The sequence below is a fragment of the Camellia sinensis genome, chromosome 14 (genome assembly GCF_055761805.1).
Source record: "Camellia sinensis isolate YWXY chromosome 14, ASM5576180v1, whole genome shotgun sequence".
NCBI lineage: Eukaryota > Viridiplantae > Streptophyta > Magnoliopsida > Ericales > Theaceae > Camellia > Camellia sinensis.
Genome location: NC_138974.1, coordinates 36183176 through 36255264, shown reverse-complemented (window position 1 = coordinate 36255264; position 72089 = coordinate 36183176). Strand labels below are relative to the sequence as shown.

Genomic DNA, 72089 nt, shown 5'->3' with positions numbered 1-72089 from the left:
AGGGACTGTATATATTGATGCAAAGCACATTGCTCATTTGGATCTTAGAAGAAAATGAAATACATTTCATTTACTTTTTATCTTTCTCAAACTTTATTAATTTTATTTATTTTTGTACATGTAATGCGCAGGTTAGGATTTGATGAGTGTGGTGGGCCATGTGGAAGACGACTAGGGAGAAAGTACTTGAAGATTATGAGAAGATTGTTGAGGCTGCTGCCAAACAAATCAAAGGCTGCACAGAATTTGAGAAAGGGGTCATCAACGAAAAGAAAGACTCAGAATTTGTAAGTGTATATAAAATTCAAAGTTGCATTGAGCATCTTTTTCATAACCGTTGACATTTTTCCCCATCTTTTATTTTCTAATCCCGAACTTTCTTTTCTTTTCTTTTCTTTTCTTTTCTTTTTCCTTTTGGTCTTCTTGTTCACCACTATAGTTTCGGACCACCACAACACTGCACAAACAAATAAACGAACTTAGTCTCCTTTGTACTCACGCTTACAACATTTTTTCACACCCTCTCTCTACTCCTCTTTACAAAAGGCTATGCTTACTTCACGTAAATTACACTCACAACCCCTGAAATTATGATAAATTCCAGAATGCTCTCTCCCTATTGGTCATTCTGTCTCTCCGCTCCTCTCCACTAAGAACTATTTAGTTGGGAGTAAGTCTAGGAACATAAAACTGTCACATAATTGAATATAAAATGAGTAATGCTAGAGATTTCAAATAATCTACCAAATGTTTTATCAAATCTCTCACATGGGTGTGAGACCCACACACATGTAGGTTTGCGTGGGTCCCACACTCATATGAAAGATTTTGTAAAACATTTGGTAGATTGTTTGGGATACCTAGCGTTTTCCATATAGAATGTATATGTATTTCGTATTTGATTTTGTGTTTGATTTCTGTGTTTATAGCAAAATTGATTTAGTTACACTGTGTTTGGTTAAGGGATTTAGAGAGGGATTTTGAAAGGGAAAGGGAAAGGGAAAGGGAAAAAGAAAAGGTGTATGAAACTAGATGAAATATATGTATGTTTTATTCATATTTCACCTATCTTTTTCATTTTTCTTTCCAAATCCCTCTTTAAATCTCTCAACCAAACACAGTATTAGACTAGTCGGTTATTTGGACTTAGTTCCCTTTTGGTTATGTGGATTATATGAGTGTGGGACAAATTAAAAGTTTACATTTATATTGACACATTATTATGGGTGGAATTGTGAAAACTTATTTCGAGGTCTCAAACATTTTTTATGAAATAAAATGTTTTGAGATACATTGAAATCTAAAGAGTATTAATGGCCACTCTTACGCTGTGTTTAGTTGGGGGATTTGGGGAACAACAGTGCTGAGGACCCCCATTGGGGGTGACCCCAGCACCCCCACCTCCACGTGGGGGGCTGTGAGAGCAAGACTTTAAAATAAATAAATAAATAAATAAAAATTGAGCCAATCAAAAAACAGTGGGGGTGGTGGGGGTTCAAGACATTTTCCTTTGGGGAGGCATTTGAAAAGGAAAAAGGAAAATGTAGTTGAAATACGAATAAAATATAACTATATTTCACTTAGTTTCACATAACTTTATCCTTTTCCTTTTTGAATCCCTATTCAAATCTCTCAATCAAACACAGCGTGATAGGATAAATTATTATGTTTATATAAAAATATGGGCTGTCTGTTTTTGATTGATAAATCCATTTTTTGTTGATGTTTTTATTTTCAACGGGACCTTTTAGCAATTGGCAACTAATATATATATAAGGAACTATAAAGTCAACATGAACTATTTCAATGCAAGTTGATAACATGAGAGATAGGAGAAAGAGATATTAAGGTGTATTTCAGTGTTAATCAATCAATTTCAATGAACTGGAGTCCATGAGAGAGATTGAAATGACCTTGCCAAACGTTGGAATGTACCTATTAATAGAAGTTTACTCTTCAACGATGAATATAAATTAAATAAATTTCTCATCATGAAAAAAGGTTAAAGAATAAAATAAAATAATAATACCACACATAAAAAAAATGGCTAATCACATGCTATCTTATACATGGAGGAAGAAATTAATATTATCGTATTTATATGCGTATATATGTATGTAGATGTAAACCAAATTTCAAAAAGTTGTTTTATTGATTATAATCACATGCTGATTGGAATTAGAGAGTCCAATTTTATTTTACCAACTTTTATGAAGGTTGAATAAAATTATTTTCACAATTAGAGTCTAATATATGAAGAATGATTTATTGTTGAGGAGTTCATAGAGAAAATGCTCACCTTTTGTTTTATCATTTTATTTTATTTTAACTAGTAAATAGTTGGCTGGCTCTAACAAAAGAACTAGTTTCCATAAATAAAAAAATAAAACTTACTATGAAATGATCAAATTTGGATTGGGTCGAAGGGCATACCTGTCAATCCGCAAAGAGTAGTTGCAGTTTATGGAGCTCCACCGACACTGCCCATCGCATCCTAAGGTATAAACCATTTCGTCCACGAAAAATTATCTGCACGTTCATTGAAATAAAATAAAATAGAATGATTTCAATTAAAATATTTATTTCATATTTGATTAATTAAAAATATTTTACAAATGAAATTATCATTCATCATTCCAAGAGAATGATTTTTCTATAGGAGCGTGTAAAGAATAACCATTCTATTTCATTTATTCTCATTTCATTTCAGTGAACTGAATAGAGTATGACTCTATTAGGTAGTGTCACCGAATGGTGTAATTATTTGGGACTATATAATATTAGTCTCCTGAACAAGTTGAATCTACTAACAACTCGATTCATTTACAGTCTACGTGCCATGAACAAAAATGCAATTCCAGAAACACCATTGACAGAACATAGTGTCAATATTTTTCTATTTTTGTCTGTAGCACTTATATATATTTTTTTCCTTGATAAAAAAAAAGAGTAAAAAGAGGTTATCTCTTCAATAATTACACTGGTAAGTTTAGCCTTGAAACACAAAATAGTAGCTTAAATAGATAAGTTGAGTTTAAATGCAATTACTCTTACAATAATTATAATTATTACAAAATTATTGTAAAAACATTATTGGAGACCAACGGAATTCATGAGCAACAGTTTGTTTTGTTCGCGAATCTGGTATGGTCACGTCCTTGGATATTTCGAGAAAATGTACCATAAAATGGTTTGTTTTGTTCTCATATTTACTAGGGGCTGTTAGGGGGGGTTAGTAGAAACCTGAAGGGGTTGACGAAGTGGATGAGGCGGATTTGGAAGTTTACTCCTTCTAAATCTTAGAAAAATTATTTATAATTTTTTTTTAAAAAAGTATATTTTATTTCATACACTTTATATTTAGAATGATTTTAGAAATAATATTTCATAGTAAAAAACATTTTTGAAAAATTATTCATTTACATTGGTTTAATAGCATCTCTCATGTTACATATTTGTGAGAGGATTCCGTGTAGATGTGATCTCAATCTGAATTTATAGTATATAAAAAAATAATATTCATATTTTCTTTTATGACTCTTACATTATATTTTAGGGGGATTTGGTGATAGCCCCCTCACTATTTAATTTGTCTTTCAAAAGGACAAGAATTATATAAGTACTTTCAAAACCCCCTAATATTTTAAAACTTGTTTATTTTACTATAATACCCTCATATCTATCAGCTCTCCTATTAAGCCATCTTCACTGTGTATTTCAGAGTAAAATTTTACTCTGTATGAAAGTAAAATTTTACTCTGAATAAGAGTAAAATGTTACACTCTGAAACTAAAGTAAAATTTTACTCTATATAAAAGTAAAATTTTACTCTGAATAAGAGTAAAATTTTACACTCTAAAACTAAAAGTAAAATTTTACTCTGTATAAAAGTAAAATTTTACCCTGAATAAGAGTAAAATGTTACCCTTTGAAACTAAAGTAAAATTTTATTCTGTATAAAAGTAAAATTTTACTCTGAAACTAAAAGTAAAATTTTACTCTGTATAAAAGTAAAATTTTACTCTGAAAAACAAGTAAACTGTGAGACTCTGAAACTAAAAGTAAAATTTTACTCTGTATAAAAGTAAAATTTTACTCTAGTTCTGTCAAATGAAAAAAACAGAGCAATAGAACCAGAATAAAATTTTACTCTAGTTCTATCAAATGAAATTAGATCATTCACAACCACTATTCTTCTGTTTCTTCACAGTTACTTGCCTCTTTCGTATCCCCTTTTTGGCTTCTTTGTTATCTATTACATATACACAATCCATATTGCTCACTTACGACACAAAAATTTATCAAAATCAAAAACAATTTTACAACAAAAAGTTGAGAGAACATAGTAACAACTCATCAATAGATCAATTTAAGAACTTAACAACATTATCCAAATGAAAAATCTCTCTCTCTCTCACACACATACACACACACACACAAACACACACGCACACATATATATATGAAAAATCTGAAGAACTGTGTTCAAATATGAAAATTTTGAACAGTCGCGCGATTCGTCTCTGTACTCTTTTATAATTCGAATTCTTTGTCGAAAACTTGATGTAATAGGTTTTTCTTCTACTTAAAAATCATTCAAATCTCCGATCTTAAAGACTCAAAACATATATATATGTATGTATCAGTGCGATTTGCAGGAACTGTGTTTGATCAACAGTTGCTGATGAGGGATTCGCCGATTCTACAACGTTTCACGTAGGTCGATCTCGGGAGATTAGAGATTGGAATCGTTCATGGTGCACAGATTTGAGTTGAAACCCTATGTTGAAAGAGGGAAGAGAAGCTTGCGGAGGCTTTGGAGGATGATAAAGTCATGGAGAGGTAACGGTCGAGGACGGAGTCGACGGAGGGGTTGCTGAAGGCGAAGGTGCTGCCAGTGTTGGAGAAGGTGATGACGGCGGCTTCGGTGCTGCACAAGTTGCAGAGCTCGTCGCTCTTCTTGAAAAGGCCATCTGTGGAAAGAAAGAGAGTGGGGAAGAGAGTGGGTATAATAGTCATATAAAATATTTAAATAATAAATTTGTCCTTTATGCAAGACTTTATAATTATGAGGGGGTTTAGAAAGTATAATTTTTTTCTTAGTTCTTTTAACAATGAAAGGAAGGTAAAGGGGGTTTATAGCCAAATTTCCCTATATTTGGGTTTTGTTAATGAGTTATTTATTAAGCGTGTGTTAAGAATTAAATAATATTAAAAAATTTAAAGTTTCAATGCACGTTTATATATTTTTATACAATTTTTACATATCTCGATATATTTTTTTACACATACAAAAACATTAATAATCACCTTAGCATTTTTATTTTTGTCATCTTGTCTCTGAGATTTTGATTAAATAAGAGTGTATATTATTTCTCAAAAAAACAATTGGTAACTTGTTTAATTGTTCAACTTTAAATTTATTTAAAATTGTGTCACAAAACTCTACTCTATTTGTCTATTGACTCTATTTGTGAGATTTAGGCCCTGTTTGATAGAGCTGTGGGAAAGTACTTATACCTTATACCTTAACAGCTTATAACTTATAACTATGAACATAAGCTGATTTTTGACTTATAAATTAAGCATCTCCTGCCCTACTCAAAGAATAAGCTGATTTCTGACTTATAAAAAGTTATAAGCTGCATTGTTAAGCTAAACCAAACACATCAAAATAACTTAAATTAAACTGAAAGCTGAAATAAGTAACTTTTAAGCTGTATCAAACAGGCACTTATTTACTTTTTAAAGGAGAGAAGAAAGGCTAAAAATCTGGGAGAAATATAAACACCACAACCAACCACTCCAAACTCTAACTCTGTCCTTTACTATAATTCAAAACAAGAAATTAAAAGACATTAAGTTGAAATTCATAAAGAGAGAGAGAGAGAGAGAAATGCAGCAAATCCCTCTACCATAGCAATTTTTTGCCGACTAAACAAAATACATTTATAAAAAAAAAAAAAAAACATTGATGAAAGTTATATAATAGAAAGACATGCATATAGAAAATAAAAAACAAAAGTTTTTTTTAGGAAGGATATTTTTTGTCATTTTGACAAGATGGTAGCTGGAATGACTGTTTTACCCCTCCGTAGCAAATGCTGCTCTGCTTCTAACAATTGCCCCATGTTTCCGAGGCAGCTGGCTCGCCAAACCCAAAGCCTTGGGCCTTCAACAGCGAGTGGTCGCGCTCATATGTCGGGAACTCTACGCCCCCCGTGAACGATAGCATATTCCTCACGTTCACGTTAGCATCAACACTACCACCACCCCCATTGCCACCGCCACACTCTCCTGTCAAGCCCAAGAAATCCCTGGTCAGCCTGTCACTCTTCTGCCACGTGGCAAGATTCCCAGAAGCGAAACTCAGGTACTCCTGCGGCGACATTCCGGTGCCTCTTCCACCCACGTGGCCAATGATGGTGGCTTTCTGGAGGAGCGCGGTGGCTGAGAGGTGGGCTGATGAGGTGGCATTGTTCGATGAGGTGGGTAGGTTTCGGTAGGGTGAGTTAACCAGGTTTTTGTGGGTTAGTGGTTGTGGTTCTTGGAAAAACGACGAGGAGGAGATGGGTGGTGGTGGTAGCATAGGGAGATGGGTGGTTTCGGGCTTGATATGAAGTGGGTTTTGGTTGAGGGTAGGGATAGGGTTTTGGGTTGTGTCCTCCCATGGGTTGAGAGAGATGTGAATGTGTTGTTGTGCTGGTGGGTTTGGGAAGTGTTGGTGGTGGTGGATGGAGGAGAAAGGGAAGTGAGGAGGAGGAGGGTTTTGTGGTTGTGGGTGGAGGAGATGATGGAAGGGTTGGGCAATTGGGTTGGTGGTGGTTTCAAACTGGTTTACAGTGAGTCTAGCACTTTCTTCAGCCAATGCATCACAGAACGCTCTATGGGTAATAAAGCTATCCTTCCTGTTGATTTGACATGAAAAAGAGAGAGAATAGAATGTTCAAAATCAATAGCAAAGGTAAGCAAATATGCAGTTGATCATGGGAAATGCCAGGAGTATATAGCTATTTCGTTTTGTTTTGTTTTGTTTTTTTTTTAAAAAACAAATCAATCATCCAGTTATGAATTCTAGAACTTGGTTTCAATCAAATAATGCAATATGGACGTCAGATAGTTTAAAGGAAAACATAAATGTTGAAATTGATGTGTATAATTAACATATATTTTGGTATATATAAATAACACATAACCAGAAAAATTATAAGAACAACAATGTTATATAATCAGAAAAATTATTAAAAAAAATACTTAGAAAACCACATCAACAGACTACATTCATTTTGGGTGTAACTCACAACATTCTAAGTTTAAATCTACATCAAAAATGTTCTTTTTCTTCACTTTTTTCTTTTTTCTGTTTTTGTTTTAAGAAATTTAATTTTACTGGGTCTTGAGACGCTTGACAAAATGAAATTTAAAGCACAGAAAACCATGCATTGGTCATGAGAATTTCTTGAAAACACAGTGACGATGATGCAAGAAATGGGCATTCTTTGTCATGTTTTTAAACGAGAAGGGGGTATAGAAAGAGGCCTAGGCTAACAATTCATGCATGACAGTGGTAGGATAGAGACCAAGAAGTCATAAAGCTTACATTATTACATAACTGAGAGGAATTTACTTTGTGGGTCAAATTTAAAGTATAATGGGAATTTGAGAGAGAGAGACAGAGAGAGAGAGAGAGCAATAACAATTGTCTGATGTGCATATATACATGCAAAAAGTGGGCACAGATAACATTTTGAATAAAAAGTTTATACAATATTTTTTTTGATTATTATTATTCGGGTCAAAAAATTAAACTAATTTTCTAAACCTAATAATGTGATACTCTATTAAAAATCTAAGTCAATTTTTTGAATTATTTATTTTTTAATTGTCAGCTAATCATCTTGTTAATACATCATTAGATCTACAAAATAGGTTTAAAAAGTAGGCTTATTTATTATTTTGTATTTATTTATTTTCTACAGCATTAGTTTATGATGCCTTAAACTTTAAAAAACCTGATAATTGAAAGAGTAATGTGATTCAAATATGAATTTTATACAGAATTTTAGTATATAATAATAAATCACTCTCACATGAGCTGTACATTTCTTTTTTGAAATTAGAGGTAAGCGAGGATTCACCAAACAAATCTGTAATGAGAGGCAAGGAGGGCAACTCAACAAATCAGATATATTTGCAGATTTATTGCTTATCATTATGGTATTTCACAATTTCAGAGGGTCTCTAATAAAAAATTATTGGGTGTTTTTGAAGCATTGCTTCGTACTAAAAATACACGTTACACTTTTTTTTGTTTGGCTAAAAGAAAATGATTTGTAAATATATATAATTTATAAAACATATCGAGAGTGATGTGTGAATAGTTTTTTTTTTTTTTTAAAAAAAAAATTATAGAATAATAGTAAATGAAGAAATCATAATAAACTATATCATTTCATATAAAAGTAGTATTCAACAATTTTATGTTAGCCAAATCGTAACGGTTCGTTAACAATCAAATAATGTCAAAATATTTCTTTATATATACTTATATATATATATATATATACATCAAAACTAATAATAGCACATCAACCATCATCACATTGGTATACATACTACTACAAGACATTGCTACAAAAACACATAATACCTTGTTGTACAAAGGCATGGACATGAAATATTCACGGATTCTCAAATAATGAACACCCCTCCCACCAAAAAAAAAAAAAAAAAAAAAATGAAAAAAAGGGGAATCACAAGGCTTCTCTAACTTTTTCTTAAGACAAGAGTAGAAATTGCATCATTGTTTTTGGGACTGCGTCACTGCAGTCACTGCATTATACGAAGTAGTACCAAAAAGCAAAGCTATGAGAAATCCTGCAACCCCCAAACGTTTGTCTGTTCCAATGCCCATACATATATACCAAGTAGTACCACTATCTCTTTCTCTCTCTACACATAATTCAACCTTTGTTTTGTTTAACCACTTCAAAATGCCAGCATCATCATCTTTCACAGGGACATGGGTAAACGAAGGCCTATTTGTACAGTTTATACGAGTCATTTATAAATTTTAAAATTTTGAGTTTATATTAGATTGTTTGGTTAAACAAAAAAATATTGAGTATCTAAATATTAGAAGAATGGATGCTTTTAAGTTTTGTTTTTTGATTATCGATTTTTAATTTGCAAAAAATTGCATCAAACATGTTCAAAATGGACTTTGCTCGACACCAGAACACTCTTCACCCTCAAAGAGAAGCTAAAAATAAAATCCATATTAAGACAATGATGTCTATAAAAAAAGACTAATAAATCCAATACTTGCTAGAGCAACACGAATAGAACAAAGTTTGTCTTGATGTCCCTTTTTATTTCATCTTTGCCTTTTTTTTATTTATTTATTATTTTTTTAAGTACAAAATTTGCAAATTTAGATTTCAGATATAGTGCTTTCAGTTTCTCTTGTAATTAATGTCACCAGTGACAGACACTTGTATTAATGGCCACCACTTTCATGCACTCTGTCAATTGCATTGAAACTATACTGAAATATTCCATGCAAAGCTTAAAAACACCCTGGTGTAAGAACTATAAGAACAATCCAAAAACAAACAGTCTGAAACAAGCAGAAGATATATAAACAAACCCAAAAGAAGACATAAATTAAAAAGAGAAAAAAGAAGAAGAGAACTTAGAGTAATGTAATTTATTTACCTGGAGAAAAGGGTTCCACAGTCACATCTATATTCTCTTGTTCCACAGGTTTTAGAGTGAGCCTTCCAATCCGATTGAACTGCATAGATCTTTGAACACTTCTCACACTTCCATTTCTTTTCCCCATGTTTTCTGCAAAAGTGTTTCTTGATTCCAGTGAGATCACCAAGAGCCCTTGAAGGATTGTGGTGCACACAACTAGGCTCAGGGCACACATAGGCCTTCTTTCTGTTTTCTTTGCTGTTTCTTTGCTTCAACTTCCATGGAAGGTTGTGTCCTCTCCTGTGAAGTTGCAAGTTCTGATCTCTCTGAAACCCCTTGTTGCAGATCTCACACACAAATCTGTTGGTTGCCAAAAGGGTCTTTGGAGATAATGCAATCACTTCAGCATCTGGGTCTGCATCATCATTTCAATAAAGTTTGTTAGATCACAATGAAATCTAGGTCAAATCATATATAAAAAAATGAAAAGTTAAAGATTTTGCTTGTGATTGGCGAGCGCATGTGTCAACCCAGATATGTGCTTAACGATGTAGTTTCATCTTTAGTCCCTACTATCTTGATGTAACTTTTTGGCGTTAGTAACTATTATTATTATTATTTTTTTGCCAATCAAAAAAATAAATATAAAATTTTGATGTTAAAGATAAAGAATTGAATCTTACCTGGGTTTCCAGGGAGGTTTCTCTTCTTCTTGATCTTCTGTGGTTGGTGATGAGAAATGGTTGAAACCATTGGATTTAAGGAAGCTAAATCATGGACTCTAGTAACAGAAGAAACACTGGCTTCCCCAGACAAAGAAGTTGAGTTAGACATGACTGCTGCAGGAAACATATTGCCTGTGAAGAAGAAGAAGAAGAAGAAGAAGAAGACTCCAACAGAAAAAAACAAAAAACCAAAACCAAAACCAAAAACTGACCCTCTACTCTGATCTCTTTCTTTGTTTGATTTCTTGCACCACCACAAACACAAACACCAAGCCTTCGTTGTAACAACCCACTAGAGGTTTTTTAAAGAGAAAACAACAAAGAGGTAGAGAACAACAAACCAAAAATAGAGAACCAAAACAAACAAACAAGCCTTATTAGATACATACAACTAAGCAGCAGTAGTAGTGGTTTGTTGAACAGGTGGCAGTGATACTTGAGCACAGAGAGGCATCTACAATGGGTGGGTTTTTGTGTGGGCAAAGCAAATGCAAAATTTCGTGAAGAGAAGAGATGATGATAATGATGATGATGGGTTGTTCTCAAAGTCACTATCTAACCATGGAATTGGATTGCTTGTCTGAGCATCTCTGCAACAAAATTCAGATATCTCTTTCCAATCTCTTCCTCCTAAGCCCCCCCATCAAACCCACACCATGCAATCAGAAGCATATATGGAAGAAGAACAGATCAGATATATAAGTTTTTTTTTTTTGTGCTTCCAAGACTAGTCTCCGCTGCCCAATAACCCCATCCTTTTGTAGCCATCCATGTATATCTATATATGTGAATAAAAAGAGACAGTGTACAAAGGAAACATTATCAGTGGATAGAGATGGTGTACAGAAGGTGATGATTACAGTGACAGACTAAGGAGATGGAGGGTGAGAAAATTAGAGTATTTTTAAGAGAAGAAAAAAAAAAGAAATCAAGGTGAAAATGAGGCTATATGACTCAAATATAAATCAATAATTCTGCGAGAGAGAGAGAGAGAGAGAGAGAGAGAGAGAGAGAGAGAGAGAGAGAGAAGGAGGTGGGTGAGGCCAACCAACCAAAACAAAGACCAAGAAGAATCGCAACGGACCCATCCCATGTATTCTCATGACTCTAAAATATATATTAAAAAAATATCAAGAAAGTTATTTAAAATTTAAATTATGTGAACCAAATTCATTAAATAAATTTAAGTGTAGACAATTTTTACATAATATAGGTCAAGCTTGGAAGGTTGGCTATTTTAATAAGTTATTTTAATTTTTAGCTATTTTATTATGTCAAAATTTTTATATTTGAGAAGATGGTTAGATTTTTTTTTATAATTAGATATGATATTTGTGAAAGAAAAAGTAAAATAATTATAAATTTGATATAATATTTTATTTTATTGACTATTTTTAGTCTATTTTTTCTTTTTGTAATTTTTAACCAAAGAATTTTCCAAACCCAACTTGCCAAACACCACCATAATATATATGTGAAATAAAGGATGAATTTCACTTGTGGAGTCTCTTATATAGTGGACCCCACATTCATGTTCATTATGTGAATTTTTTTTTGTAGTGCCTCATTTGGGGAGTAATTATTTTAGTTTAAAAATTAAAAAGCCATTATAAATTATTACATCATTTTTTATAATTTTCTGTACATCTTTTTATAAAAAGTAAAAAAATTATTAAAATAATTTGTTTCCAAACAAGACTTTAATGTATAACTCTATTCATTATGTGTGGTTCATAACACATTAAATTTTAATTTACATTCCATACTTATTTTTTGAATAAATTTTGAAATATTTTTTTTGAGTTTTTATCTTGTATTTATTTATTTATTTAATTTTTGAGAGATTTGGTCAAAACCCTCTAATAATAAAACTTTAATACATTAAGGACAAATACAAAAAAAATTTTGTCGAAAAATCTAACACATATCACTATTACCAAAATATTAATTTTTTAAAAAAATATAACTTTTGATTTAGATGTCGGTTTCTGATAAAATTAATATTTTTACAATCCTCTTATCAAGATCTATCAAATAAGATCCATGCTGACTATAAAATTCTTAAATTTTTTTTTTTTATTACCGTCGAAATTGATGTAAACACTAACATGTTACAACATGTTACTCTGTTTAAGAGTAACATGTTACAACATCTCACAGTAATGTGTTACTTTGGTTTACAGTAACATGTTACTCTACAATATTGTCTTAGAAAAAAGAAGAAAATATTTTACTTTGTCATTACTCAATTATGTGTCTTCTTTGTACGGGTTTATGAAACAAAATAAATTGAACTGTCATTTTCACCAAATAAAGGTCCAATAGAAGTGTTTTGACTAAATTTCTCTTTATTTTTTGTACAATTCATTATATATTATTTTATGAACAATGTTAGGAATATAGAGATCAAATACAGATGTTTCACAAAGAATGAGTCTTAAGGCCCTGTTTGTTTTGGGAGATAGAATGGAGGGGATTGATAATGAGGGGATTAATAGTGAGGGGATTGTTAGTGAGGAGATTGATAGTGAGAGGATTAATAGTGAGGGGATTGATAGTGAGGAGATTGATAGTGAGGGGATTAATAGTGATGGGATTGATAGTGAGGGGATTAATAATGAGGAATTGTTAAATTATTTTTATATAAAATAATAAAACAAATAAAAAAATATAAAAAATTAAACATTATATTTAAAAAAAATTCCCAATATATAAAAAATAAAAATTTTTTTAATCCCCTCACTATTTTCTAATACCATCTCTACCTCCTCCTTACCAATCCCCCTTCCAAGGGTATTAGCAATACCAAGGGACTAATAGTCCCAAGGCTTTCTCTGCAAACAAACAGGGGCTTTAGTAATACCTTGGTATTACTAGTCCCAATACCCTCCCTATAGCCCAAAACAAACGGTGCCTAAGTGTGAATCCCATATCATGTGGACCCCAACTGTTATAAGATATCTGTGTCCCACTACATGGTATTGTTATTTTATAAAAAAAATTACTATTCAAAAGAAATTTTTAATAATTATTACATATTAATAAAAAAAAAATATAATTTTAACTGTTAGTATTTATTACGTTTAGCATATTTGTAAATAATTTTTTCCAATGTCACTGATATGTAATTCTCCTTTATTTTATTTATATTTAATTTAATGCTTGAGAAATTTTCTTTTGAGTTATGACGTTGGCACTTTTCTGTCGATTCCTTTGTTCCTGTTATAAAACACCCAAATCCCAAAAGGACATTGATTTGAGTAGAATGATATATAACCCCATTATAAAAGAGGGATTGCTAACAAGAAGGCCAAGCCTAAAGGGCAAAATACACTAGAGATGAGGTTTGTGCCTCCAAACCTAATAATAACACATAATTCATCCATATAAATATATCAAAAAATTTATTACATGGTTTTAATTAATTTTATTTATGAATTACATTATATATGAATTAAATCTAAATCGCACAATAAAATTTTAAATATATTTTGTAGACAAATTTTGTGCATATTTTTTTGAAAAACTTTATCTACCACACACTACAACTAAAATGGTTGATTCAGTGATTATTATCTACTTTCACATTATTCTTATTAATAATGTATTATCACTTTTTATTTTTTATTTTTTATAATGAAATATCTAAATTAATTTATACGTATCTCAATTAATCTTAAGACCCTAAAATTAATGATCAAATAAATCTTTAATAATCTCTTAAAATGACTTTGATACAATAATGAATCCCACATGTAAGACGAACTTTTTCTTTCACATCTATATTCCATCTGTAAAAATCTTCTATATTCAAAATTGTACATCTATATGTTACAACAATTTGCCAAATCAACAATAGCTGCTTTTGTATTAAGTGTTTGCGAGGTTGTCTTTTGCTCTAGAAACATTTTATTTCGTTATCTTCTGAAAACAGATAGCTCTATCATAACTCACATTAAATGCTGCAATATTATTGAATTAAATTATACTTGGACCAACACTTAGATTTCATTAGACGGAGGCTCAGATTTCATTTCTTTTGTGACGATGCTTACAGAAAAAATGTATATAATTATGCAATTAACAATTAACTTGATGTGTTGTTTGTTTTAAAGTGATAGGCCTCTATCTTGTCATATCATTGTGTATAATTTTTTTTGTATATTTTTTTATTTTAGGAGACTTATGTGTAATTCTTGATAGGTGAACTTATTATCCAATAGGTCCTGTGAGAATTAATAATGTTTTTATCAAACATTATTAAAAAAATGTTACTAATTGTTAATTTCCATCGACAGTTTGAACTTGTCACAAAAATGTCACTAATTATAAGTTTTAACGACAAATTAAAAAAATCGTCACAAAAAAGGTCATTAATTTTCAACTTTCAACAACAGTTTGAAAATTCATCACAAAAAAGTCACTAATTACAAGTTTTAGGAACAATCATGACAAAAAAAGTTACAAATTGTTAATTTTTAGCGATATATGCAAAAAATTGTCGCAAAAAATTATTTTTAGCGACGATTACTAGGACTTATTTTCAATAGGACTTGATAAGTGCACTTTTTATCTTTTTACGAAAAGATGTGTAGAAAAGTAGAGAGGTGATGTGATGAAAAAAAGATAAAAAGATAAAAAGATGGATTATTTTTGGGTTGCCAAACTTGGCCTAAATCCAATTATTAGGATCTATTATAGTTTACCTTTATTTTATTTTAACAGGAGGATTCCCTCCGGTTTAAAATCTGGAGCAGAGGTGGCTGTTTGGGTCTGTGGAGCCCACCACAGGCCCTGTTTTGATAATTCGAACAGTTTATTTTATTGGAATACTTCGTGTTTCATCCACAAAAAAAATTAGGTCGATTCGATAAATACAACATGTTCAATTTATTGCTTTTATTATAAAAAAATGTATGATTTATTTTTTAAAAACACAATTGTTGTCTATTTTTATAATGAAAAACACAATAAATTAAACAAATTATAGTTATCGGATCGACTTAATTTTTTTTTGTCTGGATAAAATACACGAAATATTTCACAAAATGAACAGTTTGAATCATCGAAACGGGACCTGTGGTGAGCTCTATGGACCCAAACTGCCCCCTCATTTTATTATTTGTATAGCATAACTCATATTATTTAGGGGTGAGTATGGTCCGGATTGGACCGGATTGGAGTAAAATCAGGACCAATCCGTTATCTACGGATCCTGAAAAATTGGAACCAATCCAATCCGTTTAAATCGTGGAACCAATCCATTTAAATACGGATTGGATCGGTTTAGGACCACGGATTTATATAATTAAATAACAAAAATATATATATAACACTTTATTTTTATAAAAATATAAATATAGCACCATATTAGTTTCAAAATAGCAACATGTCTTTTCATAATAGCGACAAACTGTTCTAGAATTTAAATAATCATAAAGAAACTAGTTCCACCATAAGTATTTAGACTATTACAAATTAACACTAAAAACTAGCAAACAAAAGTAATAAAAAAAGATACTATCCAAGTTTAGGTTTGGATTTAAGTTTTATATGAAATAAGAGAAGATACTATGCAAGAGGATGTATAATAAAAATATAAACTATTTGTATACGGTCCGGATCGGTTCCAATCCGGAACCGTGAGATTCAATCTGGAACCAATCCGTGAACTACGGATTTTTAATTTTTCAATACGGAACCGAACCACGGATTCAAAAAATCAATCCAAACCTACTAGATTGGACTGGATTGGATCGGATTACGGATTTCACAGATTTCTTGCTCAGCTCTAATATTATTAATATTATTCTTAAGAGTTAATTACGCTTTATTTCCCTTAATTATCATTGATATCATTTTGAACCTAGCTTCTCTCCAATCTACATTTTGAACCCAATTTATTTCCAATACAGCTGGTGAGGCCCACCACTAGCCCTATTTCAATGATCAATTTTGTTCATTTTCTTAGGTTTTAGTGTGTGGATCAATCATCAAAAAAATCAGAGAAACTTACATGTAAATCCTAATCAGTGTACTTATTGTCTAATAAATTTTATGAGAAAAATTTGTCATAAAAAAGTCAATAATTGTAAGTTTTAATGACAATTTATAAAAATTATGACAAAAAAAAGTTATTAATTGTCAATTTTTAGCGACGTATGTAAAAAATTGTCACAAAAAAATTATTTTTAGCAATAATTTTACTAAGACTTATTTTTAATAGGTCTTGATGGAAATTAAGTTTAACTATTAAGACCTATTGATAGTTTACCTAAAAAATTATATTGATTCAATAACTATAGTCAAACAATTTAATCATCTTTGTCTTAAAAAAAATAACAGACTACTTTCAAAATCATTATTGTCTTCTATTTTCTGGAAGACAAAGATAGTAAAATTTTGTGACTATCATTGTCAAATCAATCTGATTTTTCATAGACGATCTACATATTAAAACATAAAAATAAATGTAATAAATTATTGAAATGAGGTTTGTGACTAGCCTTGACGACTGGATTAGACAATTCAGTCCACTAAGTGCAGTTCATTTTAGTGGACAGGAGAGAAATTGGATCCTCTATCATTTTATCCTCATAATTTTAAAATTTTACATTTAGATACTTTAATTTTCAAATTTGCTTCACTTCTAGGAAAAAAAGAGAGAGGAGTTTTTGTACAATTTTTAATAGTTAAGAGGTCTAAATATAAAATTTTAAAATTGAAGGGACAAAATAATATTTAACGATAGTTGAGGGGTAAAGTCTAATAAATCTTTATTATTATTATTATTATTATTATTATTATTATTATTATTATTTCATAAGTTGATTTTTGGGTTTGAGGAATCTTTATGAATTTTCCACTCTCAATTATTTTCATGATCATGATTTCCCTTTCTGTCTTTCTTTTGTAATTATTCTCACATCCTAGTGTGTAGTGAAAGTTCTCAACCCAAACTCCACCATTGGGGAATTTAGAAGGTGTATTCTTCTTTTCTCCCCTTTTTAGCTTTTTTTATTCCAAACCCAAATCAAAAGGCACCGGGCTATTATATATAATGACCATTTTACCCTTCCACTTATCAAAATCAAAACAGCATTTACTTGAGATTTCAAGAAAAACCAATGGCCAAAAATGTCATTATGTATAAAGGATACCCTTTTATTAGAGGACATGCGTGACCTAAATACAGCATCACGCACCTTTATTTTTACACGCTTGGTAAAGCACAAAGCAACCATGCAAACTCATCCATAAAACCTCATAGTGAATTCGAATTGTGTAATTTAGATTCAATTTGTATATGATCAGATTTATATTTATGTATATATGAATTATATATTACTTTTTAAAAATATTTTTTTAACGTTGCTCAATAGGATCCATATAATATTTTGACCCTATGATATGTACGTATATGTAAGTTTTTCTCTTATAAATCCTCGGAATCCTATGTGGGTTCTTTTGATTCTCAGTTGGGCCTGCTTTTTAGTGAGATTCATGTCTCCTTTTTCTTTTGGGATAAGGTGAGGTTTATATTACATTGATTCACCCTTTAAAGTAAAAAAAGTTAAGGTACTTGGTACTTGTTACTTGCTAGATAGATACTCATCAACCCTTTCCTCAATCTAAGTATACAATTGTCTGGTTACAATTCAATTGTTTAATACGCATTTTCCAAACATTATGATTTTTTTACTTGTATGAGTTGTTCCAATCATATTATTTTAGTGATTCTGATTTTAAATTTCAACTGCAAGTAAAAATAATAAAAATACTTAACTCACTCTTATCTTAATGAAACGAGTTAGGGATGAAAGACGAAAATCCAATAATTTTTGTGATAGTTTTTAATATAATTTCATTATTATTTGTGTACATAAAATTAGTCCCCCACCTCTTCCTTCTTTATACTACATATATACCATGCCTCTTTTCTTTCTAATCAGCGCCAATCAACCTTTTAAGTTTGCATATTTAACCTTTATATTGATTTTGTCGTTGTGAGTTTTGAAATCGCATTCTTAATCATTTGATATCAAAAATACAAATTATAAAATTAAAAGGGTCAGGAATAAGATTAGACATAAAGACAACGTTCACCAATAGGACCAAGGATGGGGTAAGCGTCCCCCCTACACATACCAATCCTGTTGTCATCCTTAACTACACGTCACATCTAGAGTTTAAAAAAATAAAAAAAAACACTAATAAATTTTTGTTGGTGAAACATTTCTAAAAGTCAATATAGTTCAGGAGTTAATAACAATCAAGTCATTTTTATTTATTTTCTATTTTTTGGAATGCTTTTTTATTTTTTCTTGAGAAATGTACGTGGTTCCATAATTATGACTATGATAGTTACGAGTCACCGAACCACATGTTGGATACAGATATTCTGTTTCATCACTTCTATGACTGCAAATTCTATTATTTACAACCCACCGAGCTCGTAACTTATACTTGAATGAGGTAAACATTAGACATCAACTTATACCTTCCAATCGAATCTGGTACTTTGTCTATATTTCCATTGTTTGCATTCAGTTGCCAAAAATTGAAAACAACAATTGATTTGAGAAACTAAAAATTTTAAAATAAAAAATTCACCAGTGTTTTTTGTTGTTGTGATTGACATTGTATCATATGATAGATCACTTGACAAGGATTTCGGATTTTTTTTTTTAATATATATATATTTTTTAATATGACATAATATAAAGAATAGGACAAAGGATTTAAAGTTGATTAAATGATACAAGATGAACTTCCAATGATGTGTTAAGTTCTAAACATATACTACAATAGCTCTCATGTTACTATTAGACTAAAACACAGTCACAAACAAGATAAGTGTCAAGGCAAACAGATAGAGGCCTTGTTTGTTTGTTTGCGTTTCTTTTCCCCCCCTTCTTTTTCTATGTTTAATAAATGTACGATCCAACTAGCATGGGATGGGATGGGATGGGATGGGATGGGAGATCCATCATTGCCAATGCCAAAGTTGATTAATCCAACCAACTTGGAAGTTGGAACTATCTACTGTTCTCATGTTTTATTTTGCCAACAGAAGTACTCTTGTGAAGCTATGATTACCACCTCTCTCTCTCTCTCTCTCTCTCTCTCTCTCTATATATATATATATATAAAATTGCTTCCCAATGGTGTAAGGAGAGTCCAAAAGGGAGAATACCCAATGCGGGCCACACTTTATTCACGGGTTCTTCTGTTACCAGATTCTATCCCGTGCAGTACCCCAGCCCTCTCTCTCTCTCTCTCTCTATATATATATATGCATCTTCATATATGTCTACCTGTATGGCATCATTACAGTTTTTTCATCTTTTTCTATGGTTTATTTTCAAGACTGAGTAGAGGAGCAAAGAAAAAAAAATGGTTAATGGAAGCTGGAGAAGATAAAGAGGGGTTCAAGAAACATGTTTGGGCTGTTCCTCAAACCTTTTTGGTCTACACCCACAAGTATTGGGCTTCAAACCTTGCTCTGCATTCCAATCCTGCTCATGTGTCAAAGATGACTAAGCCCTAAATCAGTTTAATTGAGGTTGTATTATGGTTTAAAGTTGTCAACAGAAATATCTTAATTAAAACAAATAAATAAAAAGAATAAGAAGCAAAACAAATGCAGGGATCAAGACCACCAAAAAAAAAAAAAAGGGAAAAAAGAAATGAAGTAAGATATATATTTTTTATTTTTCTCTATAAATTCAATATTCAAACACAGCTGGGCCTGAGCTGTTGATCCTAGTACAAAAAAGGGAGCTCAGTCATCAATGAGCCCAAACAAACATAGGCCCATGTGAACATGGTGGAGGAGAATGGAGGACCCCACTGCCTAATGGCAATGGGCATTTTTTTTTTTTATAACCTGGCCTCAAAAGAGGCTCACGAGAAAGGTTTTAAGGAAGGTGAACAAGAAGTCACGAGCGCCGAAAATTGAAATACAAAGTTGCAACATTACTTCCCAATACTATTTAATATAGTAATTATTGCACTCTTAAAATTTTTGACAAGTAATTCTTGCTCTTAACTATTATTATTACTAATTTCACTAAGGTGGCATACAAAAGATGCCTACATTTTAAACTCATCAAAATCAAACATTCTTAGATAAAAAGATTTTCTTATGATTGAAAATTTTTCTGCAAGAGGTCAGTCAACATGCACACCAGACCACATGGTATAATTTCATGTTGGTGCATATAACATGTTTGTGATCAAACTTACAAGAAAAGAGGGCAGGTCTTGGCGGATCATGAGTTCAAGCTACAAAAATAACCTCTCTGCATGTGGGGCAATATTTGTAACATTCTCTAAACCATGTAGTGACGGGAGTCTCGTGTACTCAAACTGTCCTTTGCAAACTTACCGAAAAAGGTTAAAATGACATATAAGAAGACAATAGCATTCAATTGAAATTCAAAAAGCAAAGACAAATATCCTCACCATTGTATTATGGCATGCAGAATCACCAACTCTTCAGGCATCCATATTGCACCAGATTCAAGAACCTGTGAATCATATAAATGACAAAAAACACAATCACCCAGTGGAGATCCATTAAAGTGATAGAAAATTGTGATCCTTCAATTGTTGACTTTAAAGCTAGGGTTCAGCTCATAATCATGGGTAGCACTGATACCAAAAAAAAGGCGGTCACTACTTCCAATCATATTGTAAGATGCTGTTCCAGATATAACAGCATCTTAATGGAGGGTGTTTGGTTTCTGTTTTTTTTAAAAAAATTTTTTTATTATTATTTTTGATAAGAACAACCCATAATTTAGTTTCCTAATATATCATCAGAGTTTAGCATCTTTACCATTCAATTAGAAGCATTTCTGAAGGGTACTGCAACTTAACAATGACTGGTATGCACCAGAGAGGCCTCCAACACTTTCATTACACAGCTCTATGAAATTCTAATTATGAGTGCCTCGAATTCAGAAGCAGAAAAATATGTCAATCCAAGTGTTGTTAATGAGAACGATAAAATTCGAATTAATATCAAAGAAACTGGAAATAGCTCTGAAACTGGTTAGCATTTGAAGGAACAAGAAAAATAATAGAATACCTCTGTTGCACTACCAAACCCTTTCAGCTGACCTTCATCTTGTTCCTAGTTGACATTATTTATGTTCCAACTTCTCCAAATGCAGTCATTTTGTACATACCTTCTCCTCCTGCCACTCATCCATCATACATGAGACATCAATGTATGTTACATAGCTGCACAGCATTCGACAATTTTGAAAACGGCTGTTGTCTTATTTAGTTTTCCTAGAATCAACTCAACAGAGCTTACTATCCGAATACTCTGGTGCAAGTCCTATTTTTTTCATCACACCACACCCAGGGGCCAGGCCCATATGCTACAGTGCATTATACTTTATATCACATTCTTTCTGGCTTTTCTCTTGGTCTTGCACCATCTTCATTATATCGAATCACCCTTTAGCCGTGCTTCCATTTTTTTTTTCTTTTTCCCCTGAAAGGTATTCTCTACAGTTGCTTTCATTGGTCGTTGCTGCATCTAAGAAAACCATCACAGATGACTATCCCTTATTACGTACAAAAATCACTATTTTGTTGATACTAAAACCAGTCTATGGCATATATATGTTCTTTTCCTAGATTTTTGTAATTTCTGACCAGAAACTTGAATTTCAAATAATAGATTTCAGAAATACCATTAAACCAACTCACCACTAGGCTCAGGTGTAATGTAAGCACTAGTAGAAACTATATAGAAATCAACAATGATTCATCCCACTAAAAATATCACCACTAATAGCACTAATGCATTAAAAAAATAAAAAAAATAAAAAAAAATTACAACTCCAAGATCAAAACATCACATCATTCATGGCGGGCCCCACTGCCACCTAATTAGTGGGAGCACTAATTAGTGCTCCCAAGCATTTTTCTATAGAAATTATCCATTTGCTGCCTTCCATATTCAACAAGCTAGAAGACAAATAGCAACCAACATAATGGCAATATAAACAGAATTAGTATCAAAAGCTGCTCATAGTATTCAAGCCATAAGTAGATATTTAGACCACTGAATCAGGCATGACAACAGTGAGAATCAAATACCTAAATTCACTACGTCACTTTGACATGCCAAGCCTTCACCATTCTAAGACAACAGTAAGCATAAGTTGTATATAACTTGGGACTTTTGGGACTTTTAGGAATTTTGATTTATTATTTCTCCATAACATTAGTGAAAGCAAGCCTAATTTCATTTAGATAAAGCATGTTAAATTATTATTTTTCTGATCTAGGAACCGACATGCATCCTTTCCATAGAACACGACATGGCCCTAGCTTCAGATTTTCATATAATTCTCAGAAATCTATGTAGCTACAGTCCACGGAACTTCAATTACTTGGTAATCAAGAGAAGGAGATGAATGCATTATGTTTGTTATGTATTAAAAAACAATGCCCAATTAATACACATTAATGTTTGTTATGTATTATTTGAAGTAAGTATGATAGGAGCTCTAGATGGTTAAATAGATAATATCTATATGAAATCATGCACTACATGTGCCCTTCTTGCCACCTTAATAACTTCTATATCAATGAACATCGGAAAATTGGACAAAGGAGGAAGGTGCGACGATTATCCCACCAAATATAATCATTTTACATTTGATGCACCCATGTAGCAAGTTAGCTATGTACAAACACATTGCATAAGAATACCCTCAAAGTTTCAATGAGAGAGTAAACAAAGAAACTAGGAATGAAAATAAAATTTCCCCCAACAAATAAGTTACACATTCAGGGCATACCCAAAATTAAGAAACAGAGAAAACCACCACTTTTGAGTAGTTGACAACTAAAAGCTAATCATTCAGTTGATTAAGACATAGTTTTTAGGCCATCTAAAAACAAACAAACAAAACTAACTACATGGATGAAAGAGAAAATTGGCTAAGTCAAAATAAGTTAGATAATCTGTTCCCATGGGTAACAAAAATTTAGGGAAAAGAAAAACCACCAAGGAAATATCACTAAAAGTCATTGACTAAAAACAATTACAGTAATTTGAAAAGCAATAAGTGATTGATTGCAAATCATAGATATAATTAAAAAAAACTATACCTTGAGATAACAAAACTTCAAACCTTCGTACCTAAATTCTACAATTTGGGACTGTTTCATGAAATTGTCACTTCTATCAGCAGGAAATCTCAGCATGAAGGCGTGTTTAAGATAGAAAATACACACAATTTCTAGGGCAGACATTTGAGTGAAGAAATTGGACCATATTACAAGCCACACAACCAAAAATGATCTGTGCACCAACTTTTTCATACAATCGAGCAGTAAAAGTAGAAGGCTGACCTTGTTGTTTCGAAATTCTTGATCATAATCGAGAGAGAAAAGAGAGAGAGGATTGAAATTGTAATTCCCAAATACTTCATCTGTTTAGTTGCTCTTTCCTGAATTCAACTTTTTGAAAATTGAATTTTTTTTTAAATAGTTTTTTTTAATATTTTAAGTGAATATTTTACTTTTTATACACACTAAGCATAATATTTATGATTTTTTTTTTTAAAAAGCATTAAATATTAAAAATACAAAAAAAAAAAAATTATATTTTTATATTTTTGTTTATTTATTGATTTTTTTAAATATTTTACTTTTTAACTATATTTAAGTTAGATACATCTAAAAAATAAAAAATTATTTAAAAAACTAAAAAATTTACTAAAAATAAAAAATATGAAAAATAAAAATACTTAATTTTCAAATAATTAAATTCAAAAAAATGTGTATTGTTTCTAATGGATTTGTCTCAAGTATAGTGAAAAAATGTATAATCTGAATTTCAAACCCTCAACAAATGTTTGCTGTGTAGATTAGCATGCTTATTTTGATTTTCTTGGAAAAATAGAATCTTTGAGAATTATTTCAGAATTGAAAATGGAGTGAGAGGTTGCTCAAATAAAATAAAAATTATGCTTGGAGAGCAAACGAAACTGTAATGCGATGAGATGAGTAAAAGGTGAGTTTCATATAAGTCGATTTTAGACCCTGTTTTAGCTCTGAATTGCCACCAACAAAATGACTTATGTGTTTCATGCATTTTGCAAAGCTGAATAAAAAAAAGAGGCACTGAAGATTTTTTTTTTTTTAAATTATAATTTCATTAATTATCTATGGTTGTGATGTAATCTTGGAGATATTCCTATTCAAAAAATTAAATTAGACCTTTTGTTTTTTTTCCCAAATAATGCAAGTTGAGAGGTATAGATTTTTTTATTTATTTGTTCTTGACCATTTATGAAAGAAATTTAGCACTACTTTATCCATGGTTTTGTTTGGATTGGTTTATTCCATGGGCTTGTTTTTTTAAGAACACACTAGATTATATAATTGAATGTTTGGTGATTTCTTGATTATTAGAAAATTTATTTTAATCTAATTTGTCGGCCCTTTTGCAGTTAGAGTAGTGGAGCTTATTGTTTGTTTTTTCACATGACAATGGACATAGTTAAGATGGAGGATGCGTCAAGTCTATGGAGGAAGTGTTAGTGAACATAGTTTTAAAGTAAGGCAGCTTTATATAACAATGTCACTTAAACTAAAATGTCTATTGGTCACATATAGAAGATGGTTTTGAATTAGTTGTTTCTTTTCAATGTTAATTAACTCTCAATTACATCAATCTAAAAAATTTGGTTATTATTTTACTTTTGTTGGGTTTATTTTTTGTTTTATTTTATACCTTTTTTCAAACATAGTGAGCTTGAATATGCTACAAGAGTTAAGAGTATGAAATAATGTGCTATTTTAGTGCTTGAGTTATTTATCTTTAAGGTTCACTTGGAAGTTTCAGATAGTTCTCAACTTTGTTCACAAAGTTTTATTAGAGAGCTTAGATGTATTACAAGAAATTATATATGACGTATTTAGTTGTACTATTAATTAAGTAGGCACTGTTAATTAGTTTTGCTAGCAATTTTCAATTTAGGAGTGTTGTAGGCATGAGTAATTTTCTGTTTTGATTGTTGTGTGGTACTTCAGATTTTTAGACTTTAATTTTGTCATTTTAATTTATCAAATTGTTAGCTAAAGGAATTTTTTTACCCTACTTCACTATTTGTGTATGGACAATTTCACTAGGTAGTAATTTTTATGGTTATAAGCTTCATATTAGAATATTGAAATGTATAGAATTACTAAATTATTGGATTTTTTCATATGTTATTGGAAAGATAGTTGGTTTTGGAAGAAATCAAAATGTATGCTAGTATATTTAGGCGCGAGTCATCCGCTAGAAGGGTAAGATTAGAGACCAAGTTTTGCAACATACAATCTCTCAAGTTGAGTCAATTTTGTAAAATATGTTAGTGACATGTCAAAGTGTTTGACACATCTCTAACATTTTATTAAAAAAAAAGGAATTATTTCTTTGACTCCTCTATAACATTTTATTTGGAAAAAATAATAGTTAGGTAAATGTTATCTAATGCAGCATTATTTTGTGATCAAGTTTACATTTATTTTCCCATTTTTTTTCATTTATTTTTTTGCAGTGCTTGCTTAAATATATAAAATAAGTGTCAAGTATGTAATCAAATTGCTCAAGACATGAGGTCTCTATTTTGACATAGTGAGCGTGAATTGCTACAAGTGCTAAAAGTATGAGGTAATAAGATATTTTAGTACTAGATTTATTTATCTTTCATGGTTCACTTCGCAATTTTAGGTAATTTTCAACTTTGTTCACATAGTTTTATTAGAAAGCTTGGATATATAGTAAGAAATTATTTATGGCATATTTAGCTGTGCTATTAATTAAGTAGACACCATTAATTAGTTTTGCTAACAATGTTCAATTTAGGAGTATCGTAGGCATAAGTAATTTTCTATTTGATTATTGTAAGGTATTTCAGATTTTTAGACTTTGATTTTGTCATTTTAATTTGTCAAATTGTTAGAAGGCTAAAGGAAGTTTTTACGCTTTGTCACTGTTTGTGTACAGATAATTTCACTAGGTGGCAATTTTATGGTTATAAACTTCATATTAAGAATATTGAAATATATAGAATTACTAAATCATTGGATTTTTCATATGTTATTGGAAGGATAGTTGGTTTTGGAAGAAATCAAAATGTATGCAAGTATTTTTAGGCACGAATCATCCACTAGAAGGGTAAGATTAGAGACCTAGTGTTGCGACCTACTGTGGGTGTTGATTTCCGACCACACAACCAAATAGGGAACTCAACTAGAGAGCATCGACAAAATAGATTAAGCTCGAACAACCTGTCACAGAAAGATAGGAATTCGGCAGTGGTTCGTCTACCCAGGGGCACTCCGACGATCAAGTTAGTAATTGATATCACACAAAGATAGCTAATTAAGCTTAACTCACAAGAAAGAACTTACTACTCTTAATATCTCACACATACCTGAGACCACAGGGGTGTCCCGCTTTTATAGCCTACACTGACCTGATCTCTATAGATGCCTAACTTCAATAGACTCAGGCTCAATGCTCTATCTTGGACTCTCAGCTAGAAAAGGATAAACTTCCTAAGAGCTTTATCTTTATTCAGACTGAAACCCTCTCCCGTTCTAGGACTCTTGTCCCTTATCTGCTCATCTTGGATTCCGACACCTCCTCAGGTAACCTTGGCCTAGCCGAGATAACCTTGGCATCAAGACCAAGCCACGTGGCACCTTAGCTGACACTTCGACATCACCTTGGTCACGTGCTATCATTCACAAAATATGTCCCCATAACTGCCTCCTAGGCTCTATTACCTCGATAACCTGAGGTGATGAAACCTACATTGCCTATTTGTACGTATATGTCGGCTAAAATTCATTCGGCCGAGATCATGACTCATCGGTTTCAAGTATTCGGGACTCAGCTGTCCATTTTTAACAACGGTCTTGAGTTCTTAAAGCGAAATCGTCCCTTTAGCCGAGGTTTTTGCTTCATTAAACCAAGAACTCCAAGAGTTTTATTTTTTCATGAGCTGTCATGCACGGTTTACTCAACCATTTCCTCCACGTGTCACGCCCCTACTGGCTCGTACCGTTCACGCACCACTAAGTTACGCCGATCTGCCCACGCAGCCTAATAGACACGTCGTCCTAGGCATTCCATTATGATTTGCCGCCTTTTTGAATTTTTTGACAAAACACTTACTCTCTCTCCATCCCTTCACTTTTGAGAATTCAATTTGTCTTCAAATTTTCTCTTTCTAACACTTCTCTCCCAAACCTCCATTTTCGTGCTTCCAAGCTCCTGTAACTGCTCCAATCATCTCCTCCGGCAAACAATTCATCATTTGGTTCCGATTATTCACGCCGTTCGACTCTGGCGAGACTCATTCCGGCGTCCTTTCTGTCGACTTCACTTGGTAAGTCCTCAGTTTCTTCTTTTTGAATTTTGTTATATATTCCACTCTATACCCGTTGCTGTGGAAGTTACATCTGTTTTCGTAGTTGTACTTTTTTTATTATGAGACATCCTATGTTCTTGAATCTGCCTTGCTCCTCGAACTTTCGTCATTGCATTTGCTTGTGATTTGTGCACATTATTTTTACATACTCACACTGTGTTTGTAATTTTTCATGTTCTTGGAATGCCATCCGTATGACTAAGTATGTCCTTGGCACATTGCACTGGTCATTTTTGAATGTCTGGCACTGCTTTTGCCATATCTACATTTTTGCTTTGTTCAATTCTTGAATTTTGTTTGCCTTTGATGCTTCTTGACTCTGAATTTTGCTCTCTTTTTTTCTGCTTTTCTTGTTGTATTTCTAGATTTTCCCCTCAATTCTTATTTATGCGTAGACTTAAAATTGGGTCTTGCCTAGAAACCACATACTTAGGAGAAAACTGAAACAAACTCCCTTTAGAGCTGAAAAAACCCTAGCCCCAGTGCTAGTTTAGGTTTTAGCCGAGGTATTCAAACCTGTATCTATCACTCTGTTGCCCAATCCCTTCTTCCCAAGATAATGGGTATGTTCAGGTGGAGGGTAGACACCCCAGAAAAACTTGTGTACTTTAGGAGAGAGTTTTCTATCCCTGTTGATGTCCAAATTAGGTTAGTTGGGGAGGAGGACTTTATTATGCCAGATGGAGACTCCATGCCCTTTCCAGTTGTGGACTTCATAGAATGCGGACTTTGACTTCTTTTAGACATTCTCTTTAGGGAAGTCCTTCACTACTATAAACTCAACCCTATGCAGCTAGCCATCAATTCCTATAGGGTTATTAATAGTATAATTGCTCTATCCCGCCATGAAAACACTAGGGTAACATTAGCCGACATTCAGTATTGTTATACCATGTGTGGCCTAAAGTCTGAAAAAGGCTACATTTATTACCTGAAACCCAGATCCATTGCTTACAAAATCATAGCCGACCTCCTAGACTCCAACAAGGGTGCTGGAGATGATTACCTCATTGTTTCGGGCAATTGGGAGTTTTTTAACAACCCTCGTCACTGTTTACCGAATAACCACTGATTACCGTTAAACTGAAACTGATTATGATTGATAATTGAACTGATTGAAATACTGAACTGACTGACTGAAATATGGAATTGAATTGACTAAGTATATCTGTTTAACTGTATGTCTATCTGTTGACTGTTTAATTATCTGTTCAGTTTTTATGTTTAAACTGCTAATTGAAGGCCTTATCGGCGGCCGAACCGGAAACCGATTAGTGTTTTATGATCATCGTAATTTATGTGATTTTATGGTGTAGTTACCTGAAAACTGATTAGGTACGATTAAATTAGATTAAAATGAGCTAAATTGCATAGTTGGCCTTATTTACCATTTTGCCACATGAGTGGCCCACACCATGATCAACATTTGAGCCTTAGTATACACCTAGGCACACTTTTGCTCAGCTCATTCCTTGCCTTTGCCGACTAGAGAGAGGGAGATAAGGGAGAGAGTTGGGTTTCATCTTACTTTAGCTTGTGAATTGCTTGGAATTGAAGAAGAAATTGCATATTTGAGCTTCCTTTCCTTGAATTGGAGACTTAGGTAGAAATTCATCTTCTCATTCTTGTGTTTAAATTGTTTCTTGCATGGTTTAGACCTAGGTTGGAGACTAGAGCCAACTTATGGCTCAAATTGTTGTGTTGAAGCTTAATTGTTGCATGCATGTATATATATTGAAGTTTTGAGGTTGTAGTTCACATTCCTGACATGCATGTCCATGTTTTAAGAGTAGTCCATGATTTCATCATGTTTTTAGGAAGAATTGGCTCAATTGAGCTAGCATTTGAAGCTTTGAAGTGTTTAAATTCATGCATGTTTGCACGTTCTTCATATTCATGGAAATTGGTTTGAATTGGATTTATTTGAAACACCCTTGGGCTTTGATTTTACAAATTGAGCTTTGAATCATGTTAAAGTATGAGTTTTGATGTGTTTTCTGGAAAATTGGCCCAAGAGGATCGAAATTTATGGTTTAAAACTTGGTTTTGAGCTTGAGGTTCAAATCTGAAATTTCCAGAATTTGGACTCACGCTCGAGCGGGGTGACTGGCGCTCGAGCGTGGAAATCATGCTCCCAGCATTTTGTTCTATTTTGAAGTCCACTCGAGCAGAACAATTGATGCTCGAGCGAGGCATTGTGTCTCATGCTCGAGCGGGTGTCGAGCGCCCAATCGAGCGTGATTTTCGCCTATCCAGCACTTTTGACTGTTTTGCAGAACGCTGGAGCGGGTAAGTCTACGCTCGAGCGGAAACCTTCGTCTGCATGTCCGCTCGAGCGGAGTAACCTACGCTCGAGCGTGACCTCTATTTTCTGAAAAGTCTGAAAATGCTTTTAAAGTGCATCTTTACATCCTCATCTCATTCTAGGCATTCTTAGGCCTAGTTTAAGACATCTTAATGAGGATATAGATGTAGAACCACACCGAGGCAAATTAGGGATTAAGCTGTTATCTTTCCCAACTGTGTAGCTTAGTGTGTGTTCAATCTGTAACTGTGTAGGGTTGGCGACGGGGGATGCGCTCTAGCTTTACTGTAGCCCAGAACTCTGTTAGTAACAACTGTGTAAAGATATGTTCAAAATGATTATCTTCTGAACAATTGAACCGTACTGCTTTCTGAACTGATACTATTAATTGAATGAATGTATTTACTATATTCTGAACTGTATTGTGGCATCCTTAGCACCTACTGTTTACTGTTATTGTTACAGAGATCTCTGTCGGTTCCCTTGTTGGAACCACTACTGTTTACTGATTGATGGCCATCATTTATTGCTCGGTCTTTTAGGACCTACTGTTCACTGTACTGTTATGCTAATGGATGTACCACATATGACTGTACTGACTAAACGACTGAAATACTGGTTTAATGAACTGTTTTCATTACTGTAAGGACATTCATTCTTAACCCCTTTATGCATTGTGTTATTCACTGGGCTTTAGCTCATTGCTTCTATATATATGTAGGTGTACAGGCACCAGACCGCAGCTAGGTGCGTCGGGGTAAACTCCAGTTTTGTCGAGCCAACCTATGTGCCTCAATGCGAGGTTCCGAGCCTGTCTAGTTATGGCTTAGGGGTGTTTTAGTTCCCCTCCCCCTTCTGTCTCTGTAACTGTTTGTTTACTGTACTGTACTGTTTAATAGGGATTAGGTCCCTGACTGAATGATTGTATATATGTACATACTGTTTTGTCTGACTGTATATATTTGAATGAAAAGTCTTTTTGCATACAGATTATCACAGCTCATTGGACTTTGTTTATTTACTGTATTGGCTTCCGCCAGCCCATGTACTCTGTATTACTGTTAAGCAGGCCTTCGGTAATCTCGGATTACTAGCCGGTTACGGTGCTAAACCCATAGGGGCGGGTTTGGGTCGTGACAAGTTTGCTCTTGATGATGATCTTCATCTCTTCCCTTTGCGCCGATCGGTGTTTAAAGAGGGTGATAGTAAGAATTGAGTCATCCTTTTAATCCTATTTTTGTTTAGGACTTGTCAATTTATATATCTTTTTCTGAATGTTTTTTTCCTTCTTGTTCTCTTTTGCAGCTCTTCCCCAGCCATCAAAGGACTTTCGATGAACTTTTTTCCCCAGCAAGGACTTAAAAAAGCTACTGGGCCTACCTATTGACCAACGCAAAGCTCCTCTACTACGCAATTATATCCCAACATACAAGTCGGCATTGCCCGATGCCCCTCAGAGAAGTCAAACTCCACCGTATGCCTCAACCCCTCCAGTTATTTCTTCACCGAGGGTCGATCAGGTTTCCTCTTCTGATCCAGTTGAGTTGCCATCAACATTTGCCCCCAACTTATCCTAATATCACAACGTCAACGCCAACGTCGAGCTCCACCAAAAGTCCCTGCCGACTGAACCCGAAGTCGCAGTGTGACGACCTAGACTTGCTAATCGTGATTTTAATTAATTAATTATGTGTTAGTGCTAATTGAACTAAGTGCCAAGCAATTTAATTTGTGCACATTTGTGCAAATTGGAAAATTGTCTGTTAAGGTTACAACTTTGAAACTGAAATCAACAATCTTATTGGGTGCGCAAATTGATATTGAGTACATGGATGGGCTTATGGAAATTTTTAGAACAATTTGGAAAATTCAATTGAAAATTGATTCAATTTACTGAAATTGTTTGTGATTGAATTGAGCCTTAATTGGAACTATCAATTATGTTCCTAGATGTTAATTATGCGATTAAGTGTTATTGACTGTTATGATATTTATTGACTTGTATTGTTTGAATAGATAGGTTAGAATGAAAATTAAACCTGTCTGATTCGCTAATTTTAACAAGTTAGAATTAAATCATTGGATAGGAATTGGAGCCTAATTTACATTAGTGTAATTGAGATCATTTAATGTAGAGGATTAATTTATTTGGGTAGAAATGAGTGTTTCTTTTTTTAGTTATTTATTTATTTTTATTTAATTTAATTGGAACCTCAATTTAATAAACTAATTGAAAAACTAAATAATAAATTATATTTCTACTCATCTCATAAATATAGACTAAGAGAGAGAGTGCTTGGTTACCTAAGTTAATCATCTTTTTAACCACCAAACAGACCACGTAGAGAGAGAATGAGGGGAAGAGTGAGTTTAAGCTTAAGCTCATAGAGGAGAAATTGAAAAGAAGGAAGAGAAACCTTAAGAAAAGCTAGAATTTTGGTCTTGAAGCATCAATTAAGGTAAGAATCTCCAATGCACTAGGCATATAATGGTTGTTAGGTAAAATGCCTAGTATGACTTACTTTTTTCAACTCCAATGCACTAGGCATGTAATTAGGCATTTTAGCTCAACTCACATTCACTAGCTACATGTAGCTAGCCTTTAAAGCTAGGCAAAATGTATTTGATCATTAGGATTATTTCCCTCCATCTTTGTTGCTGATGTGGCATTTTATAAAATTAATAGTATTTGGATGAATAGTTAAAATAAAGAGCATGGTTGGAGTAGAAATATGAAACAGTTGATAGGCAAAATAAAATGTATATTTTATAGTAATGTTTAGATAGGTAAAATGCCTATTACCGTTGGAGATGCTCTAAAGCTCTATTACACATCATCTTCCAAGATTTAAGTTTAAATAAATTGAATTTGTCCTCAAATAGGAGATTTGCTCATGTAATTGAGAATTTAGGGCATGCTGGTTAAAACAAATTGAAGAATTGATCAATTTAACTCATAATCCTTACATGCATGGCATATTCTTAAGAGAACTTGGGTTCTAAACTTGTTTTTAACCATGATTCATGGAGTTTGAGAAGAGATTAAACATGAATTATGCTTGGGTTCATGAAAATAGAGATTTCATGTAACTAAGTTTTAAATAGAGGATTTGAACTCAAGAATGTAAACTTATGGGATTATATTTGAATTCAAGAGTTTGATTTATTTTGCATGGAAATTGAGTTTCAAAAATGGATGAATGAGTTGAATTTGATATTTAGAGCCTTATAAGAATTCGATTAAAAATCTGATTTAGGTTTGTAAAATTAGATGTAGTCAAATTAAGCCTTAATTGAGAATTAATTAAATTCAATTGAAATTGAGTTAGGCTTAAGATTATGGAAATAAATGTGACGATTAATTATTTGGGTCTTGATTTGCTTGAAAATGGAGGCGAAATTGCAAAATGTACATATTTATGAGTTTCTGATTCAGTAATTTAAACATGACTGAATAATTGTAATTTAATGTATATGAGCCTAATTTAAGTTTGATTGTATAATTAGTAAACTTAATAAGGGTTGGTATATGATTAGATTTTTTTTTTATATTTAATTAGTTTGGTTAATACATAGCTAAACATATTTTAATTGGAGGTTAATAATCTAGTTTATTCCTAATACTAGTCATCCATATTTAAAAAAGAATGGAAGAAAAATAAATAGGAATAACTAAATGGAAAAAAAGAATCAAATGAGAGAAAATAAATAGAGATCGAACGATCGAATTGAATAGAATTGTAAGAGTGTAATTGTAATTGTATTGTGCTTGACTTTATTTGTTTTGGTCGAACGCCGAACCATTAGTGCGTGTACCGAGGAGCCCCACTGTGAGTAACGATGTTGTAAAGATATGTTCAAATTGTATTTATTTTATGATGATAAATTATATTGTTTTTAAATGGTTACTTTTTATCGATTGAATGATGATCCTCTTTTGAATTGTATTAGCGTATTGTTATTGATATCACTATTGTTACAGAGATCTCTGTCAGTTTCAAATTTTGGAACTATTGTTATTGTATGATGGCCATCAATTGATTGTTCGGTCTTTAAGACTTATTGTATCGTATTGTTATTATTGGATGTACCATGTATGACCTATATGAATATGAACATGAACATGATTGAAAGTGATTGATTGAATCGAATGATTGAACGATTGATTGACAAAGATATTGATTGAAATCAATTGTTTCAAAGACCATAAGGACATCATTCTTAACCTCTTTACACATATGTTATTCACTGGGCTCTAGCTCACTATTTATTATATATATGTAGGTGATCGAGTATCGGATCAAAGCTAGTGGCGTCGACCCGAACCCTTGTTTTGTCAAGCCAACTATTGTGCCTCATCGCGAGGCTCCGAACCAACATGTGTCAAGGCTTTTTGGGTGGTTCAAATTCACTCCTTTGATATTGGTAAAGTGAAATGAATGTTTTATGACTTTTGTTAATACAGTTTTTGATAATGGGATTTAATTCCCTACATTGTGTTTTGTCTTGTATATATGACCTTTATGGACATGAATGTTCGTGTATATAACTACGTATATGAAAGTTTATTTCCATTCAGGTCCTCACAGCTCATTGGACAATGTCTATTATTATTGATTGGCTTCCACCAGTCCCTTTAAATTGTATTATTGTTAAACAGACCTTTGGTAATCGCGCATTATTGGCCGATTACGACGCTAAACCTACCAGGTTTGAGTCGTGACACGCAGACGACAAGATTCTGAAGAATCGACACTTGATCCAACAAACCCACCAATCGCCCTGCCAGCAATTCATTTTGGTACCAAAATCACCATCGCTGCAACCGCCTAGGAAATAGGCCGCATCAAAGCCATTGTGGAGAACCTCCTGGCCGACCTGCCAGGAGTGGTGATAGTTCAATCCTCTCTTTCAGAGTCCCAGTCCAAGCCAAAACCAAAGAGGGTAAAAAGGGCTACGACAAAGGCCCCAGTTACCGAAGTGGACACCGAAGACATTGTGCCGATCTCCAAACTGGCCGAGGTCGAGAAAAATGCTTTTGCCGCTGAGAAAAGGCCTGCCAAGGCCGAGCCATTTGATACCGCTCGGTCAAAGAAGTCAAGGTCTAAGGCCGCAGCTAGCCCAAGTGCTTTCCAGGCCAATGAACCCTGGGCTCCTACTATTGCTATTGGAGACCAACCAATCATGGCCGGCGACAGTGCCATTGACAATATTGAAGTCGGCATTGCACTTTCCATTGTCGTTCTTCTGCTTACTGATCTAAACCGTATGGCCAAGATCTTTGAATACGAGAACTTTGCTTTGATGATGCAACATTATGTCCTGGTAAGTCTTCAACTCTTTTTTTTTTTTTTTTTTTCTTCTTCTGGCTTTTTATTTCCAGTTCTCTTACTGAAAAAATCTTACTAACTTATTCATCCATTTTTTTTTAGGTAATCCAGCATGCCCATTTCTTTGTGGTGAAAGCCGAGGAGATGAAGAAGGAGTTAACAAAGAAAACTTGAGATGTTGCTAGCTTTCTTGGCTCTTCAAACAACGCTGAGGCCAAAATAAAAGTTCTTCTGGATCAAGCCAAGACTGCAAAAAGTGCGCAAGACCAAGCCAAGGAGAGGGCCCAAGCGGTGGAGGCAGTGGTCGCGGTTCTCAAAGTCGAGACCAAGGAGGCTGAGACTAAAACCGCCGAAGCCCAGACAGAGCTCCGTGAAGCCTTGGCTAATAAGGAGGCTGAAATCAAAGCCGCCGAAGAGAAGGCATTCTTAGAGGGGCAGGCTGCTGTCCAAGATGCATACAAAGCCCAAGTTACCCAAGCTTGTAACCGAGGCTTTCTCCTCGGCTGGACTGCTATCCTAGACAAACTGTCTGCTCCTGCGGACTTCCCTCTCCATGATACCAATCAACTCCAATTGCCATTCCTTCATGCTCTCAAGGATTCAGAAGACGAAGCCGAGGACGAGGACCCCAAGGCTGATGATGCTGATAAAAAAGAAATTGCTATTGGGGCCAAGTCCCTAACTCTGAATGAGTAAGTCTTGGATTTGACTCATGATGAGGAAGAGGACTTGGTTTCCAAGGGTGCCTCTCCTAAACAAACAACTTCTAAAACTGTGGTCCTTTCAGCCGGCAAAAGCTTAGATAAGACACTTTTGGAAATTGATGCCGAGATAGCGGCGGAGAAGGGAAACCACATTACCAGCAGAGGCCGACACAACGCCAACAACCGGGGTTGAGCAATCTGAAACCGATGCCCATGCCTTCAACACTTAGAATTTTATTTTCTTTTGAACTTTTCTTGCTTTATTTTGTTTGAACAATTTTAAGTTTCAATTTGGCTGACGAGCCTTCTTTTGTACCCGAACAAGTTATCCTTTTGCCAGGCCGAAGTGCCTTTTTGCCTATGAACATGTTCTATCTTCTGAATGCAAGTCTTATATTTCCTTCTAAGTGTTGAATGCTTCTCTTCATGTATGTTTACTGTTTTTCTTCTTTGCATGCTTTTATACTTAGAATACTTTCTGCATTTATTCAAAGCACAGCTTAACTGTATAATCACTTCGGGGTGGGGTACATTGGCTAAAAACCTTGTCTGTTTATTTCGGCCAACACTTGGAATACCTTAGCTAACACTTAAAAATATTTTGAAATATTTTTACAAGTGCTTGTTTCTTTAAACTTTATTCAGTATACTTGCTTCTTCACTTCCACTTATTGTCTTCTATCAAGACTTCATCCTTTCATCCTTTCCAAGCTTGGCAACCTGGTTGGTCATTTCGGCTAGTATGTACCTCAGATACTTCTTTCAATATTACCTCGGCTAACTTCAACTTGTAAATTTTCCTGAAATTTCAACAAGTGTTAAGCCAATTCCACCTTCCTGTCCCTTAATGTGAACCCAAGTTCCACTGAAATTCACATTATGCGTTTGTAGTCTTTCGCTGAAGTCAGATTTAAACAAAGACTAGCCGAGGTGTTCAACCTTGGTTTCTTTGTTAATCCAACTAAAGCACACTTAGTTTCGCAACTTAGTTCAACTCTATTATATGTAAGTATAATTCAACTCTGCCATATAATAAGTCTAAGTTATTCATCATGTTTCATTCGGAAACATCGTCAACTTAGTTCAACTCTATTATAGGCAAGTATAATTTAACTCTGTCATATAATAAGTCTAAGTTATTCGTCATGTTTCATTCAGAAACATCGTTAACTTAGTTCGACTTTATTATACACAAGTATAATTCAACTTTGCCATATAATATGTCTAAGTTATTCGTCATGTTTCATTCGGAAACATTGTCAACTTAGTTCGACTCTATTATATGCAAGTATAATTCAACTCTGCCATATAATAAGTCTAAGTTATTCATCATGTTTCATTCAGAAACATCACCAACTTAGTTCGACTCTATCATATGCAAGTATAATTCAACACTGCCATATAATAAGTCTAAGTTATTCATCATGTTTCATTCAGAAACATCACCATCTTAGTTCAACTCTATTATATGCCAGTATAATTCAACTCTGCCCTATAATAAGTTTAAGTTATTCGTCATATTTCATTCAGAAACATAGCCAACTTAGTTCAACTCTATTATATGCAAGTATAATTCAACTTTGCCATATAATAAGTGTAAGTTATTCGTCATGCTTTAATTAGAAACATCGTCATAGGACTGGTCAGTCTTATCGCACAAAAAATCGTAAAGATCAAACTTTTATTACTTTGGCTAATAAAATTATGACATCAACTTCGAAAACAAAAAACTAATAGCCAATATGCTCCATTGCCGGCAATCGAAATGATCCTATAAGGGCCCTCGCAGTTTGGGCCAAGTTTTCCCTTGCTGGAATCCTTCTTGTTGCCGACGACCTTTTTTAGGACGAGGTCCTCAACCTTAAAATTTTTTGGGTTGACCTTTTTGTTGTAAGCCTTGGTAAGTTGTTACTGGTATGCCCCCAACCGAATTGCTTCTCTCTCTCTTTTCTCCTCCAATAGGTCTAAATCTTGGGCTAGGAATGCCTCATTATTCTCATTTTCTACTCCCTAGATTCTGATCCCAGGAATGCTGACTTCCAGTGGGATAACTACTTCAGTGCCATAAGCAATGGCAAATGGAGACTCCCCAGTCAATCTTCTCAGCGTAGTCCGATATGCCCAGAGTACATTGGGCAACTTTTCCACTCATTTTCCCTTTGCTGCTTCCAGCCTCTTTTTGATCCCATCCAAGATAGTCTTATTGACCATTGCTCTGAGAAAAACTTGGAGTAGAGTAGTAGTTCTTGATTTTGTACTTTGCACAAGAGCTTTTGATTAACTTACTGTCAAACTGTGTACCATTGTCCGCTATTATTGCCCTTGGGATCTCAAACCTGGTGATGATGTTCTTCCATATGAAGTTCTTCACATCAATATCTCGAATCTTCACAAGGGATTCATCTTCCTCTCACTTTGTGAAGTAATCAGTTGCTACCAACAAAAACTTCCTTTGCCCTTGGGGCAGTTGTCCAACAAGGTCCATGCCCCACTGGGCAAATGGCCAAGGGTTGGATACTGGGTTCAAATCTACTACTGGTTGATGTATCAAAGGTGTAAACCTTTGGCACTTTTCGCATTTTCTAATGTAGGCTTCAACATCCTTCTGCATGTAGGGCCACTAGTATCCTTGAGTAATGGCCTTATGAGCAACTGATCTACCCCCAGCATGGCTTCCACACACCCCTTCGTGTATTTCATACAAAAACTCTTCAACCTGAGAGGGATGTACACATCTCAAAAGAGGACCAGTAAAAGACCTTCTGTAGAGATGGCTTTCTGCTGTTAGGCTAAACCTTGCCGACTTCAGTCTAGTCTTATGTGCTTCTTTGCGATCATTTGGCAGCTTGCCGTCCCTAAGAAACATCACTATTGCATCCATTCAACTTGGACCTATCTCCACACACATTACTTCATACTCTGTGATCAGTGGTTCCACACTTGGGCCTGACAAATAATCAACCATTATTATTCTTGCCTCCCCTGATTTTATTGCACTAGCCAGGTTAGCCAAGGCATCGACATGACTATTATCATTTCGACTAACCTGCTATAGCCAGCAATCCTGGAACAATGTTAACAGTCTAACAACTTCTTTGACATAGGTTATCATTATTTTATCTCGGGTTGCATACTCGCTCATTGCCTGGTTCACAATAAGTTGGGAGTCACAGAAGACTACCACCTCATCGGCTTCTATTGCTGTTACTAACTTTAACCCTGCGATAAGTGCCTCATACTCTGCTTCATTGTTTGAGGCCTTGAACCCCAAACGAATAGACTGCTCTAATATTTTCCCATCTAGCGATACTAACACTACTCTTGTCCCCGCTTATTGCCGGTTTGAACTTCCGTCAACAAATAGGCTGTCACGACCCAAAACCGCCCTTAATAGTTTGGTGCCGTGATGGCCAGTAATCCGAGATTACCGAAGGCCAACTTCCAAAATTCACACACAAACAGAGTATAAATATATATAGGGCTCACAAGTGCGGAAGCATAAATTTAAAAATACAAGTGGTCCATAAGAGCAGTGCATAAGTTACATGAGATGGCATACAACTTTACATAATATTACAACTTGGATACAAATACAATAAGGTACAAAATGCATTTTTACATCTTGATCAAAAGGCTTCTTCAGCCGACATGTGTAAATTACAAGCATTATAAGCCGAAAAGCATAATTTTCAAGACTGCCGACGTGAATGCAAGTTAGGCCGGCATAACAAAAACCCAAAACAAGCTCGCGAATCACACCTAGGCGTCACTGCCTTCCTGCTCATCACCTACATATATATAGAGAGGGTGAGCTTGGATACTCAGTGAATGGTATAAGTAATAAAGGGGTTTGCATGACTGGTATTCAAGATCTTTATCAAACAATACATAACATAATTAGTGCAAGTCAAGGGATGAACCAAGTCCATCTTCCAAATCTGTTAAGTTTCAAAGGATGCTTACTAACATCATTATAATACAAGTGATGACATCTCGGCAAACATGCCCACGCGGTAAACCGTCAGTGGCAAACAAGGCAAGACAAGACAAGACAAGGGAGATATCTCAATTCAATGGTGCCGTTGCATTATAGTCCCCTGACACTAAGGACTTGTGCTACTAATGCTTAGAGTCCCTTAGCACGTACGGACTTCCAAACTTTGTGCTACAAATGCTTATAGTCCCTTAGCACGTACGGACTTCCAAACTTTGTGCTACAAACGCTTATAGTCCCTTAGCACGTACGGACTTCCAAACTTTGTGCCACAAATGCTTATAGTCCCTTAGCACGTACGGACTTCCAAACTTTGTGCTACAAACGCTTATAGTCCCTTAGCACGTACGGACTTCCAAACTTTGTGCTACAAATGCTTATAGTCCCTTAGCACGTACGGACTTCCAAGAATGCCATCAAAACAAGAATATATATATATATATATATATTTTCTAATTAGGAATAACCATTCATGCTTACAAATACTTTCCAAAATGAAGCGAAACAAGACTTTTATCAAAGCATTATGACATAGCTTTATTAAAAATACCACTCACATAGTTCTTCAAACGTCGGGGTCAAGACAAGTCCAAACCCTACAAACACATGGCAAAGTCTGTTGAATGCACTTTCAAACTAGTTTCACTTGCATGCAGATGATCTCGGCATTCCTCAAGACTAAGTCGAATCAAAACAAACACAGTTCTTTATCTCGGGAAAACATGCTGGGCAACTACCAGGTCTAGGCCGAGGTTCCACACCTCCTTGCCGAGGTGTGGCCTCGATGGCCACATTCAAAGGAATGAAGTCGGGAAAAATCTGGGTTTCCCTCTCTTGAAGAACACGATGAACATGAAGAACATGAACATGAGGAAGATGAATGCAAGATCATAATTTGCTGTTACAAAATCTGAGATTTCATGCTATGAGTTCAAAAACGTGGACCTGGGTACCCATATTCAAGGATCTAGTGAAAACAAACATAAAAACATGAATCTTAATGCGAACTTTCAGATCAAACAAGACTTTTTCTTCAAGAACACATGAACACTATTTTTCTCTTTCTAAACCAACTTTAAATCGATGCATGACATGCAGAACATGTTCGATCGTGCAATGCAGCTAGATGATCAATAAGAATGACAAGAGTAAATCAAGAATCTAACCTCAATACGCGAATCTAATGGTTTGATCTCTAGGAATCAAGCTCGAAAGCCCACTCTCTCACTCTAAACTTCTTCTTCTTCTTCTAGAGCTTCTCTCTCCTCACAAACAAAGACATATAGCAAAATGATACATTTCTAGGTCTGCTGGCTGACTTAACCCTCTACAGGGGCACGTGGCAGCGGCTGGTTGGTGCTATACAAAAAGGTGGCCGAGTGACAAGACAAAACTATGACAAAGTGTATTCAACAAGCAAGATGGCATGGGCACTTCGGTAGGCAATGATCTCGGCTGAAAGCAAGGCATCGGCAAGTAAGGAAACAATGACCTCGGCTAGGAAGGACAACACTTGACTAAGCTGTGCCACACCTTGGCCTAGATGTGCCACACCTCGGTCTAGGTCGTACCACTCCGGGACAAGATCACTTAGGTGCAAAGGTAACATCTCGGCCTAGATGATACACACCTCGGCCTTGGTGATGAACACCTTGGCCTAGATAATGACATCTCGGCTAGTATGTCAAGGCGAAGGTGGAGGTCAAACAATGTGGTTCCAAGATAATTCTAGATTGAAAATGACCTCGGCTAAACTCACACTAGCAAGGTACAAAACATGCTGTAACACTTAAACGAACAAGGACAAGACTCGAAATGCAAGTTCACAGGACAGAATCACATGAATGCATATGAGTATGGTTAGGATAGCGTGAGGGTTATTACATAGGCGGAATGAGTCGCTGATGTAGATGTCGTAGGGCTTTGGTTTCTCTACCTTCTTCTGCTTTTCTGATGTGGGGTTTTTCATTCCCAGTTGGTTTCTTCTTGTTCCCTTGGACACCCTAAGCTGCGGCTCACCGGAGCCCGACGTGCAACGGCACCAAGTGTGAACTCGGACAGAACCTGGCCTTTAATTGCTGTTTTGGGCTTAAATTCCAGGTCATGTTGGCCTAACACTACTGCCCATCTGGCTACCCTGCCTGTCAGATCTCCTTCCTGCAACAGGGACTTCGAAGGATGCTCAGTCAGTACCACAATCTTGTGGGCTTAGAAGTAATGATTTAGTTTCTTCGTAGCCATTACCAAGGCTAGTGTCAATTTTTCCAGGGGTAAGTACCTAGTCTCTATACTTGCTAGGGTTTTACTCACATAGTATACTGCCCTTTGTTCTCCCCTCTCTTCTCTAATTATCACTGCACTCACTGCGTGCTCTAACACTGCCAAGTATAAGAATAGTTTCTCTCAAAGTACTGGATTTGACAAAACTGAAGCTGTTGTTAGGTACTTTTTCAAGTCGGCCAAGGTGACTTCACATTCCTCCGTCCACAAAAAATCTGTGGCCTTTTTCAACAAATTAAAAAATAGTTTATACTTATCCAAACTTTTGCTTATAAACCTGTTCAAGGCTGCGGCCCTTCCAGTCAACATCTGCACTTGTTTTTCCGATGTCGGGCTTTTCAAGTCCAGGATAGCCTTGATTTGATTTGGGCTTGACTCAATGCCTCTTATAGTAACCAAGTATCCCGGGAACTTACCAGATCCAAGTCCAAATGTGTATTTCGAAGCATTGAGTCGAAGTCGATATCTAAGGATATCAAAAACTACCTTTAAGTCGGCCAGGTAATTCTCAGATATTTTGGTCTTCATGACCACATCATCAATGTACACTTTCACTGTTTTACTAATAAGATGTCTGAACATCTTGGTCACCAACCTCTGGTAGGTTGCTCCTGCATTTTTTAACCCGAAAGACATCACTTTGTAACAATACAGCCCTTTCGGGGTGATAAATGCAGTCTTCTCCTCATCAGAGGGATACATTGTTGTCTGGTCGTATCCATTGTAAGTATCTAGGAAGCTCATCATTCCATGCCCTGAAGTGGCATCTACTAATTGATCAATCTTGGACAATGGAAAACTATCTTTGAGACAAGCCTTATTTAGGCTGGTAAAGTCCATGTAGACCCTCTACTTTCCATTCTTTTTTTCACAATAGCTGTGTTTGACAACCAAGTTGGCTAGTTTAACTCCCGAATGGCTCTGGCCTCCAACAATTTGTTCAATTCCTCTTCTACTACCTTCACATGAACCAACGTCAACCTCTTTGCTCACTGAATGACAGGTTTAGACGACCTGTCTACATTTAGTTTATGGCAAGTGACCTCGAGATCAATGCCAGGCATCTCGTACGGCGTCCAGGCAAACACCTCTATGTTTGCTTACAAGAATGACTCTAACTCCCTTTCCTCCTCCTTGGCCAAGCCTGAGCCGAGAAGAAAGAAGCACTCTTCATCCCCTTGTTGGACCAAAATTTTGTCGGCCAACTCTTTGCTGACGTCATCCAAGACCTCCATGTCTTCGTCCTCAATTTCTACTGTTTCTGCATCTTGCACGTTGCAGACGAATTTCATTACTACCATGGAGCAATTCTTTACTTACACCTGATCCCCTCTGACTTCTTCAATTCCATGCTCCGTTGGGAATCGCAGCAGTTGGTGCAGTGTTGAGGGAACAACTCTCATTGTGTGCAACCACAGCCTCCCCAAGCTAACATTGTAAGGGGAAGGGGTGCCAATTACTGTGAACTCTGTGCTTACCTTCTTGGTGCCTGCCTGTACCTCTAAATTTATTGCTTCTAGGGGCCATGTCGGCGTTCCATTGAACCCGACCATTGGGCTGTTGGACTGCTCCAAGTCATCTTGATGAAGGCCCAGCTCCTTATAACATCGGACGTATATGATGTCACAAGAGCTACCTTAGTCGATCAGAATGCGCCTTACTTGGCATTCCCCAATCTTAAGGGTCACTACTAGAGCATCATTATGTGGATGCTGCACCATGTCAAGGTCTTCCTCAGTAAAGGACACCATTGGTCCTTGGTACTCGTTTGTCCTAGGCCTCTTTTGCTGGACCTGACACATATGCTGTAAGTGTTTTACCTTCTGGGTCTCTCATCTTATATCATTCTCATTAACTTTTGAGTGGATCACATTGATCACCCAAGGTTCTGTTTGCTGTGGTTGTGGTGGAGGTGGTCCTGCCGGTGCTTGGGGCAGTCTCGCCTACTCTTCCCTCATTCTGGCCTCATCTACTAGGTCTCTTAAGTGACCTTGTCTGACTAGATCTTCCAAATGCACCTTTAGGGCTCTGTAACCCTGCGTCAGGTGTCCATCTTCATTGTGGTAAGCACAATGCTTCCCTAGACTTCTCCCTATAAATTCTCCAGGGATCCTCTCCGACATTCTATAATATGGCTGGTTCCTGATCTTTTCTAGAACTTTATAAACCGGGATTCGGAACACAACGGTGACTTCCTGTGCAACCCTTAGTCCTATTTCTTGTCTATTAAATCTAGTATTACCTCGGCCTCGCTTCAGCCAGCTGTTTCTCTTTTCCTGCGTCGGTGCCTTTGCTCCCAGTGTATCCTCTTCAGCTCTGGCATATTTCTCAATCCTTTCCATGAGCTCCTCCATACTCTTTGGCAGAGTTTTTGTCAATGACTTTCGAAGCATGCAGCCATCCTCCAAGCCGTTCTTAAAAGACACAATCACCAACTCCTGATTACATCCTGGTATTTGGTTAAATACCTCATAATACCTTTTGGCATAAGTCCTGAGGCTTTCACCCTCGCCAATTTTCAGAGCCATCAAGGAGTCTACCCTCAATGACTGTAATTTGTTTCTAACAAACCTGACCACAAACATCTCGGCTAGGCTTTCCCAACTCTTCACAGTTCCTTTCGGCAACTTGTGAAACCAATCTGATGCGATTTTTCCAAAGGATGAGGGGAACACCTTGCAGAGCAATGGTTCATTCCCTATATAAAGTGCCATTGAATTTAAATATAAGCTGACGTGAAAGTTCAGATCGGACTTACCGTCATATATTTGGAACCTCGGCATATGGAACTTTTTTGGGGCCTCAAACTTATCCAACTCTATTGAGAACGGCGTTTTGGGTTTGACGGGTGATGTGACCTCGGTATTCTGTCGCTTCCTCTGGAGGTAGTCTCTCAAATCCTACTTAGTCCGACCAGGAGCTCGGTTGTTAACGGATTTCAGCCTTTTTGGTGCGCTACTCCCGGTGTTGTTATGCGTCCTCTTAGACTTTTCTTCATTCACCGTGTCAAAATAAAGTTCCTTCCCTTGAACATGCCGATGTTTCTTGGCATAAGTTCCTTTGGTATAAGGCATCCTCTGAGACTCTCCTCTCATTAACTCTGCTCGCCCGACATCCCGTGAAGGCCGATATGAGCGTACCTTCACTCTGTCATGCTGAGGGACTGCTGGAATTGCTTTCTGTCCCTCTTTCTGAGCATCGTTCTTGGTTGCTGGAATCGGCGTGTCCTTTAATGGAAACGGTGGCTGCATGACGTTGTTCTGCATCATGAAGTTGACAACCGATTACAGGTTTGCCAACTTGTTTGCCATTCTCTTTATCTCGCCGTCCCTCCTCAGGTATCTATCTTTCTATACCTGGAGGTCACTTTCGTTGTAATACTCGTCTTGGCCTACTTTTTTAGTGCATCTACCTCTTGGTCGACATCCTCCTCCCCGGGATTTTGTTCCCGTGGCCCTTCATCATGGTTTTTCTCCTCTATGTTAGGATCGGCATGTTTACCACTCTCACTAGGGATGTCATCCATAATCTTCTCTTTCTGCCCGTCGTTGGCCATCTATTCTCCTTACGTTTCCATAGACGGCGCCAAATTATAGGTGTTGATTTTCGACCACACAACCAAATAGGAAACTTAGTTGGAGAGCACCGGTAGAATAGATTAAGCCCGAACAACCTGTCACAGAAAGATAGGAATCCGACGGTGGTTCGTCTACCCGGGAGCACTCCGACTATTAAGTCAGTAATCGATATCTCTCAAAGATAGCTAATTGAGCTTAACTCACAAGAAAGAACTTATTACTCTTAATATCTCACATAGACCTACTGACCTGATCCTTGTAGAGGCCTAACTTCAATGGACTTAGGCTCAATGCTCCATCTTGGACTCTCAGCTAGATAGAGATAAACTTCCTAAGAGCTTTATCTTTATCCAGATTGTGACCCTCTCCTGTTTTAGGACTCTTGTCCCTTATTCGTTCATCTCAGATTTCGATACCTCCACAAGTAACCTCAACCTAGCCGAGATAACCTCAGCATCAAGATCAGGCCACATGGCACCTCGGCTGACATTTGCGTCACCTTGGCCACGTGCTATCATTCACAAAATATGTCCCCACACTTACAATCTCTCAAGTTGAGTCAATTTTGTAAAATATTTTGGTGACATTTCAAAGTTTTTTGACTCATCTCTAACATTTTATTTGAAAAAAAAGGAATTATTGGGTGAATGTTATCTAATGTGGCACTATTTTGTCATCAAGTTTAAATTTTAACTTTTATTGTGCTACCCTTTTTTTTTCTTTTTTTTTTTCTCTATTTATTTTTTGCAATGCTTGTTTAAATATAGAAAATAAGTGTTAGGCATATAATCAAATTGTTCAATACATGATGTCTCTATTTTTTTGTGATTCAGTAGTGTGCGGGAACCAAATATTCGTCGCTTTCCGTACTCCTCGTGTCCAAGCTTCACTTCACTCCGAATAACCTGTGAACACAACGATAGTGAGCTATCTGGCGGGTGGTGGCCGGAATACCCCTCCGATAGTCAGTCAGCACAATTTTAAAGAGAAAGAGAAGACAAAAGAGAGAGAGCTCTGATAACTAGGGGGTCTCAGTGTGTAAGGGTTCTAACCTGTGCATAGAGGCGCTACGCCGTTTATATAGTTTGTGCGCACACGACCCTACTCGTCCTTTCCTAGACACATGGATATACTGTCATCTTACCTCCTTCTATGTATAGGCACGAATACAGCTAAACACTGATGGCAAAACTGCCTAATCGTATTGACGCGTACAGACGGTGGAATCTCCTTCCTGCAGTCCAATCATGCCACATAGCATTCCTTACCGGCTATGCCCAACATGGCGCCACAATCTTTTCTTAGGACCGCGATACCTGCTCGGTCCTGACAGATAAATCTGAATGTTGGCTTAATTGAGCTCGCCAGTCCACAAGAGCTCTTGCTCGGCTGAACCTAGTCTATCAAGGACAAGTCCCATCCAATTCTTGATGGAATGCAGATCTTCAGATCGAGCTAACACCCCAATGTCTGTCCTTAACTTGACCGAGTTCATAGCTCGGTCCAACGCGTAGCCAAAATTTGACCGTGTTAATACCTCAGTTAAGCGTGTAGTCCCATTTTGTCCGAGTTAAGGCCTTGACCGAAGCCTAAACTAGCTTGGCCTATATCTGATCATAAATCTCCCTCTCAATTGCCCATTAATTTTGGCCTATATCTGATTAATTAATGTCACTTTGCTTAGCTTAAGCCAAATTAATTAAATATCACTAAGTGGGCCTATATAAGGCCACTTCTATCACTCTTACACATTTTTGACACCCTTGTTTCCTTATCTATGAACTCAATGTGAGAAAGAAAGAGAGAGAGAGAGGATGGATCTCAACTAGAGGATTGAAGAATTGAGCAAGAATTTACTAAAATTGAAGGATTTGGACTTAGGAACTCAAAATTAAGCTTCTAGCTCTCATCTTGACAAGCCTAGGTAAGGAATCTAACCCTTAGTCATGTAATTGAGTTAGCTTTTGTAAGAATTCAAGTTGAAGAGGTGGACTAACATGAGAATGGGCTAGGATTAAAGAATTGTAACTCAAATCATACATGCATGTCTATATTATGAAGTTGTTTTCATAAGAATCCTCATTTACATGTTCATATTTTGGTTGTAGACTAAGAATTCGCCATGTTTTTGAGTTGAATATTTCATTTGATCATGTTTTGGGAAGCTATGAACTCAAATTACATATGCATGACATGATCACATCATATTCTTATATTTAAAGTTGAATGTTGCACAATTGACATACTTTTGGGCCTTGATTTCATGAAATGATCTTTACATCTTTATATTTTACAAGTTTACACATGCTATCTTAAGTTTTGGGCCCAAAAGGATGTGAATTATAGCTTTGGATTTGAATTTGCAGCTTGGGAGTGCAATCTGGAAATTCCAGATTATGTACTTTTGCTCGAGCGTGAGATTTTACGCCCGAGCAGAAACCTTTGTTTTTGGATTTCCGCTTGAGTGACTTGAAGTACGCTCGAGCGGCGAGAGTTGCGCTCAAGCGGGGGCATGAGTCTCATGCTCGAGCGGCCATTGAGTGTTCATCGAGCGTGAAAATCGCATAACTAGTATTTTTCAAAATTTGCAGAACGCTGAGCGTCCCCTCACATATTGCATGTTTGCTCGAGCGGGGACCCTATTTTTAGAAATTTGACCAAGTGTTTACCAATGCGTTTTAGTATCCTCATTGCATCCTAGGCATTCATAAGCCAAGATTAAGACATAATAATGAAGGTAAAATGTAGAAGCACACTAAGAATAGAACGTAATGAGTTAAATATATTCCAACGTGTGTTTCAAATGTGTATTTGTTATGTGTTAATGTAGGTCACACACCTCGGGTTAAGTGAATTACCTACTCTACTCATCTACTTGGAGCCATCTGTTAATTGTGAGTAATAACTCTATAAAGCTACGTTTAATTACAAGTATTTTCTAACTGATATGATAAGATCTGTTTTCTAAAATGCTATTTTATGAATTATGAATGAATGTCCATTTTTCTGAAAATGTATGTTGGAAATTTGTGTTAATAATAAGATAGTGGCATGGATATAATATGATAGTGGTGTTGGTGGTAGATAGTGGCATGTATAGAATATGTGATAGTGGTGTTGGTGGTAGATAGTGGCATGTATATAATATGTTAGTGGTAGATAGTGGTAATATATAATATGTAAGTGGCATATAATGGGTTATAATGATATTTGTAATATCTCCTATATAAGGAGTGTCATTTGGTCTTGTAAGATAAGAAGTTTTGAATATAACAGAAATATATTCCTTCTTCCTCATATTTTTCGGAGTTCTTCTTCCTCATATTTTTTAAGTTGGTATCAGAGTAACAAAAAACACAGCAGCCCTAAAACCGTCATAGCCATGTCGGAAGTCACGTCCGAAACCACTTCAACCCCTGCCGCTGCCATTCCGGTGAAAACGTCCAATTCTCACTCTGTCCAAATCACCACCATCCGCCTAAATGGTGATAATTTTCTCCGCTAGTCACAATCTGTCCGGATGTATATCCGTGGGCAAGGAAAGATCGGTTACATCACTGGTGACAAGAAGGCTCTTGCTGTTAATGATCCGCTATTCGACAGTTGGGACGCTGAAAACTCCATGGTTATGACATGGTTGGTCAATTCCATGGAGGAGGATATAAGCTCTAATTACATGTGCTATACTACTGCACAAGAGTTGTGGGATAATGTTAGTCAGATGTATTCTGACCTAGGAAATCAATCTCAAGTTTTCGAATTAACTTTGAAGTTGGGAGAGATTCGTCAAGGAGATGATTCCGTCACCAAATATTTCAATTCATTGAAAAGGTTGTGGCAGGATCTTGACATCTTCAACACATACGAATGGAAATCGATTGACGACTGCAACCACCACAAGAAAACTGTGGAAGACAGCCGTATTTACAAGTTTCTTGCCGGCCTCAACATTGAGTTCGATGAAGTGCGAGGAAGAATTATTGGCAGACCTCCTCTCCCATCCATTGGCGAAGTATTTGACGAAGTCAGAAGGGAAGAGAGCCGAAGGAGCGTCATGCTTAAGAAAAAAGGTACTGGTGAATCAATTGAAATTTCTGCTTTAATTAGCGATGCTGCGGCCAACAAGGCTGCAAATTACCAGCGCAGGTTTGATGATAAGCCACGGGTCTGGTGTGATTTTTGCAACAAGCCTCGCCATACACGCGAAACGTGTTGGAAGATCCATGGCAAACCTGTCAACTGGAAAAGTAGCAAACAAGGAGAGAAGAATCGTGGCTTTCGTACCGCTAATGAAGCCGATTCAGGTCCCTTCAACAAAGAACAGATTGATCAACTCTTAAAGCTGATAAAATCCAACTCCTCATCCGGTACTCCTAGTGTTTTGTTGGCACAAACAGGTAGAAATCCTAAAGCCTTCTCTTGCCTAAACTTCTCTCCGTGGATTATAGATTCCGGTGCCTCCGATCACATGACTAGTTTTTCCCATTTATTTAGTACCTATTTCCCTTGTTCTGGTCATGACAAAATCAGAATAGCCGATGGTAGTTTTTCACCTATTGCAGGAAAAGGATTTATTAAACTAACTGAGAAAATTAATCTCAATGCTGTTCTTCACGTCCCCAACTTAGCTTGTAACCTTTTGTCTGTCAGTAAACTATCTAAGGATTCTAATTGTCGTGTTACATTTTTTGAATCCCATTGTGAATTTCAGGACCAGAACTCGGGGATGATGATTGGGCGTACTAGGATGCTTGAAGGTCTTTACTACTTTGATGAAGTACCTGTTAGTAATAAAAAAGCTCAGAGCTTTAATAGTACTAGTTCAATCTCTGTTCGAGAAAAAATAATGCTATGGCACTATAGGCTAGGACATCCTAGTTTTCTTTATCTGAAACATTTATTTCCAGAATTATTTAAAGGGATTGATTGTTCTTCTTTTCATTGTGAAAGTTGCATTTTTGTAAAATTTCATCGCTCTACTTATTTGCCAAAACCTTACCAGGCTTCCAAACCTTTTTATTTGATTCATAGTGATGTTTGGGGCCCTTCTAAAATTACTACTCTTTCTGGTAAAAGATGGTTTGTTACATTTATTGATGACCATACCCGCTTATGTTGGATTTATTTGATGAATAAAAAATCTGACGTGAAAAATTTATTCACAAATTTTTACAATATGATTGAAAACCAATTTCAAACCAAAATTGGTATTTTACATTCTGATAATGGAACAGAATATTTCAATGAGCAGTTGGGTGAGTTTTTGAAAAAAAAGGGGATTTTTCATCAACCTACATGTCGGGATACCCCTCAACAAAATGGCATTGCAGAACGAAAAAATAAACATCTACTTGAAGTAGCACGTGCTATAATGTTTTACATGCATGTTCCTAAATATTTATGGGGTGAAGCAATTTTAACAGCCTCTTATTTGATAAACAGGATGCCTACAAAGGTGTTAACATACAAAACACCTTTTGATTGTCTCAAAACTTTTTTTCCTGACACGAGGTTGTTTTCTGATTTACCCGCCAAAGTTTTTGGATGTACTGCCTATGTTCATGTTTCCAATCAATTTCGTTCAAAACTTGACCCCCGTGCTATAAAATGTGTTTTTTTGGGTTATTCCTCAAACAAAAAGGGGTATAAGTGTTTCGATCCTCAAACCAAGAAATTTCATGTGAGTATGGATGTGTCATTTGTGGAAACAAAATCCTATTTGCCCAACACTTCTCTTCAGGCGGAGACAAGTGGAGTAGAAGACCGTTTTTGGGATATTTCTATCCCACTCCCCAATGTCATTTATCCTACACAAAAACCACATCTGTCTGATAATGATCACTTAGGAGAACCAAGTTCTATGGTGCCTAGTCAAGAAGATTCTTGTTTAGGGGGAGAAGTACTACAAAATGATCTAAATCCTGAGCTTCAAGTTTATACTAGGAAGCGATTTCATCTGAGGAATAATGACCCGAATGTCCATCCTAATGACCCGAATGTCCACCCGAGTTCTGGCATCGAAATTTTAGGTAATCCTATTCCTTCTATTTCCGACCTTGATGTTCCTATAGCAATTAGGAAAGGTGTCCGAAATTGCATTAAACATCCTATTGCAAATTACCTCTCCTATCAAAGACTGTCTAAAAACCATAGAGCTTTCACATCTAGGATTTCACACTTGTTTGTTTCAAGGAATATACAGGAAGCATTGGATGATCCGAATTGGAAATTAGCAGTCATGGAGGAGATGAATGCTTTAAGGAGAAGTGGTACTTGGGAGATAGTTGATCTACCCAAAGACAAGAAAACAGTTGGGTGTAAATGGGTGTTTACGATAAAATGTAACGCAGATGGAAGCGTTGAGAGATACAAGGCGAGACTAGTGGCTAAAGGCTTCACTCAAACTTATGGGATCGACTATCAAGAGACGTTTGCTCCTGTTGCTAAAATAAATTCCATTAGAGTACTGTTATCTCTTGCAGTAAATTCAGATTGGCCTCTACATCAACTTGACATTAAAAATGCATTTCTCAATGGTGATCTTGAAGAGGAGGTGTTCATGAGCCTACCGTCGGGATTTGAGCAGAGACTTGGAAGCGACAGAGTATGCAGATTGAACAAGTCATTATACAGACTCAAACAATCACCAAGAGCGTGGTTTGAACGCTTTGGGAAGGCAGTTATCAGTTGTGGCTTCTCGCAGAGTCAAGCAGATCACACAATATTTTATAAACATTCAAAAGACAGTAAAATTGCAATTTTGATTGTTTATGTTGATGACATCATTTTAACTGGTAATGATGAAGCAGAGTTAGCAGCCCTCAAAGAGAAACTCGCAAAAGAATTTCACATTAAGGATCTGGGAGCCCTCAAGTATTTTCTCGGAATGGAATTTGCAAGATCCAAGGAAGGTATATTCGTTAATCAGAGAAAATATGTTCTTGATCTCCTTGGAGAAACAGGTATGCTTGGTTGTAAGATGGTGGAGACTCTGATCGAGCCTAACTTGAAGTTACAAGCTGCTAAGGCTGAAGAAGTCAAAGAGAGGGAACAATATCAGCGACTTGTAGGGAAATTGATTTACTTGTCTCATACGCGGCCTGATATTGCCTTTGCAGTCAGCATGGTAAGTCAGTTCATACACTCACCAGAGGCAGAGCACTTTGAGGCCGTTTATAAGATCTTAAGATATTTGAAAGGAACTCCAGGGAGAGGCTTACTGTTCAAGAAACATGGACATCTTCAAGTTGAAGTATATACAGATGCAGACTGGGCAGGAAGTGTTACAGACAGGAGATCAACATCCGGATACTGCTCCTTTGTAGGTGGGAACCTAGTTACATGGCGGAGTAAAAAACAGAATGTGGTAGCTAGAAGTAGTGCAGAAGCAGAGTTCAGAGCTGTTGCCCATGGAATCTGTGAAGTAATGTGGATTAAAAGAATTCTTGAAGAATTAAAACTTTCTCACCCGACACCTATGAAGGTCTATTGTGACAACAAAGCAGCTATATCTATAGCTCATAATCCAGTTCTACATGATCGCACAAAACATATAGAAGTGGATAAACATTTCATCAAGGAGAAAATCAATGCTGGCATAATCTGTATGACCTACCTTCCAACAGGTGAACAATTAGCTGATGTGCTAACGAAGGGACTACACAAGAAGCAATTTGATAAGCTGACTAGCAAGCTGGCTATGGAAGATATCTTCAAACCAGCTTGAGGGGGAGTGCTGGAAATTTGTGTTAATAATAAGATAGTGGCATGGATATAATATGATAGTGGTGTTGGTGGTAGATAGTGGCATGTATAGAATATGTGATAGTGGTGTTGGTGGTAGATAGTGGCATGTATAGAATATGTGATAGTGGTGTTGGTGGTAGATAGTGGCATATATATAATATGTTAGTGGTAGATAGTGGTAATATATAATATGTAAGTGGCATATAATGAGTTATAATGATGTTTGTAATATCTCCTATATAAGGAGTGTCATTTGGTCTTGTAAGATAAGAAGTTTTGAATATAACAGAAATATATTCCTTCTTCCTCATATTTTTCGGAGTTCTTCTTCCTCATATTTTCTAAGTATGTATTTGTGGCATCCTTAGTTCACGTGACCCTCGCCCGGGGGTTACAATACCGTGGCCAATATGCACGTGGCCCTCGCCCAGGGGTAACAATACTGTGGCTTTTATTCATGTGGCCCTTGCCGGGAGGTAACAATACTGAGGCCTATATTCACGTGGCCCTTGCTTAGGGGTAACAATACCATGGCTACTTGCGCGCAAGATATGGACCTTTATGGTTGTTGGTACCGGCTATACATGTGATCCTTAGAACCAAGTTGATATGATAGCTAATGGATGTACCACTTATGATTTTATGCAAGATCCAAATATGAATATGATTATGAGCATGAACATGTATATAATCCTATTTCTAATTTGAAAATTTGAATATGCATAAGACCCTGTTTTTGATATAAACTTTGATTTCTAACTTTGTGATGGACATCATTCGTTAAAACCCCTTTACCTTGTTATTATTCACTGGGCTCTCGCTCACTATTTATTTTATGTATGTAGGTGACCAAGCATGTGACCAGGGCCAGAGTTGATGGCCTGGGATTCTGTTTTGTCAGCCACTCTTTGTGCCTCCCGAGGAGGTTCCGGACCAAGTCAAGTTGTGTGACTATGTCTTTTGAACATTCAACACTTTGTTTCTCTTGTTAATGATCAGTTTGCTTTTGATTATTTGTACATGGGATAACGTATAATTACTGTACCTATGTGATGTCTTGGGTATGTTTATAAAGTTTAAAATTATTTTGTTCCATGTATGTCTGCACAGCTCAATGGACGATGTTTATTTTGTATATTTGCTTCCGCAGCCTCTATCTTTTATTATCCTATTTAGAGGCCTTTGGTAATCCAAGGATTACTGGCTGGTTACGACGCTATACCCATAGAGGCGAGTTTGGGTCGTGACAATAATAGTGGCCAAACATTATTGAAAACTTGATTAGGCTAGGGTTTACCCTATTTTTGGTGACTCAAAGCATCAGAGCCCCCAGTTTCGAACACTGTTCATCAGCTCCTAAGATGAACAGGCATGGATCTCGGTCTGACCGGGCTACAAACTCTAATTTGATCCAAAATCATGATTTGACCGAGCAAGTTTCTTGTATATATAGAACTTAGTTGAGAAAACCAGGCTACATTCCGCCAAACCCTGGGACCGAGCTACTAAAACACACAAAGGCTGTGCAACCGAGCTAAGATGTAGTTTGCTAGCACAGTTGAGCCATTAAAACCCACAAAGGTTGTGTGATTGGGCTAAATTCCACTCAACCATTAAGACCAAGCTGCAATTACGCTCAAAGTGACTGAGCTAAAATCAAGCTCATTTGCGCGACCGCGCTTCCACTTACACTTGGTTTTTAACTACAGAATCCTAGGGGACCAGGCACACCAACACAAGGACTCTCAAAGACCGAAAAGCCATCGTACATAACTTTGCTAACTCAATTCTGTCGAGCAATCTATGTTGGTCTCTTATAGGGCGCTATCGCTTCACTGTAAACATACCGGGTGCCCTGGCCGTGTTTCGAGAGGAGTATGGTGTCCCAGCCGATGTACATTTAGAGCTCGATGATGAGGGCATAATTTCATGAGGTAGATTGGAGTCTTGTCCCTTCATCGTGCTGAGCATAATTAAAGGAGGGCTACGTTTCCCGGTGCAGCCCTTAATTTGTGAATTTTTGAGACGTACCAGATTGGCTTCCATGCAAGTATCCACCAATAGTTATAGAATCATAAAGGGAGTGGCCAAGCTAAACCACCAGCTAGGATTATAGTTAAGGCTGACCAAGATCCTACGTCAATACATGCTCGGTCGCACAAAAGACGGCTACAATTATTATCTGAAAATTAGACCAGGCAGAGAGCTATTAATAACCGGCACACCGGATAAGGACATGCACAATGGTGATTTCTTCTAGGTGTCCGGTGACTACGAAACTGCTGATGTGCCTGGTTGGTACATCGGCAAGGACTTCAGTTCATCTTGTAAGCCGAGCTTCCTGACCAGTTAATTTTGTTGACATTCATTATTCCGAGCTAATTGCTTTCTTTTTACAGCTATTGAAGAACTACAAGCCAATTATCGTCATCCGAACGAGGGGGCGATCAGAATCGCGTTGTGATACAAGAATTAGGGTTGTGACGAGCTCCTCAGCTACATACCGAGCTACTGGTATTCTGCTAAATGAAAGAGCAAGGTTATAGATTTCCTTCGAGAGCCTTCTCTACCACCAGATCTCATACTTCCTGACATGTCTTTAATCTGGTTAATTGAGGAACATGAAATGGCTAAGAGGAGCTGAATTAAAAATCTTATCATAGCTACATCCACCGAGCTCCCGAGCATCCCTCCACCAGCCCCCACTGCCGGTCAAAGTTCCGGGACCATGATCGCTTTGGCCTCAACCGTTGTTGACCAGGCTAGCATGGAGTCTCGCCAAGCTAGCAAAAGGGCTCGTACTGCCAATCCATCTACTGATCTTGTGGTTGAGCTGAGCACCGAGCAGTAAGTGCAGGATGTTAAGCCAACACCTCCATGGAAGCTAGAGTTGAAGCACCGGGGAAAAGAGATCCTAGCTAATGCTTTGATCTCTGGGGACAAGGAGCATCTTCTGGCTTTTGACTTGTCAAAAACGTTGCTTCAACTGGGTGACATGACCGGGAGTGATCATGTTCATGACACCCGGATAGTGAAGTTCGCGATCAAGTCTATGATGAAGATAAGATTCGAAATTTTGCCAAGTCTTTGCTCAGACTAATTTTCCTCTAATTTCTTGTAGGCTATTCAGAAGACTCATCTTGTCATGGACTTAGTTCACAGACTATGGCAGAAGGCGACCGACTTTACTAAAGTAGGGAAGTACTAGAGGCCGAGCTAGGATGGTCACAATCCCCTTTGGAGATTGCCAACGCCGACAATGCCAAGTTGTTCAGCCAGCTCGGTAGCGCCGAGCAAAAAGGGGATTTACTATGCGCTAAGTTGGAGGAGCTGAAAAAGAAGAACGATGAGGCAGAAAAGGCTGCTGAGGACCGTAGCTTTAAGGATGTCGAAGAAAGTTATATCAAACAGGTTAATACCACCAAGGACATCTTCTTCCAGTCCAACTGGAAGGTTGCTTGTGAAAAACTCGATTAAGGCCCTTCTACTGAGGTGTTTACCTTTCCTCCCCTTGCCTTTCTGTCAGACTATATGGTTCTTTACGAATGATGTTTTCAACGCCTTGCAAGGAGAGGAGACCAAGGGAGATGACATGGAGGAAGAGGCCGAGGTAGCAGCCGAGCAAGAGAAGACCGCCCAGCCAGAGCGCGGTGCTATCGAAAGGACCTCTGTAGTCGATCTAGAGGACGCCGGGGCTGGAGCTGGGGACAAATTTGGTGGTCTTTCTCCTCTTGTTTAACTGTGTTTTTGACTGTATTTTCTTTTGAACTTCAAACTTTGTAGCTGGACTACTTGCCCTAAAGTTTGTACTTGCATTTTCAATCAATGAAAATTTTATAACTTCGTCACTTGCAATCTTGTAATGCATTTCTTTTCTAACTTTAAACCACACAATATCATCTCGGCTAGTGAGTAACAGTTGAGCAGTTCATCAAATCATTAGTCGGGCAAAGTCATTTCGGCTAAAAGGTGAGAGTTGAACAATTCATCAACTCTTCTGGCCGAGCAAAACCAGCTCGGCTAAGAGATAGGAGTTGAACAATTCATCAACCCTTTTGGCCGAGAAAACTTATCTCGGCCCGGAAGCAAGAGTTGAACAATTCATCAACTCTTTAGGCTGAGCAAAATCATCTCAGCTAAGAAGCAAGAGTTGAAAAATTTATTAACTCTGCTGGCCGAGCAAAATCATATCGGTTAAGAGACAAGAGTTGAACAATTCATCAACCTATTGGGCTGAGAAAAATCATCTCGGCCAGGAAGCAAGAGTTGAACAATTCATCAACTCTACTGGTTGAGCAAAATCATCTCAGCTAAGAGACAAGAGTTGAACAATTTATCAGCCCTTTTGGCCAAGAAAAATCGTTTCGACTAGGAAACAAGAGTTGAACAACTTATCAACTCTTTGGGCCAAGCAAAATCATCTCAGCTAAGAAGCAAGAGTTGAACAATTCATCAACTCTTCTGGCTGAGCAAAATCATCTCGGCTAAGAGACAAGAGTTAAACAATTCATCAACCCTTTTAGCCGAGAAAAATCATCTCAGCCAGGAAGCAAGAGTTAAACAATTTATCAACTCTTTGGGCCGAGCAAAATCATCTTGGCTAAGAAGCAAGAGTTGAACAATGCATCAACTCTGCTGGCCGAGCAAAATCATCTCGGCTAAGAGACAAGAGTTGAACAATTCATTAACCTTTTTGGCCGAGAAAAATCATCTCGGCCAGGAAACAAGAGTTGAACAATTCATTAACTCTTTGGGCTAAGCAAATCATCTCGGCTAAGAAGCAAGAGTTGAACAATTCATCAACTCTGTTGGCCGAGCAAAATCATCTCGGCTAATAGACAAGAGTTCACCAATTCATCAAACCTTTTGGTCGAGAAAAATCATCTCGGCTAGGAAACAAAAGTTGAACAACTTATCAACTCTTTGGGCCGAGTAAAATCAGCTCAGCTAAGAAGCAAGAGTTGAGCAATTCATCAACTCTTCTAGCCGAGCAAAATCATCTCGGCTAAGAGACAAGAGTTGAACAATTCATCAACCCTTTTCGACATGTTACTCATTCGTAACGATCTAGTTGGAAAAACAACAAATTGTCCAAGTGTAGTAACTCATTTTCATTATATACAGATTTCACACATACTTAACATGATTAAAAGAATTACATCGGAGAATGGAGGGGCATGGCTTCCCTCCACAAAAATTACATAGACAGTCTAAACTAAAAGTAATACAACTTCAAATTAGTTATGTTCCATGGGTGGGGTATAGTTTGCCCGTCCAAGTCTTCCAGCTAGTATGCTCATTTTCCTGCCAGGTTGGTTATCTTGTAAGGTCCCTCTTAATTTGCCCCTAGTTTTCCTTCGCACAGCACCAGAGTATTGACCATCACTTTCCGTAAGACCCATTCTCCAATTTTAAACTGCCTGGGTTGAACCGTCTTATTGTATTTTCTAGACAGTTCTTGTTAGTATGCCACGACGTGGATCATAGTTTTTTTTCTATGTTCCTTTGTATGGTCCAACTCTAAGTTGATGGCTTCCACGTTCAAGTCCAGCTCAAATTTTCACTCCTAATGGTGAGTATGCTAATCTCCAGCAGAATGACCACCTCCATGCCATATGCCAAGGTGAAAGATGTCTTCCCTGTTAAGCGTCTTGGCATTGTTCGGTAAGCCCAAAGGACATTCAGGAGATCTTCGGTCTATTTTCCTTTGGCTTTCTCTAGCCTTTTCTTCAACCCATCTAGAATGATCTTGTTTGATGTTTCGGTCCAACCATTCGACTGAGGATAGGCCGGTGTTGAGTTGTAGAATTCTATCTTCAGTTTCTCATAGAATCCTCTAAACAGCCTCCCATTAAATTAGGTGCCATTATCCAAAATAAGTGCTTTGGGGACTTCGAATCGTGTCACCGCATTTTGCCAGACAAATCTCTTCACACCTTTTTTTTTATTGTCGACAAAGGTTCAGCTTCGACCCATTTGGTGAAGTAATCTGTCGCTACTATAAAGAACTTGCGGTTGCTTTGGGCGATTGGGAGTGGTCCCACAATGTCTAGTCCCCACATTGCAAACGACCAAGGACTTGTGAGAGGAAGGAGTTCCCTGGTTGGCTAATGAATTTGATGAACGAACTTTTGGCACTTCTCGCATTTTCTCATATACTTCTATGCGTCGGCCTGCATGCACGACCAGTAGTATCCTTGCGAGATGGCGTGGTAGGCTAGAGATCTTCCGCTAATATGGCTTCCACACATCCCTTCATGGATCTCAAAGAGAAAAACATCGACTTTGCTTGGGTGGATACACTTTATATATGGGCCAATGAAGGACTTCTAATACAGGGCACCAGATGGAGAGAGGAAAAACCCCGGATTTTGTTTGCCTCTTTCTTGTCTGTCGGCAAGACTCTTTCTTTCAGGAAAAGAATGATGGGGTCCATCCAGGACAGACCTAGCTCGACACAGAGAGCTTCTTTCCTCTCTAATTCTTATATGCTAGGTCTTGGAAGAAATTCAATTAGGTGAGGGTTAGGTGTTGTCTTGTTGGCCATGGAAGCTAAACTGACCAACTCGTTGCCCGACTGTTCCCTTTTCGACCGATTTGTTCAACTCTTATGGCTTGAAATTTCTTGAGTTGCTTTCTCACCAAAGTCTAGTATTTGGCCATTCGGTTATCCTTGGCTTCGTATTCTCCTGATACTTGGTTTACAACGAGTTGGGAGTCGCTGTAGACCATTAACTCAGATGCTTGCAATTGGAGTGCACTTTTCAGTCCGGCTAGTAACGCTTCGTACTCATTCTTGTTATTGGACGCAAGGAACCCGAGCGTGATGGAATGTTCAATGGTCAGTCTGTCTAGTGAGATTAAAACTACCCCCAATCTGGTGCCATGTTATCAACGAAAAATTTCTACATCTCGTCAATAAAAAGCTTCCAACATTCCGCAGGGTCTTGAGACTTTTGAAGGATCAAGTGTTCTGAGTTGCTCGGCTATTTTTGCATCAAGCGCGCCGTTGATGATTGCAACTTGCATGACTTTATCTCCCCTGGCGATGCGGTGCTGGATCTAACAGGTTGTCTTGTTATTCCCAAATCCATCAGCGCATTGCCGAGTTATGGTTGTCCTTCGAGTGATGGATTGGTGCTCTGACACCCAACTTCCACATCGCCTTCCATGTTTGGCGTGCTAGGAGGGTTGAAGTGGACCGGAATGGGAGTCGACTGTGCAATTTCTGCACTACCTACTCTCTTCAACTTGGTTGCGTTGGTAAGGTCCACTGGACAAACTGGGTGAGTTCCAAGTGAAAATTCTGCAACGAAGTCGGCCACTGCTTAGGCCTTGATGGCAATTCTAGGTTGAAACTTGACGTCGAATTGCCCTAACTCGACTGCCTACTTCAAGATTCGACCAGAGAAGTCTGCCTGTTCAAATAAGGCTTTCAATGGAAATTCGGTTAGCACAACGATTGTGTGCGCATGAAAATAATGTGCCAACTTCGTGAAGGCCATCATTAGTGCTAAGGCAAGTTTCTCGAGCTGCAAGTTTCTCGATTCTGCTGGGAGTAAGGTCTTGCTCATATAGAAGATCAGCAGATGTTGTTATGTCTTCTGCCCTAACAAGTACCGTGCTGACGGCATGTTGAGAAACGGCTAGATAGAGATAGAGTTCCTTGCCTTGCTTCAGTGTGATAAAGAGTGGAGCGGAGGATAGATGTGTCTTCGGCTTGGCTAAGGCTCTGTCGCATTCCTCATTCCATGAAAACTTCGACTTAAGGGCTTGGAAGAAAGGGCGGCAACGATCTAATGACCGGTTAATAAATCTATTAAGTGCTGTTACCATCCCAGCAAGATGTTGCATGTTCTTTGCTGAGTTGAGCCACTTAAATTATTGGATGGCCTTGATTTGAGAGGGATTTGCTTCGATTCCTCGATTGGTCACCAAGAAACCCAAGAACTTTCCTAATCCCACGTCGAAGGCACACTTTGATACGTTGAGGCGTAGCTAGTGTCGCTTAAAGATCGTGAACATTTCCGCTAGATTGGTCAAGTGGTCGGCCTCGTTCTTGCTTTTGACCACCATGTTATCAATATATGCCACCATTGTTTAGACAAAAAGCGAGGAGAGCATCTTAGTAACCATTCTCTGAAAAGTCGCCCTGGCGTTCTTTAACCCGAAAGGTATAATTTTATAGCAAAATAACCCCCTTGGTGTTGCGAAAGAAGTAATCTCTCTGTCAGGCTCATGTATGGCAATCCGATGATATTTCTAGATATTTGTTACCAGCTGTGCCAGCTATTGCTCACTGAACTGCATTTTCATACACGTGTATGGTAGGATGTATTCAAGCTCAAACCTTGATTTTCTATATATAGGGGGGTGCCTCCCCATTTTGGAGGGTTAAACATTTTAGAGCAAAAATTTCTCTCTCTAGCTTTCTCTCACTCACTTGATAGTTTGTGCTTTATAGTTAGTTTTCTCTACACTTTTCCACATCAACCCTTAACCAAACAGTCTCACCTTTGAGCTAAGGTCCCTTGGAGCTTTGTTTGAGCCTTGGAAGGGGGTTTGAGCTTGAATTTGTGCCTGAAGTGTGCTTTGCTACAAAGGTATAGAACTTACCTCATTTAAGCTTAGTGTGCATACTTGCTTTGCCATCTGTTTCCACTGTTTTAAGGCTATTTTTTGAAGTGTAAAAAACTCTATTTTTGAGGCATAAAAGTGGTGGTTTAAGCCTTTGTGAGTTAGGGGGTTGTCCTTCCCTTTTGCTCCTTAGCTTGTGAACCTTTTTGTGCTATTTTTCCTTACCTTCAAATCAAACTTTTTAGGCTTTTTAACCACTGAAAGTCAAATTTTTTTAGTGACAAAAACCTTCTTTTGAAGTCCAAAATTGAAGGGGTTAGCCTCCCCTCTTTGTTGTCTTGCTTGCAGGCCTAGTTGCCTTACATGTTATCATGTTTTTATAGCCTAACTTAGCTTTGGTTCAACATGTTTTTACTACTATTTTGACTTGTTTTAGCTATGTTTTGGTCTAGTTGAGTTCTTTGAGCCTTGTATGGCATGGTTATAGTGTTAATTCCTTCTCATTGCCCCGGTTCGATCAACTTATGGACCTTACAGCCGGACACAACATACTCAGTTTCCTAAAATATTTGTGAAAAAATATTTTAAAAAACTAAGAAATACACAAAAATATGAAAAATATACTGAATTTTCATTTTTTTTTTTGCATTTTTGGTATTTAGTGATTTAAAAAAAAAATTCACAAAAATTATACTTTTAAAGTGTATTTATGTTAGGTGTGTCTAAAAATTAAAAAAATTGCTTAAAATATATAAAAATTTAGTAAAAATAAAAAAATATGAAAAATTAGAAAGCAAAATTTTTTGAAAAGTGATTATAGAAAACTCAAATCAAACAAAGTGATTCATATATTTTTTTTTTAAATTTGATCTATTTTATATAATATGTGATTAATATTTGATTACGCCCTATGTAAATCTACGCTATCACTCAATTAACACATACTATTTAATAAATATATTAATATTATAATTTTTTGTCACATAAGACATAATTAGTTGCTTTTAAGGGAGGTTTGGATTATCATGCATTGATTGGTTTAGATCAATCATAAACATTTGAAGATATCACTTGATGTCGCATTACATTAAAATTAAATAGAGGCGATGAATTGTTAGACAATACTATTAATAATTTTTTTCCTTTTAATTTCAGGAGTTGCAACATGAAAACATGATTGATAATGTGAACCATTAAAAATGTTATTTAAAAATTTACATGATGTTAATGCAAAAGAGTCAAGACCTATCAATAAAAATATTCATAAAAAATTCACTTCGTTGAGTTCTACTTTTTTTTTTTTTTTGAATGGCCATAAATAGTTAAATAGTTGAGGCCAATGTAAAATGTGATTTTAGACTAAGAAATGATTTTCCCAAATCATGTATTAGATGGATGCTCAGACATTGAGAAAGAAGAACACTTTTAGAGGTTAAAGACTATAGGAAGATATCGTCTATAATTTATGGATCTCTAATCCAAAAATTGAAATCCTCTAAAGCTCCTTTTATTAGGATCAATGTAGTTGTTTGTAAATCTAGAGCAATCGCAAGTGAACCAAAAATGTCTCCAGGATTTATTGTTAAATATAGTATTGAAACGCAAAGCATGTTGAAAAAAAGGAAAAAACACCAAGGGAAAAAAAAATGACAAATAAAATGTGAAAAATTTAAATTTTGCAGACACTAGCAGCAAGCGCATCTGGTGTAGTGGTATCATAGTACCCTCCCACGGTACTGACCAGGGTTCGATTCCCTGGATGCGCAATCAATTGTTTTTTCGAAAAATAAATTAGAAAATCTTAAAAACTGTCCTCCGAAACTTTCACAAGTCAGACGAATCGAACATCTCTATTCTTTCTTTGAAAATCCAAAGTCTCAAAAAATTCTTTACCTTCTAATACTTTTTCTCTGAAACTCAAGTCTCACGACTAAAAACGATTCTTTAACTACCTATGAGATCAGCTATCTCTAGTTTTCTTTGAAAACCCAAGTCTTAGACAATTCTCACTCACCTATGAAATGAGACCATTCTCACATCTCATCACAGCAGCGAACAGAGTGATCAATCTCTTGGAAATATGCAATTCACCCTCTCAAATCTACCAAATCCAGGCTCAACTCATCGTCCAAAACCTCTACCCAGACACCGACATTGCTTACCACTTCATCACTGCTTGGCAATCTCTGGGTCTCACTGACTCTGCCCATCTTCTCTATTCCCAAATCCAGACACCCAATGTCTTCATTTGTAATACCCTCATGAAAGCCTTTTCTCACAGCCAATCCCCTCTCAAATCAATTTCTATCTACACCCAAATGCACAAGAACTCCATTCTTCCAAACCACTACACTTTCCCTTTCGTTCTCAAGGCCTTCTCTGACCTCCGCGACCTCAAACAAGGGCAGTGCGTCCATACCCAGATCATAAAAATGGGTCATTTTAATGATATTTATGTTCAAAACTCTTTATTGAATGTTTAGGCTTCTGGTGGGAATATGGACTTGTGCCGGAAAGTGTTTGATGAAATGCGTCAGAGAGATGTGGTCTCATGGACTGTTATGATTACCGGGTGTCGAGAAGCTGGGAAGTTTGATGATGCCCTAGTTGCTTTTGAGAAGATGCAATATGCTGGTGTAGTGCCGAATCAAGTGACTATGGCGAATGCTTTGTCCGTGTGCTCGAGTTTTGGGGCTATTGACATGGGTATTTGGATACATGGTTTTATAAAGAGGAGGGGCTGGGTACTGGATGTGATTTTGGGAACTTCTTTGATTGATATGTATGGAAAATGTTGGAGAATTGAAGAGGGTTTGGCTGTTTTCCAAAGCATGAAAGAAAAGAATGTCTTTACATGGAATGCCCTTATTAAAGGCCTAGCTTTAGCAAAGAGTGGGCAGGAGGCGGTTTGGTGGTTTTCTCGAATGGTGCAAGAAGGGGTTAAGCCAGATGAAGTAACTTTGATTGGAGTTTTGTGTGCTTGTAGTCATTCTGGATTGGTACAAATGGGACAACAAATCTTTAGTACAATACTTGATGGAATTTATGGATTTTCACCAGCGATCAAGCATTATGCATGTTTGGTTGATCTGTTTGCACGGTCTGGATATCTCGAAGAAGCTTTCAAGATCATAAAGGAAATGCCCTTTGAGCCGACTAAACCAGTCTGGGGAGCTTTTCTAGCTGGTTGTAGAGCTCATGGAAACCTAGAATTGAGTGAGTTTGCAGCCTGGAAACTCATAGAGTTGCAGCCAGAGAATAGTAGTTATTATGTTGTGCTGTCTAATCTTTATGCATTGATGGGAAGATGGGGTGATGTGGAAAAGGTTAGGATGCTGATGAGAGAGAGGGGACTTAAGAAGAACTTGGGTTCTAGTTCAATAGAGCTTCGACCTCAGGATCATGTTCATGAGTTCTTAGCACAATAAGTCTGTAGCATTCACATATAGAGAGAGAAAATTGGCATGTATGTAATTCAGCTGTTTGAATTCTTTCTTTGGATATAATAAACTTAGCAGTAGCAATTAGAGTTCATTTGGCTTCTAAATGAACTCTCATGTCGACATGCCATTCGTCAACTGATTTGCACAAACATTATGTCGACTCGAGGGCTGATGTTAATGTCCTGATTGAAAATGCGGTTTGCTGCTGTCTGAAGGAAATGAACTATAAATTAAGGGGATTGGATGCTGCAGATTTTGTTGGGATGTTTATTTGACTTGTAAATCAAGGACATTGGACTCTCCTGATTACGGGGTTGTCTCATTCATCAACTGTAAGCACCCATTAACTTTTTCTTCTCTTTCATTCTCTTTCTGGTTAGATGAGGAATTAAGGAATGATAGATAACTAGGGTTGATAAACACAAGTCCTTGCTTATTTAGGATTATAATGTAGGAGTATTTCCTTTCATCAGATCCTTCCTAGGAGATAATCGGGTCCATAATCACAAAGTCAGGTTGCTTTTATTAACCAGACATAGAATGAATGTGTGGAATTTGTAATCATGCTTCAATTTTGGACAGAAAGAACAAGTTACAGAATTCCTGTGCATGCAGCTGTTTGTTGATTTCAAGATTTCCCTTTGAAAATTTTTCTGTTTTAATTTGGTTTAGTTTCTAGTCTTTGGTGATGAAGTATGATTTCTGTGACTTGAGAAACTGATATTTGTAAATTTGTTGATTGAACCCTTTGTCCTTGCCAATTTGCTTGTTACGCTGTTGGATAATTTAGAAGACATCAGTACCTCTGTTCTAGTGATTGCATGTCAAGGAATTTTTTTTATTATTATTATTTTAATAAAAAAAATTACCTTCCAGAACTGCTTCTCTTCACCAATTTGTTTTGCGGGCTGTGCTCAATTAGTGGTTCAAAATGGAAAAAAGGAATGCATACAATACAATCCAAATATTCCACAAAGATAGGAAATTTACTTCTTGATGGTCCTTGAGATACAAAATTATTTCATATTGACTTGGAAAGCTTACTGCTTTCTCAACCCATCGAAGGGATGAAAGACAGGAAGACTAGAAACCTACAAAGACAGACAGGAAATTGCAAGACGGGGTTGAGAGAACATTGCGTGCTACATTGAGTACAGAGATTAACGTTAAGCCTAATTGTTGGTTTGCATTGCCATGACCTAAAATGACTTATTTTAGTTGGACTTATATGACTTTTTTTTTTTTTTTTGGTACATCGGAAAGGGAAATACAAAGAAGAAGCAAAAGAAATAGAAAAAGAAAGCAAAGCAAGAGAAGGCACAGCCACCCTAGAGACGACGATAAGCCGTCCCAATCATATCTGCCACCACTTGGCTCCGAACTCCAGCGGGTGGATCATCCACCATCACCAATTGCTCCATTTGATCAGCCCCCATACTAGCAAGGAGGTCAGCACATTTGTTACCTTCCCGCATAATATGATGAATAGTGCAATTACACCTACGGAACAGGTGTGGAGCATTCTCCACTATGCTGCGGGAAGAGCAGTTTTGGAGAGGACATTCATTGAGCAAAACGGCAGCCGAAGTAGAGTCTGTTTCCACTATAACTTCATGCATTCCTTTTTCAAGCACGATCATGAGCCCTCGTTATGAACCCCACATTTCAGCTTCGAGGCTTTGACAAGAGTCTAGTTGCCCAAAGAAACCACAAATCCAAACACCTGCCTCATCTCTAAAGACGCCTCCAAACCCACTTTTCCCTGGATCCCCATGGGCACATCCATCAGTATTAAGTTTAATCTTCCCTGCAGGAGGAGGTAACCAATGAACCAAAATAAGAGATTGCCTAGTAGATTGTAAATTTAAATCAAAAGCTTGTTGAATCTCATTAACATAATTATAAGTAAGATAGACAGTTTTTTGCCAAGAAGGTGCAATATTGTAAAAAATTGTCCTGTTTCTCTCTTTCCAAATTTGTCAAACGGCAACCACAAAAACTAGGCTCCAGTTGGAGACCACATCAGTATGGGGATGAAGATTCCTTTCAAACCAATCAAGGAAAGACCCCTGCCTATTCAGAACACAGCCCTGACTGCCAACCAAATTATCCCAAACATGTTTCGAGTGTATCTAACTACGAACAAGATGTTCAACATTTTCCAGATGATGATTACATCTAGGACAACTAGCATCATTAGATAGACCTCTCATCATTCGCAAAGCATTAGTCAGAAGTTTATCATGAAAAATGAGCCATAAGTAACCTTTCAGCTTTTGGGGAATCTTAAGTTTCCAAACCCAGTCCAGAAACATAGGATTCTCCACCAGAGGAGAAGCAATTTGATAAGCTGTGGCAGCAGAAAAGTTACCACTTGGAGACCCCTTCCAAAAAGGAGTATCAGGAAAAGTAACAAATTGAGGTAAATGAATTTTGAGCACAGCAGAATAAACATCTCTGGGAAGATGAGACTCAAACAAATTCACATCCCACTCCCCCAAACCATTCATGAGCTTATCCACCGTTTCCATATTAATGGAGTTATGATTCGGATATTGGGATGCTAAAGAGGCTTTCCCACACCACCAATCATGCCAAATGGAGATCTTAGAACCATCACCAACCCCCCATTTGATGCCTTTTCTCAAGACATCCCTCGACTTAAGGATACCCCGCCAAGTAAGGGAGGAGTTCCTTTTAGAAGAATAAGTCATAAGTTGATCATTAAGCAAATATTTCTGCTCTAGCACCTTTACCCACAAGCTAGAGTCCTTACAAAGGATTCTCTAGCCCAGTTTTGATAACAATGCATTATTCTGGAGGTTAGCCCTGCGAAGACCAAGCCCACCAAATTTCTTGCTGTTACAAACAATAGCCCAGTTCACCAAATGAATTCTTTTCTTATTCTCACAGTTGCCCCACAAAAAATTTCGGTTAAGCTTATCAATAACCTTACAAATATTGGTGGGTAGAAGCATGGTTTGCATGGAATAATTAGGAATGGCGGAAGTAACTGATTGAATTAGAGTAGCTCTCCCCGTAAATGAGAGCATACTTGCTTTCCATCCCGAAAGCCTACTATGAATCTTATCAATAATAAACTGGAAATGATTCCGATTACATCTGCTATGAAGTAATGGAATACTAAGATATCTGCCCAAATCATGTGTAAGAGCAATGCCACACAACCCACTCAAGTTCCTGGCTTTGGAAATAGACACGTTAGGAGACACAAAGATTTTGGACTTCAGGAGATTTAGCTTAAGACCGAAAATAGCACTAAACTCACTCAAAACATCCATGATAGTTTGACAATTCCTTTCTACCGCCTTACCAAAAAGGAGAAGATCATTAGCAAAAATGAGGTGAGAAAAAGCAGGGCCTTGTACCGAAGCCCTCACCCCTTTCCAGCTTTTATCATTAACTTTAGCCAATATCATATTAGACAGTCTCTCCATGCAAAGCGCAAACAGGTAAGGAGATAACGGATCCCCTTGCCTTAGTCCTTTCTTCATAGGAAAGTCCTGCAACTTTTCTCCATTCCAGAGAATAGATGCATTAACATTGGTAACACAGTTCATAATTAACTCAACCCAATGGTCATTCAAGTTATAATCCGAAAGAGTATGGTGGAGAAACTCGCATGACACATTGTCATAGGCCTTCTCGAGATCAATTTTCAGAATCATATCCCCATTACACCATTTTCTGTTCCTAAGAGTATGAACAAGCTCTTGATATATCGTTTCAATAACATGTGAATAGTTTTCTTTTTTAAAAAAATTTTGATAGAATAATAATATTACCCATCCAAAGAAAATGTTTCAAAAAATATTTTGAAAATGAAATGTACGATTTTTATGTATTTGCCCCGGACAAAATTTAAATACGCACAATTTTTCTAAGTACTAATAAAAGCCTAGCTTTTTTATTAATGGAATAGTAACAATTATTCCAAGCATAGAACAAATTATTGAAAATTAATAGACATTTGAGATTGCATTATTTAGCCATTTTGATGATCGAAGCAGATTGGATTTGCATTAGGGGCAAGCATTTAAGGATCCAATGCTAAGCTTGAGCCTTCTTCTGCATATCAAGCACCTTAGCCCAAGCGGGTCGGGCAAGGATATCGGAGCACCATGAGCTGACCCGAGGACGTGACTCGATTAGCTTCTTAGCCGGCGTCCCCGTAAGGCTTTGCAAGTTTGGTATGTGAAGTAGGTCCACAATTGTGTATTTCTCAGAAGCCAAGTACTTGGACTTCTCAAGCCGAGCCTCGTACACGTCGAGAACTTTTGCCAACTTGGCTTCGGCTTCAGCCACAATGCCTTCATCCGGTGTGAAACCCTTCTTGGGCTTGATGAGTAGCTCTGAAATCAGCTTCAGTGCGGGTGGCTCGAAGTGGTGGTCCTCCACATCGATCCAGTTAGCCACCACGGCTTGCTTCTTGGCGTCCCAGTATATTAGCTCTTCACCTTTCTTGCCATATTCATGAGCCATGCATCTTATTATTGCTCTTGATTCTGAATCAAAGTACCATTTTAGTTGTAATATGGCTTCGTTGGTTTGGGAAGTCCAACTTGGGGCTTTTTGGACTATTTTAGTCACAAAAAATAAAATAGACTTTTTAGTCTAATAAGACAAAATATCACATTCAATCCATAATCATTACATTCTTTTTCTTACAAAAAAGTCAAAAGTCTTTCTCAAACCGGGCTTTTTAGCCCCAGGCTAAAATAGTGAAAAAAGTTAAAAAGTCAAAAAGCCAACCCACTTTCCAAACCAACCCTATATATAATTATGAATATACACTTCTTTTACAGTTTACAAAATCGGATCACAAAACTGATATAACTTTTTATATGAGTGGAAATTACATATTTTGTGTAAGAAGATTGTACTTTATTATGTGATTGAACTTTTAAAATTGTTTGAATAATATTTGATATCTCCCCAAATTATGACCATTGATTTAATAAAGAAAAAAAAAAATCTACCTTGTTATGGTTTGGAAACAGCTAGCTTTGTTATCTATGTCATGAAAAATTATTTAGTACTATTGAAATATGTGATTTTTTAATTTAATAATTGTTGGTCTAGATAACATAGGATTTATCACTTTTATATTGTTTTTTTAGAGACAACATGAGATGTAACCAACATAGTAGGTGTTTGGTCTTAGTTGATTTTTTAACAAATCAACAATTATCATGTAACTGTTCACATTATTAAAAATAAATTTAGGAACTATATAGCTTAGGAGTATCAAACATATTTTTCATAAAACGTAGGGTCCATTAAACAATGCATTGATGATAATAAAAAAATGCATTAACGACGCATAAGGATAGGAAGCAAAAAAACTCAAACAATAAAAAGTGTAAGAAAAAAACAGTAGAAGGCGTAAATTCTTGTATAGAGTGGGCTCTATTAAACCAATTTATTTTTATTTTTTGCTGTGATAATGATCTCTAACATCACACTAACATTACTTTAAAAAAATAAAAAATAAAAAAATTACCGAATTGCTTGATGCCTCCGTCCTCGTACACCGGCACTTGTCCAAACGGCTGCAAAAACATGTGCAAATGTATAGCTAGCTTACTTAACTTCAAATTTAAAGAACGTATATTTACACTAAGCTTTACATTAAACCTCGCAAATTAGAGAAATTATAATGTTTCTTCACAAATCAAATCATATCATTGAATTACCACTCGGATCATCGAAGAATATCAGAATAATAAGAACGCAGAAGACTCTCATGAGGTCAATCATTTTTTTTTTTAAATGACTTACATTCATAGAGAGGAAGTGTTTGTTTTTGTGCTCTCCATTATCCAAATCGACGGGAACAAACTCAAAGTCGAGGTCGTGCTCAAACAGGTTCGCCAACACCTTCAATGTCGCCGGCGACTTCAAGCTTCCATACACTCTTCGCCCTGCCATTGCCCCACCTACCCCTCTCTCTCTCTCTCTCTCTCTCTCTCTTATATACATATACTTCACGCCTCCGGGCTCTATTTGAGATTTGTGTGATTTACATGGAATGGAGTAAGGATCCTCTAGAGTTTTTTTTTTCTAAAATTTTCTAGAGTGGTGCATTGCGTGGTTGAGATTTAATGACAAGTCACATCAATTTTTCAGCATTAAATCTCAACCACACAATACACCACTTTAGAAAACTTTAGGAAAAAAACAATCCTTGGTGCATGGAATGGTGCTTTGCGTTAATTTCAAAAT

At 36.6% G+C, this 72089-nt stretch overlaps 2 protein-coding genes, 2 long non-coding RNA genes, 1 other non-coding gene and 1 pseudogene across 13 annotated transcripts; 3 read left to right on the top strand and 3 right to left on the bottom strand.

Moving 5' to 3' along the window:
* The first annotated feature begins 155 nt into the window (after window positions 1-155).
* LOC145806648 (uncharacterized) lies at window positions 156-5232 on the top strand. Its single transcript, XR_014349962.1, has 2 exons — window positions 156-287; window positions 4647-5232. It is a non-coding gene; the product is annotated as an uncharacterized LOC145806648 (long non-coding RNA).
* Window positions 5233-5808: 576 nt separating this feature from the next.
* LOC114320141 (protein indeterminate-domain 12) lies at window positions 5809-11497 on the bottom strand. 4 transcript variants are annotated; one of them, XM_028267252.2, is made up of 4 exons: window positions 10637-11497; window positions 10383-10538; window positions 9718-10114; window positions 5809-6908 (listed from the first exon to the last, which is right to left on the bottom strand). In XM_028267252.2, the coding sequence occupies exons 2-4, from the start codon at window positions 10531-10533 to the stop codon at window positions 6116-6118; spliced, it is 1341 nt and encodes a 446-aa protein (XP_028123053.1). In that variant the 5' UTR covers window positions 10534-10538; window positions 10637-11497; the 3' UTR covers window positions 5809-6115. The 4 variants fall into 4 exon arrangements, with proteins under 4 accessions (XP_028123053.1, XP_082760180.1, XP_028123055.1 ...); XM_082904054.1 differs by having other exon boundaries at window positions 10383-10535; window positions 10637-11342; XM_028267254.2 differs by having other exon boundaries at window positions 10814-11153.
* Window positions 11498-17328: 5831 nt separating this feature from the next.
* LOC114320142 (uncharacterized) lies at window positions 17329-23924 on the bottom strand. 5 transcript variants are annotated; one of them, XR_003649710.2, is made up of 4 exons: window positions 23808-23924; window positions 21520-21978; window positions 21268-21381; window positions 17329-20956 (listed from the first exon to the last, which is right to left on the bottom strand). It is a non-coding gene; the product is annotated as an uncharacterized LOC114320142 (long non-coding RNA). The 5 variants fall into 5 exon arrangements; XR_003649712.2 differs by having other exon boundaries at window positions 21520-21972; window positions 23808-23904; XR_003649709.2 differs by lacking the exon at window positions 23808-23924 and adding an exon at window positions 22152-22199.
* A 40171-nt stretch (window positions 23925-64095) lies between these two features.
* Window positions 64096-64166, top strand: TRNAG-CCC (transfer RNA glycine (anticodon CCC)). The gene has a single exon. It is a non-coding gene; the product is annotated as a tRNA-Gly (tRNA).
* A 57-nt stretch (window positions 64167-64223) lies between these two features.
* Window positions 64224-67772, top strand: LOC114320143 (pentatricopeptide repeat-containing protein At2g22410, mitochondrial pseudogene; annotated as a pseudogene). The gene is made up of 2 exons (XR_014351303.1): window positions 64224-66175; window positions 67107-67772. The product of XR_014351303.1 is annotated as a pentatricopeptide repeat-containing protein At2g22410, mitochondrial pseudogene (transcript).
* Window positions 67773-69739: 1967 nt separating this feature from the next.
* LOC114320144 (glutathione S-transferase) lies at window positions 69740-71887 on the bottom strand. The gene is made up of 3 exons (XM_028267255.2): window positions 71646-71887; window positions 71368-71416; window positions 69740-70369 (listed from the first exon to the last, which is right to left on the bottom strand). Exons 1-3 carry the CDS (start codon window positions 71844-71846, stop codon window positions 69915-69917), a joined length of 705 nt encoding a protein of 234 aa, XP_028123056.2. The 5' UTR covers window positions 71847-71887; the 3' UTR covers window positions 69740-69914.
* Window positions 71888-72089: the final 202 nt, after the last annotated feature.

What these genes read in the sequence shown, in the direction of transcription:
- LOC114320141 (XM_082904055.1), bottom strand. Translation starts at nt 10,551, where the DNA reads ATGTTTCCTGCAGCAGTCATGTCTAACTCAACTTCTTTGTCTGGGGAA. An exon ending in AAACCTCCCTGGAAACCCAG is followed by an intron (nt 10,115 to 10,382) that starts GTAAGATTCAAT and finishes ATGATGATGCAG; the next exon opens with ACCCAGATGCTGAAGTGATT. An exon ending in TGTGGAACCCTTTTCTCCAG is followed by an intron (nt 6,909 to 9,717) that starts GTAAATAAATTA and finishes TCAAATCAACAG; the next exon opens with GAAGGATAGCTTTATTACCC.
- LOC114320144 (XM_028267255.2), bottom strand. Translation starts at nt 71,846, where the DNA reads ATGTATATAAGAGAGAGAGAGAGAGAGAGAGAGAGAGGGGTAGGTGGG. An exon ending in AACACTTCCTCTCTATGAAT is followed by an intron (nt 71,417 to 71,645) that starts GTAAGTCATTTA and finishes ATGTTTTTGCAG; the next exon opens with CCGTTTGGACAAGTGCCGGT. An exon ending in CGGAGGCATCAAGCAATTCG is followed by an intron (nt 70,370 to 71,367) that starts GTAATTTTTTTA and finishes ACTTTGATTCAG; the next exon opens with AATCAAGAGCAATAATAAGA.